This window comes from Malus domestica, chromosome 02, assembly GCF_042453785.1.
Source record: "Malus domestica chromosome 02, GDT2T_hap1".
NCBI classification, from domain to species: domain Eukaryota; kingdom Viridiplantae; phylum Streptophyta; class Magnoliopsida; order Rosales; family Rosaceae; genus Malus; species Malus domestica.
This window is the reverse complement of record NC_091662.1, coordinates 28,741,267-28,813,355: the sequence shown is the minus strand read 5'-3', so window position 1 is coordinate 28,813,355 and position 72,089 is coordinate 28,741,267. Positions and strand designations below refer to the sequence as shown.

The 72,089-nt window shown below is 38.9% G+C and overlaps 3 protein-coding genes and 3 long non-coding RNA genes across 8 annotated transcripts; 3 read left to right on the top strand and 3 right to left on the bottom strand.

Annotated features, from left to right (window-relative positions):
• The first annotated feature begins 4,173 nt into the window (after window positions 1–4,173).
• LOC103407276 (uncharacterized) lies at window positions 4,174–7,212 on the top strand. 2 transcript variants are annotated; one of them, XM_029093920.2, is made up of 5 exons: window positions 4,174–4,347; window positions 4,489–4,538; window positions 4,993–5,098; window positions 5,184–5,242; window positions 6,820–7,212. In XM_029093920.2, exons 1-5 carry the CDS (start codon window positions 4,234–4,236, stop codon window positions 6,869–6,871), a joined length of 381 nt encoding a protein of 126 aa, XP_028949753.1. In that variant the 5' UTR covers window positions 4,174–4,233; the 3' UTR covers window positions 6,872–7,212. The 2 variants fall into 2 exon arrangements, with proteins under 2 accessions (XP_028949753.1, XP_028949756.1); XM_029093923.1 differs by lacking the exon at window positions 5,184–5,242.
• A 47-nt stretch (window positions 7,213–7,259) lies between these two features.
• LOC103407278 (serine acetyltransferase 5-like) lies at window positions 7,260–10,886 on the bottom strand. Of its 2 annotated transcripts, none has more exons than XM_008346221.4 (3): window positions 10,629–10,886; window positions 8,082–8,507; window positions 7,260–7,902 (listed from the first exon to the last, which is right to left on the bottom strand). In XM_008346221.4, exons 2-3 carry the CDS (start codon window positions 8,445–8,447, stop codon window positions 7,411–7,413), a joined length of 858 nt encoding a protein of 285 aa, XP_008344443.2. In that variant the 5' UTR covers window positions 8,448–8,507; window positions 10,629–10,886; the 3' UTR covers window positions 7,260–7,410. The 2 variants fall into 2 exon arrangements, with proteins under 2 accessions (XP_008344443.2, XP_008344444.2); XM_008346222.4 differs by having other exon boundaries at window positions 8,082–8,504; window positions 10,629–10,755.
• A 15,473-nt stretch (window positions 10,887–26,359) lies between these two features.
• On the top strand, window positions 26,360–41,159 carry LOC103409944 (mechanosensitive ion channel protein 10-like). Its single transcript, XM_029099016.2, has 5 exons — window positions 26,360–26,603; window positions 38,387–38,510; window positions 38,709–39,002; window positions 39,645–39,847; window positions 40,649–41,159. Exons 1-5 carry the CDS (start codon window positions 26,395–26,397, stop codon window positions 40,917–40,919), a joined length of 1,101 nt encoding a protein of 366 aa, XP_028954849.2. The 5' UTR covers window positions 26,360–26,394; the 3' UTR covers window positions 40,920–41,159.
• LOC108175159 (uncharacterized) lies at window positions 28,709–30,283 on the bottom strand. The gene is made up of 3 exons (XR_001792031.3): window positions 29,549–30,283; window positions 29,286–29,439; window positions 28,709–29,188 (listed from the first exon to the last, which is right to left on the bottom strand). It is a non-coding gene; the product is annotated as an uncharacterized lncRNA (long non-coding RNA).
• Window positions 41,160–50,846: 9,687 nt separating the features above from the next.
• Window positions 50,847–51,895, bottom strand: LOC139190547 (uncharacterized). Its single transcript, XR_011574850.1, has 2 exons — window positions 51,444–51,895; window positions 50,847–51,360 (listed from the first exon to the last, which is right to left on the bottom strand). It is a non-coding gene; the product is annotated as an uncharacterized lncRNA (long non-coding RNA).
• Window positions 51,896–54,746: 2,851 nt separating this feature from the next.
• Window positions 54,747–55,367, top strand: LOC139193884 (uncharacterized). The gene is made up of 3 exons (XR_011578414.1): window positions 54,747–54,875; window positions 54,960–55,057; window positions 55,233–55,367. It is a non-coding gene; the product is annotated as an uncharacterized lncRNA (long non-coding RNA).
• The last annotated feature ends 16,722 nt before the right edge of the window (window positions 55,368–72,089 follow it).

Sequence of the window (72,089 nt, the reverse complement as noted above, 5' to 3'; positions counted from 1 at the left end):
AGCTTTATTTCATTCAATGTATTGTGCCAAATACAATAAAGCATATACTTCACTAAGATGTGGTACTTCTGGACCAAGTATTAATTTATCTTTACTCTCACGAAGATAAATGATTATTCTTAGTGTTTTCATCATATGAGTATTCAACTCATAATCTTCAATCCATATGGTTCTTTTAATATCATAAATATCATGGATAAGATTCGTGTTGGTAGATTGTTCGATCTGCAGCTCGAGACAATAATTCCTTCAACACTTTATAATTTTTCTAGACTCTTCAGGAGTCCCAATTTAATATCATCAACTCTTCAAGAGTTCTAATTTAATGTCATTGACTCTTGCAAGAGATTTTAGTATGTTGCAACAATATCATAATGATAGTACTCACTAAGGCAATTTATATCATCCATTGATATTGAGTACATAATTTATGCTTTACCCTTCGGGGCCTTACTTCAAGCAATTTGAATCATTCAAGGATTTTCTACACTTCATGACACATTTTCCTTTGGAATTTATACAGAGCAATTTGCTCCCATGTATATTTGAGGGATTTACTTATGGAGATATGATGTGGGTGACTCACAACCCTTCATATATAATTCTCCATTTATATGAACTCGTTTACAACCTTGTGTCATATCATGTAAGTGTATTACACTGTATTACAAATGCCCATATATAATCTCCTTGGTTCAACATCTTTTGGCTATTTGTATTGTATTCAAATATATATAGGTTCATTTGCCCACGTTCTTACAAAATTGTAATGGAATTGCCTTTCTCCATTTTGGCCAATAATTTTCCTTTTGTCGACGAACAAAAGAACGTGACTCAATATTAACACAGCTCATTGATGAATTTAGTAGGTACTTGTAAAAACCAAAATTACCATTGGTTATCATCAATCCGTGATCCCATATTCTCATGTGTATGCGCATGCATAAAAGCTTTTCATTTCTTTGGATATCAATTGCCTCTTCAAGGGCATTACACTATCTCTTCCAGGATAGTCATAGTTTAGAGAATGCGGATCATAACCTCTTCTTAAGCGTTATAGAGCTTGGATTTTAATCTCCACTTCCAAGAGTTGAGTCATTTAGAACCTATACGTCAATCATGCTTCATGCATGAGACATCAATATTCCCATGTCTGTGGATTGTCCTATCTGGGACGTGTATCCACGCGGCGACTGTCATGCTTCTGGCATGCAACAGTTATGCTTCGGGAATGCAATAGTTCAGTAGTGCCATATTATTCTTCTTTCGAATAACTGAACCTTTTGAGTCTAAAAATCTGCCACGCTTCAGGCGTGCAACAGATAAATCATTTACTGTCTCATTATTTTATCCAACAGAGACATCAATTCTTGTAGGCACATTTGCAGTAAGTATATATGATTTCATCACTTTCGTTGCATCATTCAATTATTCATATTTCATTTTCTTATTGATTGCTTCGTGAATCAAAATAAGACAAATTCTCTTCGTTCTTCTGGAACGGTCTTTTCTCATTATTCTTTTGGAATGATATTTTCTCATCGTTCTTCTGGAACGATATTATTTTCTCCCCCTAATGGCAGGAAAATTGTCTTATCAAAATGACAGTCCGCAAACCATGCGGTAAACATATCCCCAATCAAGAATTCCAAATATTGAATAATAGATGGTGTTCAACATCAATGCCTAAACTGCAATGATGCCTCATTTCAGTACGTTGTGGCAGTCTTACAGGCACATAGACAACACAACCAAAAACTCGTAAATGTATAATGTTTGGTTGGTTCCAAACCCGAGTTGTACTGAGAAGTATTGATGGTCGGTAACATGTCTCAACCGAATTAATAATGCATCATGTAAAATTTACATGTCCCCATGTAGAAAATTGGCAATTTCGTTTTCATGAGCAGAGTGCGGGAAATCAATTTCATTCGCTTAATAAAGGCTTCTGCTAAACCATTTTGAGTATGGACATAAGGAACTTCTGGTCCTTATTTAATAGTCTGTAAACTGAGACTCTTATGGCTTTTATTACAATTAAGTTAAAGCACTGCGGCACTTCAAACTTATGGTACTCATCTAGGAACTTCATGTCCTGATCTTCAGGATCAAGGGACTTCATGCTAGATCCTTTTGTATGATGGAACTTCGGGTCCAATCATTTTATATGATGAGGATCAAGAAACTGCAGGTTCTGATCTGATCAAGGAACTTCAGGTCCTGTATATACTCATAGTAACAAAAGATAAGTACAATAAATAAATTAAAGCAATAGACGGTAATTCCAGCCATAATGAATAAATTGCATTTAAGTAAATAAAATTTGTGACAAGGGCTTTAATTCAGCACCATCAAAACTTAAAGCAATAGGCGGTAAAACCGTCCATGGTAAATAAATTGCTTTAAAGTAAATAAAGCTTGTGACAAGGGCTTTGATTCAGCACCATTCACATAAATATCAAAGCTTTAAAGCAAAGGGTAATAATTCTACCCACTATAAATAAATTGCTTTAAATAAATAGAACTTGTGACATGGGCTTTAAACCAACACCATGCACATAAATATGCCAAAACAGAAAATGCAATGATTAAGTCCTCATGTTTTGCTTTTTCATTTTCTTGGTCTACCACTTCTTTTGTTTCATCCCTTTTATTTTTATTATTATTTCACAGTTCGAAGTCATTTTGGTTACTCAGTAAATAATAGTAACAATAAGTTCCAATTGGGGTTCCTCCTCCGGTGAGTTTCGAAAAAGTCGAAACGGTTCCCATAAGTTTTGGAGTCAAGAGTGTCTGCAACTTATGAGAAGATCAAACCGTTAGATTTAGTTCAAAATTTAGTATGATATGGATAAGAGGATACCAAACAACTTTCGTGAAGAAACAATATCGATTTGAGCTACCGAAATGGAGTTTTGGTACTCATAAGGTGGCTGCCCAGTTTTCTGCGGAAATTGGAAACTGGTTTGGTATTTCAGACATCTGCCACGATCGCACCGTTAACATTTTCTGAAATTTTGATATGTTGTAGATACTGAGCAGACGAACAACTTTCAAGAAGAAAGTATTTCAATCCGAGGTCCGCAAGTTGGAGTTCCGAGGCTATTTACATGGCTGTCAAATTCTCTTGCAAATTTTTAGTCTTTTACTCTTTTGCTTCTGCAAAGGATGATATACAGTCATATAACAATATATATAGTTGCTTCAAGAAAATCAATTGTACTGAGATTTGAAGATGAAATGAAAATTGTTTCTTATCTGTGAGATTCCAGCTGAAGGAGGTGAACAGGATTTGTGGCGTTGTGCTTTCCACTGACATGAGAGCTTCTCGTGCTGATAACGTGTTGTAAAATCGACTGTGGGTGCAGTGGAATAAATGAAACAAGACACAAATTTTACGAGGTTCCTCTACAGTCAGTGTGACTGGAGTACGTCATCGGGGCAGCAGTGGTGCTTTCATTATAATTTAGAATAATAGGAGTACAAAGATAACTCTCTCTATTATCTCCTCTTATCTTCTTCTATTTTCTCTCTTCCTCTTCCTTCTCTCTCTTCCTCTTCCTTCCTTCCTCTCTTTCTTTCCCGTGAACCCTTCACATTCATCTATCTTTGTTGTGTTTCATAAGGCTTGTTTTTATACAAGTAAATCACATGCTAAATAGTGGAAGGGCAACTTGCCCATTATTTGAGTGGACATCCATTTCTACAACAGTATTGAAAATTTTTGGTTTTATTTGACTTTTTTCTGCTCGATGGCAATTTCGTAAATAACATGAAGTTGGGTTAACATATTTGGGTTAATCTCTGTTAAGGGCAAGGCCGAAAGAAAGATTTGATGTTGCATGTTGGGCTTTATTTCAGCCCATATAATTTAATTTTTATACGTTACTTTTGTTCTTTTTGTTAAATATTAAGTCATTTTTATTAAATAAAAGTGGTGAATTATTTTTAGTTAGGAAAAAGTTGATTCAAACATTTTTTTCATTAAAGCTCTTTAAATAATAAGACAACCTATAATTTATTTAAAGAAAAAATTAATGAAAAATATTTGAAAACTTTAAGTTTTAACAATAAAAAAAAATAAAAGGTAAAATGAACAATATCATAAACTTTTCGTTAAAGTTCTTATATTTTTAAACATAAGTAATTATAACGTAATTGTTTTTACATCGTTGTCCCTAAATTCAACCGAACTCCCAACAGAAGCAGAAGAAGAAACAAGACAGAGTACAAATGACAAATCAGAATTCTTCATCTTCTTCCCCGCTCATAATTCTAATTCTTCTACTAGTATTCTTGCTCTTCTCTCCCACCAATACAAATGCCAAGTCTCATCGCCCAATCTCTGTATTCCAAATTCCTCTTCTTCTTCTTCTTTTTCTGTCAATTTTCTTTTAATTTCTTATCTGTTTCATTGTTTGTGGGCCTTTTTATTTTTGAATATTAATTCTGAATTTATGGTGGGTTTTTTTTGGGTATATTTGACAGGATATGGAGACAAGGCAGAAGAAGAGCCAGTGTTATGCTGACATTGAGAGGTACATCCACCTCCTTCTCTCCTTTTTTTAATTTCCCATTTTCTTAAATTTACTATTTCTTTCTTGCAAATTAGAAAAATCTGTGACAAGGAAAAGAGTTTAATTTCTGTTTTGAGCAATGGATCTGTGATTAGATTGCGATGTGATTTAACCCCACCAAAATATTCGAATTATTATTATTAAAGAAATCGTTTTTCCCCACTCTAATTGTTTTAACTTAATGGAACAAGAATTCTTTGATTGTTTTAACTTAATGGAACAAGAATTTCTGCTTTTGGTAGTTGTATGAGTGATATGGCCTACCTGCAAACTGTATTGAATTAAAACTGCTTGAGAAAAATTCTTCCAATGCATATGCAACATGCTTTAAAAGATGTGATGATGGACTGGCACGCGGGTTTTTGCAAATGTGTAGTCTCTGACTGCCCCGTTTTGTTTTTGATGATCGGAGTAGCGGACTGTGGGGTTGGCATTGCAAGTCTTCTTTGATAGCAAAAGAGAATTGTGCTTTGCGATGCCTTTCTCCGACTTGCTATGAGCTTATCTACGAGAGTGATCCGGTAAGATGGATAGTATTCAGATTCTCTGTTATTGGATTCAACATGTTACATTTCTTATTTTACATGGGGTGTGTTTTCATTGTAGCTCGAAGAAGGTGAAAAAGATATGATTAGGGGCCAAGAGTTCAAGTATTGTATGCATAAGTAAGTTCCATGTCTTTATGGATATGAAATGTTATTGCTAATTCAGTTTGTGCAAAGTGAAGATTATATTTTTTTAGGATTTCATAAGACCACGGTTACAAACTATTTACATAGCTGGATTTCTGTTAGGGTTCATTTGTGGATACATTAAATAGAAATTTTTTAACAGTGGAAACACGTGTTAATGCAAAAAATTACTGAGCACGTCAAATCACCGAGTTTCTTATTCCTTCAAAAAGGCTTTTATCTATTTTGTTTTTTTTTTTCCTTCTGCCAACTGGTTCACTGTGAAGGTGAAAAGCCTAGTCTTTGTTGGATTAATGTTGGTTGGGTTTCGCATTTGCTGGTATAAGCAGGCTTGTTGGCCAATGTTGATACCTCTAGTAAACCAACTGTGTCCAGGCTTTCTTAGCTTGGGAACCTTCTCCGTTAAGACTTTTCGTGGCTTGGTTCCAATGGGGTGATTGGTGTAGTGGAGGATTAATTCGGGATTGGCATGTTAAATGATTATTGGTTATATTGCTAAGAAAAGGGTTGGGGAGGTTCTCCATGCTGAGCTTTGGGCAATGTATTATGGTTTGAAGATGGCTAAAACAAGAAACTTTTCTCATCTGATTCTGGGATGGATTCTTCTTTGGTCGTCAATCTTCAGTCGTGGTTTTGCTAGCATTAATCATCTTCTTTACGGTGTTTGTCTCGGAGTGTAGAAATTTGATTCAAGGGAACTGGAATTACAAGCTGCAACATGTTCATAGAGAACGTAATTTTGCAGCCTACGGGTTAGCCAAGTTGGGTCTGGGAGAGGTCGCACTTGGTGTGATGGCAAGTGCCTTCGCCCATGAGCGGTAGGTCTCGGGTTCGAGACTTGGGAGCAGCCTCTCCATAAATGGGGGTAAGGCTAGCCGACATTCACCTCTCCCAGACCCTGCGTAAAGCGGGAGCCTTGTGCACTGGGTACGACGGGTTAGCCAAGTTGGGTCTAACAAGTGAGATAGATTTTCAAGAGCTTGCGGAGCCTTTCCTGATTTAGTACAAGCTACTGTTGATAATTGTTCTGGTGTTGCCAGAGCTAGACAGTTCTTTAGTTTGCTTTTCTCTTTTTCTCCCTTGTAACCGAAAAATTATGAGCACACTTTTTTTCCTCTTAGATAAACAATATACAGGAATAAATTTTTAGGCTACTTATATCAGTGTAATTTATTATATAGTATCCAAAAACTATATGCCTGTTTGTGTGCTTGGCTATAAAAAGGATGAGCTGCATGTCGTCGTAAGCAAACAGGCTTAGCATAGGAATGTTTTCTGCAGATGTTTCAAGCCTTATTGGCAGATTGCTTGCCTCTGCCCTATTCCTTAAGTTTCTGCCTGATTAGCCAGGTTAATCGCGGCATTTGATCATTTTGGTGCTTTCATAAAAGTTTCTAGCTTCTCCTCCAACCATTTCTTTCTTTCGTCATGTTAATCTTGCAATTTCCCACCGACTTAAGAGACAGTTTACGTACATACATAACCGCATCATGGTAATTGAGGAATTAGTTTGGGTTGTTTTGTAACTCTCGATTCATGTTGCCTTGCAGGTTATCTTTGGGGGAGAGCCTTGAGGGTATCAAGGGTACATTTAATTATTAAATATTCAGGTGGCAATGTTGCTTGTAGAATAAGTTCATAAGAAGCCATGGATTTCTTCTCCACTGGAAAAAGAAGAAAACAGGTAACACAGAAGTCGTACTTCATTTCCCAGTCATCTCTTGGTTGTCTCCCCTTGCATGTGGTGCAATGTTCTATGCACACCAGGTTCAGGCTGTCCAGAGTGCCTGACATTACGGCTTATGTTCTGTCTTCAGCCGACGTGGAAATTATCCGTGTGATTACGAGAATGTTTCTGACTTGTTCAATAGTTACTGTAATGTGCTTGAACGAAGCTGAGGTTAGCCTAATCATAATCGGGACACCAATATTTTTGAATTTCAGTATGAGAAAGCATACATCTGCATATCATCTTGTTACAGATGAAAACTTGTCAAATTACGACGGAGAGAGCTTTATAATATTAACACACACAAAGTAGCAGTTGACTGCATTGTAGCATTTCAGAGGTAAGAGTTATGGATTATAGGTCTCAGACTCACAGCTACACATGATATAAACATAACAAAAGCAAAAACTTGTCAAATTATGTAATCAGACCACTCAGATATAAAGGAGGTATGGTCCATAGACTCCCCTGGCACATCCTCATGTTTAGAGGGCCGCTCCTTCCCTCCGACCAACCTTGCCGGATTCCCCACCGCGGTTGTCCATGGTGGCACATCGATAAGCACCACTGACCCCGCCCCAATCTTTGCACCCTCACCGATCTTCACGTTTCCCAGAATTGTTGCACCTGCACCAATCAGTACACCATCACCAATCTTTGGGTGCCTGTCTCCACCCACCTTTCCCGTCCCACCTAGTGTCACGTGGTGCAATATTGACACATTGTTTCCTATAACTGCCGTCTCCCCAACCACAACGCCCGTCGCGTGGTCGAACAGAACACCTTTACCGATCCTTGCAGCTGGGTGAATGTCCACGGAAAACACATCCGCGATTCGTGACTGGAGTGCCAGTGCTAGTGGTTTACGTGACTGACTCCACAACTTATGCGCCACTCGCTGAGCCTAACAAATGAACACAAACTATTATCTTTTCTTAAAATATCCGAAAAACGAGCACAACCATAGCAATTTTCATGATTATTATATAAAATTAATCCAAAAGGCAATTATAAAATTAAACTAATTCATATTTTGAAAACTAGTAGTTGCTATGAATGCAACATTTGAATTTGACTATTTACCTGACAGGCCAGGAAGCCCTTGTAATTGAGTAAACAGTGAGAGAACGAGACGCAAGCAGGATCACGTTCACGTGCAGCGAATAGATCAGCGACCGTGGCAGCGCGTAGAGAGGAATCAGAGGAAAAGGCATCGAGGAATAGATCATAGAGGAGCGTCGAGAGGAGAGTGGACGAGCACAGCTTATTCCCCAAGTGAAACGACAGTGAGCGCTCCAATGATGAATGCGAGAGTATTGTCGAGTACAAATAGCTTGCGAGTGCTGGCTCAGACTCAGCGTCACGTTTTACCTCAGTTTTTATCTGGGCCCACACCTGCACCTCGCCCTCGGCTTCTGATGACTCGTGCAAAGGCTCGCCTGCTGGCATCTTGACCACAGATGGTGGGGTGGAACTGCGTAAAACTTATGCTAGAATATGACACCACTTCTGTCATTACATTACCACACAAAATTAAGTTAGTCTACTTTACCATCATAAATAAAACACAGATCACTACATTGTTACTTTTCCTATGATCACGACATTAAACAAAAAACTTAACTTCATGAAGTTAATCTTGTCATTCGAAACATATACAGACTACTATCAATTCATGTTTGCAACGGGCAGCGTAAAATAAAACCCAAAACTGCAACCGGAATATTATTTGTAGAGTTATAACTAGTCCACTTTCAGAGTTCAAAGACTTTAAGAATCACATTCTGCAGACAAATTAAACAAGTTACTTGATTAGAATTGTTTTTTATCAACTTAGTTTGAGAATTTCTGTTTCCTTGACAGAAGTTTGTTTAGGCAGGATTACGCATTTGAACAACATACATCCTCTGCCCGAAAGTTACTGTTGAAACACTCTATTTCTGTCCATCCCAATCCCGAATCCCTACTTACTTTGGCCTATATACAGGCACACATCCCGATAATACAGTCAAAACTTAAATCCATCTAACCATCTAACAACGAAAGAAGTCAGGCAACTGGGAAGATTATTAATGCCTTCCTAAATCACTATTTGCTTGAAAACTTAGTAATTAAGGTAAAAATCAGGCTAGCAGAAAACACCTAAAACAATTGCAAAGCTTCCCTCCACTTATTCTGGTTAAAGAATTGATTTCCCATTTCAAGATGAATGAAGAATATGGTGGACTCTGATATTCTTTTTGTTGATTACATGCAATCTGTGGAATCCGCAAGGAATTGGAAAATAGAAAGAAAAAAAGAGATCCAAAACAGAGATCCTCTGGCCCTAAACAAGATCAAACGAAAAGACATAAAAATAATGAGGAGGATCAATTCTTGCCCACACCGAGTTGTCCAAATTGGCTATGTCAGAAATTTCCTATTAGAGCATGGAAATAAACCCACTTCATCCACAAGAAATGACAAGATGTGAAGGTGAGATGGAAAACCCTTAAAGGGACAGAAACAAAGACCTGTCAAGACGGAGAATGCAGATAAATAGCAAGAAAAAATGCAGAGGATTTACAATGAGGTTCCCTGCTCCAACTAGGACAGCTTGTTTGACGATGTCTAAATAGGGAAACTCTAAAAGCAAAAATGGAAGTAGAATGATAGCATAATTGGGTCATTACGTGACTTAGGGCACTCAAAGTCTGCTAAGACAGAAAAAAGATTCATATGAAATGATGCCAAAAGATTTCATTGTTAACTGAATTTTATGATCCGAGGCAGCAATATAAGTATGTGGAACAAGAAGACATTCCTTGTTTAAAGTATTCAAACGGAACTTCAAACTAAAGTTGGCCAGCTTCAGAATGTTATCTTTATGTTGCAATTGCAGTAGCAGGATATGTTAGAGCAGAGAAAAACTTATGCTATCATAATCTCTCCGTCTCTCTCAGCTTCTCGAAATGTCAATTAAACAGACAAATAGGGTACCTCATAACTAACATTCCTTGTTTAAAGTATTCAAACGGAACTTCAAACTAAAGTTGGCCAGCTTCAGAATGTTATCTTTACGTCGCAACTGCAGCAGCAGGATATGTTATAGAGCAGAGAAAAACTTATGCTTTTGTAATCTCTCTGTCTCTCTCAGCTTCTCGAAATGTCAGTTAAACAGACAACTAGGGTATCTCATTACTAAGAGCACCTAAAGTTTCCAATTTAACAGCGCCAGATATAACAGAAAGTTAGAGAAAATCAATTTTTTTATCTTCAACCAGATTCTTTAATACCCTTGTAATCTCTTGAGTCAGTAGAATATGATCGAGAAACCAATTTGCTAAACAGAACTTGTAATACAAAATCGGCCTTTAAATCATCGTTAACCCCTATAAACACCAGCCAACAAAACATCTCTTTCAAAAACTACATAAAATTTACAAATAAATAAAACCCAGTTCTCAAAATTCAAAAGCTTTATGCAAGCTAGAAAAATCAAATTCGGGTTGTAGTTGGTCCAAAAGGAAAAACAAGTAGAAATAAAAGCTCAAAGAATGTCGAAAAAAAGTAAAGATAAATCAGCTAACTCAATTACAATTGAAAATCAAACTGAATTCTGTGTTCACCGTGTTCGTGAATTGAGATTACCTCACTGCCGCCGATAATCAGATTGCCGGGGACGACCGCCGGTTGCCGGTGGAGGTTGGAGGCTGATGGGATTGACGATTGATAAAATGTAATCACCGCATGTAAGGGCCGAAGTTTCTTCTTAGTTGACGGCAAACTAACGTTACCGTCTATGTTGATAAACAAAGAGAAGCAAAATATTAATTTTATAACCCTAAAAAAATAATATAATAATTATATATATTAATTTAACAATTTTATACCCTTAAAAACTATAATAATTATATAATATATATATATATATATATTAAATTAAATATTAAAAATTGGTGATCATTGGATCAGCTTAAATATACATACCATTCAATTTCTTAAGTGTTATACGTACAAAATAAATAAATTTAAACATACTTAATAAATATATATATATATATATATATATCATTGAACTTGATGGAATACGAATTCTACGAAACTAATTTCAACCATCTAACCGTCAAACTTGTTTGTATATGTTTCGAGATCGCATAAGCAAAAAATCGCAAAAAATAAACATTCAGAGATCAAGTAACGGGACAAAACTTTTTTACGATTCTAAACGAAAAATCACGATTTAAAGGTTATTTTAACTCCGATTTTGATGATTTTTTACAGCTACATTCCTTGACCCTACATGAATACAATGAATGAATTCGATCTTCAATTTAAAATATTTACACTAGTGGATACCACAAAATCTTATGTTATACTTAATGAAAATATGAATAAACTCTTCAGTGTTAGTGAATCTATCGTTTTGAGGGGATACGCAAACTAATTTCAATGATCCAATCGTCAAACTTCGTTGTATATGCTTCAAGATCGCATATGCTAAAAATCGCAAAAAACAAACATTCAAACATCAAGTAACGGGACAAAACTTTTCGACGATTATCAACGAAAAATCACGATTTAACGGTTATTTTAACTTCGATTTTGATGATTTTTTATTCCTACATTCCTTGACCTTATACGAATACAATGAATGAACTCGATCTTTACTTTAAAATATTTATATTAGTGGATACCACAAAATCTTATGTTATACTTAATAAAAGTATGAATAAACTTTTAAGTGTTAGTGGATCTATTGTTTTGATGAGATACGCATTCTACGAAACTAGTTTCAACGGTCTAACCTTCAAACATGTTTGTATATACTTCGAGATCTCATACGCCAAAAATTGCGAAAAACAAACATTCAGAGATCAAGTAACGAGACAAAACTTTTCGACTGTTATCAACAAAAAATCATGATTTAACGGTTATTTTAACTCTGATTTTGATGATTTTTTTACAGCTACACTCCTTGACCCTATATGAATACAATGAATGAACTCGATCTTCAATTTAAAATATTTACACAAGTGGATACCACAAAATCTTATGTTATACTTAATGAAAGTATGAATAAACTCGTAAGTATTAGTGAATCTATCATTTTGATGGGATACGCATTCTACGAAACTAATTTCAACGATCCAACCGTTAAACTTCGTTGTATATGTTTCGAGATCGCATATGCTAAAAATCGCAAAAAACAAACATTCAAAGATCAAGTAACGAGACAAAACTTTTCGACGATTATCAGCGAAAAATCACGATTTAACGGTTATTTTAACTTCGATTTTGATGATTTTTTATTCCTACATTCCTTGACCTTATACGAATACAACGAATGAACTCGATTTTCAATTTAAAATATTTACACTAGTGGATACCATAAAATCTTATGTTATACTTAATGAAAGTATGAATAAACTCTTAAGTGTTAGTGAATCTATTGTTTTGATGAGATACGCATTCTACGAAACTAGTTTCAACGGTCCAACTGTCAAACATGTTTGTATATACTTCGAGATTGCATACGCCAAAAATTGCAAAAAAACAAACATTCAGAGATCAAGTAACGGGACAAAACTTTTCGACTATTATCAACAAAAAATCATGATTTAACGGTTATTTTAACTTCGATTTTGATGATTTTTTTTACAGCTACACTCTTTGACCCTATATGAATACAATGAATGAACTCGATCTTCAATTTAAAATATTTACACAAGTGGATACCACAAAATCTTATGTTATACTTAATGAAAGTATGAATAAACTCGTAAGTGTTAGTGAATCTATCATTTTTATGGGATACGCATTCTATGAAACTAATTTCAACGATCCAACCGTCAAACTTCATTGTATATGCTTCGAGATCGAATATGCTAAAAATCGCAAAAAAAAAACATTCAAAGATCAAGTAACGAGACAAAACTTTTCAACGATTATTAACGAAAAATCACAATTTAACGGTTATTTTAACTTCGATTTTGATGATTTTTTATTCCTACATTCCTTGACCTTATACGAATACAATGAATGAACTCGATCTTCAATTTAAAATATTTACACTAGTGGATACCACAAAATCTTATGTTATACTTAATGAAAGTATGAATAAACTCTTAAGTATTAGTGAATCTATTATTTTGATGAGATACACATTCTACGAAACTAGTTTCAACGGTCCAACCGTCAAACATGTTTGTATATACTTCGAGATCGCATACGCCACAAATTGCGAAGAACAAATATTCAGAAATCCAGTAACGGGACAAAACTTTTCGACTATTATCAACAAAAAATCATGATTTAACGGTTATTTTAACTCTGATTTTGATGATTTTTTTACAGCTATACTCTTTGACCCTATATGAATACAATGAATGAACTCGATCTTCAATTTAAAATATTTACACAAGTGGATACCACAAAATCTTATGTTATACTTAATGAAAGTATGAATAAACTCGTAAGTGTTAGTGAATCTATCATTTTTATGGGATATGCATTCTACGAAACTAATTTCAACGATCCAACCATCAAACTTCGTTGTATATGCTTCGAGATCGCATATGCTAAAAATCGCTAAAAACAAACATTCAAAGATCAAGTAACGGGACAAAACTTTTCAACGATTATCAACGAAAAATCACGATTTAACGATTATTTTAACTTCGATTTTGATGATTTTTTATGGCTACACTCCTTGACCCTATATGAATACAATGAATGAACTCGATCTTCAATTTAAAATATTTACACTAGTGGATACCACAAAATCTTATGTTATACTTAATGAAAGTATGAATAAACTCTTATGCGTTAGTGAATCTATTGTTTTGATGAGATACGCATTCTACAAAACTAGTGTCAATGATCCAACCGTCAAACATGTTTGTATATACTTCGAGATCGCATACGCCAAAATTGCAAAAAACAAACATTCAGAGATCAAGTAACTGAACAAAACTTTTCGGCGGTTATCAACGAAAAATCACGATTTAACAATTATTTTAACTCTGATTTTGATGATTTTTTACAGCTATATTCCTTGACCCTATATGAATACAATGAATGAATTCGATCTTCAATTTAAAATATTTACACTAGTGGATACTACAAAATCTTATGTTGTACTTAATGAAAGTATAAATAAACTCAAAGTGTTAGTGAATTTATCATTTTGATGGGATACGCATTCTACGAAACTAATTTCAACGATCCAACTGTCAAAGTTGTTTGTATATGCTTCAAGATCGCATACTCCAAAAATTGCAAAGAACGAACATTTAGAGATCAAGTAATGGGACAAAACTTTTCAACAGTTATGAACGAAAAATCACGATTTAACGGTTATGTTAACTTTGATTTTGATGAGTTTTTACAGCTACACTCCTTGGCCCTATATGAATACAATGAATGAATTCGATCTTCAATTTAAAATATTTACACTAGTGGATACCACAAAATCTTATGTCATGATGATCAATGAAAATTGAGGATTTTGCAAAAGGAATAACATACAAGGTTTGAGTTCCATTAGCAAGGTTTAAACTTTTGAGAAAGGCTTCACAACCTTGAAAACAAAAACTCTTTCATTTTGCATATCTTTGCACATTTAATATTTTGTAATAGGCTAATAGTGTATGAATGTTTGTTTATTAGGCTCTTATTTTCGAGTGTAGATGTAGTACTTAAATGACAAATGTGTTTTAATGTTTTGAAGTAATATTTAGGTGGCAATGTGTGGTATGTGAAAATTTAAGAAAAAAAATATATTTTTCTTAACGGGTCATAACGGGTCGGGTCACTTTACCCTTTGGGTAAAGTGACTCGACCTGTTAAGGACCCGTTACGATAATGAGTGTGACACGACACGATCCGTTAAGATAACAAGTGTTACACGAAAACAACATGAACACGACATACACGACCCGTTTGCCAGACCTAAGTGTAAGGTTATAAGCTTAACAATAGATTTCTCATGCCTATTAATTTACCATAAATCCGAACCGATCGAACGCTAGCTAAAAGAAGATAAGTAGCTCTTCTATCGAGAAAAAGGGCCAGGGGAGAACATGTAGCGACTTGCTTAAATTTAAATGAAAACTAATAAAAATGGCTTGAAAACTTTGAATTTTAATCAAAATGACAAAAATGTGTTGTAAGTGAATAGTACCAGGAGTGACTTTTTAGAGAAAATGCCATTTAACGTTAGTGAATAGTACCAAGAGTGTTTCGCTAAAACTCCCTAAATTTAAAGACTACACCAACTTAAATATTAAATACTAAAACAACTAATTATAATAATGATCTTTATATGCCATTGTAGGAGTATAGCTGGATATTGTAAACAACTTCCGTTGGGCCATAATTTCCCTCTTTTTCCTATCAAAATATGCATTACTCATTAGATTATAATTCATAGTGTCCCTTTCCAATGTTCCTACACTCATCTATTCTTGCATTTGTTTTGCCAATTCTTCGTGTCTACGCTTCCTTTCTTCCACATCAATGACATTTTGCTCCGTCATTAAGCGCAATGAGGAGGCCATTTCCTCTCGAAAGGCTAGCTCCTCATTTTCCTTTTCCTTTTCCTTCAACTTTTTAGCCTTGTTTCTTCCCATAGCCCTAGGTCTGGAAGATTGAGACTCGGAGATGAATTTTATAGCCTTGTTTATTCAATGATAGGAGATACTTCTTCATCCTCAACTGTATACTTCTTCATCCTCAACTGTATTTGAGGAAACATTTCCAAACATCGGCGTAGGACCAAATCTTTCTTAAGGTGGATCTTGAATTAACACCCCACCTTTTACAAATTTCCCAACAACCTTTGATGAGTAAAGGGTTTTTTTTCATGTCATCCATATACAATTGCTCCGCTTGGCGTTCCTAGAAAATATAATTACAAAAATTAAAGGAAATTAAATGTAATATAATTAAATATTTAAAAGAACTTGTGAAAACACTTACTTCGTTGTATAGATTGGCTCCTCTTTCATATCTCATTTCGGCCCTTATCACGGCTTGATGCCATTTATTCAAAAACTTGGATGAAGATGTTTTTTTTTTTTGTTTGTTTCCATCGTGAAGAACAACTCTTGTGGTTTCTAGGGCTCGGTAGAGTTGTGCCTTTGTAGAACTCGTAGTACTTTTTGGACGTACAAGTCCAAATGCCTTCATTTGTTTGAGAAACACCCTTGACACTATCTTCCAAGACCCATTTATAAGCCTGCAAATAACTTCATTTTCTCCAAGACTTTCCTTTGGTTGAAGATGTAGCCATTGAAAAAAATTAAAGGAAAGATTATTGGAGGAGGTAAGAGAATAGAATGTGAAGAATTGAAAAAAAATGAGGTAAGATAGTATGGAATTGTGAGAAATGATGTAGAAATGACTTATGTATTTATAGGAAAAAAAAATTAGAAGTTTTAATTTTTTTTTTAAATTTCGTCTGAAAAAAAAAAAAATCAAATTTCAACGACTACGTATATGACGTCAGCTAACGTTAGCTAGTCATTGCTAGTTGGCGTCAGGATGACGTTATGTTACCGTTTAACTGGATTGGGCCTTCAAAAATGGGTTGACTGGCTTTCTTTGGCCATCCCGCAAGCCTTGTGGCTTATTTATGGCCCAGTGGGTCCCAAATTGTTTTGGCTCAGCCCTCCATTGGAAATGGATTTGTGTCAAAACGGGCTATATTTTGGTCTATGACTTTTTGACCGGCTTGGTTGAAGATGGCCTTAGATCTCATATTTCTTTCATAGTCCGTCAATCAAAACTTCTCAAAGTAATAGAATTTTTTTTTTTATCTTTTACCAGGAGTTTTGAGATTTGTAGAACATCTAGTCGATTTTTTGTACGTTTTTCCCAGAAAAAAATTTCAAAACTAGAACATATGTTTCGGTCATTAGTTTCTAGTTATGTTTCGGTCACTAGTTAAGTGGGGTTTGGAGGGGAGGGGAGGGGAGGGGAAAAAGGAGTGGGGAGTCTCAAATCAGAATGAAGAACGTCACAAAAGTGCTTGACTTGCACTATAACAATAGTCCTCCTTATTTCGAAACAAAAGAAATTTTATTTATTAATTAGAAAAACCACGTGTAGACAATGTTTAAAATTTGTCTGAAATTGTCAATATTTTTATAGAAATGTCCAAAATGCGATGGATTTTGCCAACATTTCTGACATATCGTTGAAATAATCTTATATTTCGTCTAAACTAATATTTGACATTCCCAAAGTTTTATTTTAATTTTATCATCGATATCGAAAGCAACTGATATTAAAATCGAAAGAAACTAATATTAAAATCGATATCGATATCCACAAATTTGTATATCGATATTTTTATCGATGTCGATATTGTAGTGTTTACATTATATACCAAATGTGTTTTGATTCCTTTTTCATTATCGGATTCTCCCAATCTTTCGCGGTCCATTCCCTAATTCTTATCATCTCTTGTCAACGAGTGAATTTCAATTATCTATATATCTTGCGTTGGTTTGAGTTTTAAAAGTCCCCTAACTTGAAGTATATTAATGTATGAACTCTGTGAGAATCCTTGGGGTTGACACTAGTGGTGAGCGGTAGTGGAATATGAGATTAGAATTATGGAACAATTAGATTTTGAACGGGATAATTTGATTGCGGTCCCTAATTCTTAACATTCTTTGATTAAAACCTTAATAGTATTCAAAGTTTGATCAAGGTCCCTTGACTTTGTACACCTCATTATATTACTATTAATATTTATATTTTTATAGTTTTGACATAATTGTTTGATATTTTAAGAGATTTATAATCCTATAAATTTAAAATCCCTCATTATAATACTATTAGAAATGGTTATAATAAAAAAATTCAAACATTTTAATTGAATAAATGGATAAAAACTATGTAAAAATAAGAAATAATAAATGGCAAAAGAATGTATCCATAGTGTTAAAAAAAATTGGTACATTTCACATATAATAAAGTGGTACATTAATAAAGAAGAATGGGTGCATTATAAATAAATTAGGGTACAAATAAAAGATTAAAAATTATGAGTACAAATGAATTTTAAAAAATATAATATAGGTGCTAAAAGAAATTAATAAATGGGTACAAAATAAAACTAAAAAGAAAGTACTACAAATTTAAAAAAAAATGTTGCAAATTAAAAGTGGGTACAAACTAAAAATATAAATATATGATACAAAGTTTAGGCATAAAACATAAATATACCATATGTAATTTTTCTATTATTGATTAAATATACAATGTCACGTAATGGTATACAAATGGGTACAAACACAAATAAAACTTTAAAAAATATGGGCACAAAAAGAAACTAATATATGGGTACAAATTAAAAATGAAAAGAAAATTGGTACAAATTAAAAAATATTTGCAAATTAAAATTGGTACAAACTAAAAATAAAAATATATGATAACAAATTTAGCCATAAATATAAATATACTAATTGTAACATTTTTAACACTAAAGGAATATATTTAAAAATAAAAATATTTTATTATTCAAATAATTAATGATGTTATTAATACCCAAAGACCTTGATAAAAAATTGAAAATGAATAGGATTTTAATCAATGGAGTAACAAAAAGAAGGATGTGAACCTAATTTTCCCGATTTTGAACCCTCTAATTCGCAACAAGAGTTGGCAGCCCTCTAATATAACAAGAAAAGCCTCAAAAATACAATGTTGATGATCTCAAATGCTAGTGCTATTTTGTGCAGGGCCAGTTTTGACTTTTTGAGAACGCGAGGCGAGCTATTAGAATGAGGTCTTTAATTCTTAACTTCTTAGGCCCATAAATCATGCATGTCATGCTCGTATAATCTATTATTAAAGGGTGTATTTTGCACACCACTTTTTAATAGCACTCTCACACCCCACAATCTCCATTTAAACTCCACATCAAACACTTATTTTGTTTCAAACAATGTTTCAAACAAAAATAAAAAGAACTCGTGTGTGTGTCCTACTTTCAACTTTCAATCAAAGACCAAGTATTTCTGCCGCATGACAGATGGGTTCTTCTCCTCATTTTTAGACACCATGGGTAGTGTTGCAAAATCTCTAACTAGTTTAACTTTGGAGTATGAAGTTTGGAATAGTTTTGGGTTTTTATATTCAAATTACAAAATTGGATAGTCGTTCTGTTCAGAATTGAACAATTTGTAGCCTAGCCTCTTCTAATATTGAAGAGGCTATGGTTACTGGATGTTAAGGATCATCAGTTATCAAGTAAGAACAAATGTGGAAATAAATAGGCCATGAAATTTTTTATTTGATGTAACCTTTCCATGATGCTAAGGTATATGAATACAATATGTGTTGGAACCAAATTGGCGCACCATTGTCTAAGGAGGAGTGCTTGAAAGGCAACTTGCAAGAAGAGAACAAATGAACCGTGAAATCCCTAAGGTGCCAGTGTGGTACTGGCCAAAGGTTCTCCAATGGTCTAGTTAGTAAAGGTTTATGGAATTCAAGCAGTGGGCAAGAGAGCGAAATCAATATGCATGATATATGAATACCTTTGATGAACCCTAGACCGAGGGTATTTATAGTGATCGTGAATGAATCATTTTAGGATAGTGAATCCTCATAAACCTGGGAAAATCATAAAGGATATCTAGCAATAGATATTCCTTCCTTGTAGGATTTTGATTGCTTAAGGCTTAAGCCAATCCCTAAATTGTAGGAATCTCCAAGATAATAGGAAATTAGGTCGTCGAACCATATCCAGTGTCTTGCGGAGCAAGCATGGTCATTCTTGACAAGATGTGTGAGCCTTGCCTACCATTATGGGATCCAAACGGTGTGGTAGCACTACCAGTCCATTTGTACGACTTAGCCCAGCTAGAGTCGGTTAGTCCATGACCAGACTACATAGGCGATAGTATTTCAATCCGCCTTACTCCAACCCTAAAAAATTCATGGTCCCATAAATGCCTCTAACTTTGAAGGGGTGTTTTCCTTGATGATGGATTGTTATCCAAGAACCATACCTTTCAGAATAGATTAGAATAATGAGCCATCCAAAATGTGTGAACATATGTAAATCCAGCTCTATAACCTAGACTTGGTACTCGAAAGTTTCGTGATTACTTAGTGACTTGAGTTTTACAAGTCCCCAACAGAGAAGTTTTCCTCACTTGGGAACTTAGGGGAGTACTGTTTATACCATACTTCACCAGTTCCGAAACTACCAAGCATTGGTCAAGTTCATACCTTCAGGGACCATTGAAGGATTCGTGTTGAGGCACCCATGCCGAAGTACATGGTTTCTCTCAATCGGGATGTCAAGCACAATGTGACACGTGTCAACATCAAAATAAAACTTCTAGAGTCCCACATCGACTGCGAACGAAAGCCGGTGACTCTCCTCAACTATGAAAGGAGATCATTCTCCTACAATTAATCGCTAATGTCCTTATTGTACTTTAACTCATCATTAGAACTCACTCATTGTGATTATGCTTGAACCTATGTATTGTGTAAATTCTTCAATATTAACGAGAACTCTTCTACTCTCGTGGAACATAGCCCAACTTAAGGTGAACCACGTACATGTTGCATTTGCTTCCCTATCTTTATCTCTCTACATACTCACCTACACTTAGTGATCAGATGAACCTTGAGAAGGTCACAAACTTGACACTTTACGTTGTTCCAAAGTCTCATTAATTTTGTGCATCAACATGTGACTCATAATTTAGTTTGCAAATTTGGTTTAAAAATTTGGTCGACCTTGCATTACTCTAATCTTAATGTATATCATCAATTATCACAATGAGACACTCAACAAGAAGACATGTAGTTGGTAAATTTAAATTCGTTTATTTATTTATTTATTGGGTAAATTACATTTTACCCTTTCAGATTTGGGATTAATTTCAATTCCTTACAACATCCATAAAACATTTCAATTTCATACATTTACTTATCATTTTATTTCAATTTCATACATCCATTAGAAAATCTATTAAGTTAACTGTTAAGTGATGATGTGGCAAATATGGAGTCTCAATTTGTACTGACGTGACTGCCATATTTGTGCCACATGGCTAAACACTTAATAAAAAATTAAAATAATTAAAATAATAATTAATAAATTAAATTAAAAAAACGGAAACCCATAAATCCCCTTCTTCCCCACCCCACATATCCTCTCTCTAATCACCCTCTTCCTCCTCCTCTCTCTCTCTCTCTCTCTCTCTCTCTCTCTCTCTCTCTCTCTCTCTCTACCTCATCTCATGTTTTGATGAGTTTAGAGACCAATGGTAATGAATTTTTAGTTGAGGGACCATTACTCCAATTAGGTTAAAGTTAAGAGACCATTGCTACAATTTACTCTAATGAGTTGGAAAGTTAGTTGTGAAACATTGATGAGGATTAAACTCACACCAAGGTGTATAGGCATGATAGATTTCTGTAACTACGATAGAGCGCTATCTGCAATAATCAATAAATTTGGTACATCACAACCAATCACACTTTAAGAAATTAGGCCTGATCGGATAATCGGAAGATAGCCCTCATGGTAAAATAATTAAGATTTAAATCCTCGTAGTTTAGTCCATTAGTAAATTTAGTCCAAAAGTTAGATTTCAATTAAATGCAGGATAAAAATGTATTTTAACACATTCTTTCTTTCTATTCACATTCTCCCTTCAAGTGTGGCGAGTCTGGACACATGGCGAGGGACTGCTCTCAGGAGGTGGAGGCTATGGCGGCGGAGGCACTATGGAGGTGGTGGTCGTAACGGTGGTGGAGGCGGAGGTGCTTCAGGAGGCTTCTACCAGTGCGCTGAGTCCAGCCATTTCGCGAGGGAGTGCACGAACAGGGGTTGAACCAGTCATTTCCACTTCACCGTCTCTCTGCATGTGCCGCTGGTCTGTTTGGTTTTTGCTTAAATAAGTCTTGGCTTCTATGAATGAAAAACTCGTTTCGAGTGTTTCAAGTCGTCGTGGTTGTCAGTTTTATGGTCACCTCTCTTGATTTCAATCTATGGAAATCATAAAGTAAATGATTCATTTTGGTATAGTAATTTTTCTTTGTTTTTTATGTTAAGTTTTTAAGTGAGGATTTAGTGTTTTTCTGGCAGAAAATGTGGATGTGCGGTTAGTGGTTGGATTTTGATTCATACACATTAATATTAACGAAAAAAAGAAAAAGAATTTATTTCTGCGGGTTCGATTTCAATTTCGAACTTTGTCATTCAAGAGCAACCTTTGAGTTCTTTGTGCACAGCAGAGTAATTGGAAAGCAAGTAATCAGGAGCATCAGGGCCATTAAACCCATCATAAGTCCCTACGAAAACCCAGTCATGTTCCTCCGAAACAACCACATGAACTCAATCCTTGTAGGGTTTTCCTTGAGCCGATTCAAGATTTTGGCTTCCCATCGAGTAATGTCCCTCCCACCAGTGGCGGATCTACAGAGGGACCTGGGAGGTCCTAGGACCCTTCGGCGACCCTAAATCCCTGTTAGAAAATTTCCGGGGGACCCCTCGAACACAAGGTTTGAGCTGCTGTGCAGGTTGCAGGTTGCAGTTGCAGGTAGCAGTGAAGAAGAAGACGCTGCGGGAAGAAGAAAGAAAATAGGGCTTTTTACCAATTGGTCCAAAACGGCTGTGTTTTGGCCCATTGTTTTAAGTATAAAAAAACAAAAAGGTAGACAAACGTTGTCGTTTGCCCTGCATGATGACTCAATATTGCTTTAATTTTAAAGCCCAGCCCCCCTGAGCCCTTCCCCAAAGTTCTCTCTTTCCCTGCTGCTTTTCCCCCAATTCCCTATTATTTGGTTCCCTCTTTCCCCCCATTTCAAAACCCTAAATTTCTAATCTCACCCATGACCCAATCCCATATTATAATTACGTAAGTCCAATATCATATATCCACTTGTTTTAATTCTCCACTCCATCACTATTTGGTTCAAAATTCAATTAAGTTTTTTAGAATTCTAATCTAATCTCAATTAAATTATATTAGATATTGATGGAGATTTTTAGTCTATTATTGATATGATTGTTGATATGTTTTATGTTTGTATACTCATTTTATCATTGGAATTTAGATGGAATTTTTGTTTATTGGTTAATCGGTATATGTTTTGTGTTTTTGCTTAAATATGTAGTTTACAAATAAGAAATATGGAAAGATTTTTCCTTCCAAAGCCAATAGCACCATTTATTTGTTCTGGTAGTTCGAGCTCAAGACAAAATGAGTGTGACGTTGATTTTAATAATCTTGAGAGAGACCCAAGAAAAAGAATTCGAATGAAGGACTATTCTTCTAATATTCAAGATGAGGTTCAAAGAACATATTTGCAAATGGGACCTTGTAGGCCTACAAAGCATGAGTTCCCATACACTTTGCATGCAAAGAAAAAACGACGATTTGTTGTTTTGTGATTTTATAGCTTGTAATGTTGTTTTGCGTATGATTTTGAATGAAATGTATTATATTTAACTTTTTAATGTTATTTTTGTCTATAATTTTTTTGAAATTTATTATTGGGACCCCCCGAGTTTAAAATCCTGGATCCGCCACTGCCTCCCACCATTCTCATTCTCATTCTCATTACTCAAACTCAAATGGCTGCTCAAATACAAATCACAGACAGAGGAGAGGTGAGGAAGAAGAAGATACATGTCAAAGTACATTTTTACCCCTGCATTTAATGGGAAAAATCACATTTGGATTAAATTTGCTAACAAACTACACTATGAGAGTTTAAATTCTTATTTTTTTTACCACGAGGGTTATCTTACGATTACCTTACCACCACGAGAACCGTTTATTTGATTAAGTCAAGAAATTAACACCATGCTCTGACACTTGGCCGAATAATAAAGGAGTAGGATTCTCTTCCCTCCTATTCACATCGCCTTCCCTCCCCTCCTCTCACACATTGTTTTTTATCTTATTATCTCTATAAAAAAAATCAATATAAGATGTTGACGTGATTTAACCGTGACCGTTCAAATAAAAGAGAAAAGAATGAGAGAGATTAAGAGATGAGAAAATCCTCTTCCAATAATAAATGATGGATGACACATTAAAGACTTTTTCTTGGAAGAAGTATAACTTATAGGTCATTAATGCAGTCACCATGACATGTCATTACATATAGTGGAACTAATTTTTTGCTAACCATTAACGCTAATGAGTTTAAATCTCAAGGCATTACTGTTAACCTCAAGTCGTTGTTGGAGATAATCACGCCACATAATGCAATAATATATAGATTTACTTTAAAGAAAGTATTTGAAGTGTTTGTTTTTCGTTCGATTTTCAAAAAGTTGGTGCGGACACTGGACACAAATGCTCATCGTTCTTTTACCATCTAGTACATAATGGAGAGGTTCTAAAGCGTCAAAAAGCACAACCAATTCGACAGGACGACATAGATGTTCCTTTCCTTAATTTTGGGGTGACAACAATTATTTAGTTGACTAAAATAGTACATATTAAGAATCATATAATCTAGGGAATTTTAACGAAAACTTACGGTACTGTTCACTTTAACAAAAAATCATATTTTTACACTAAAAAGTCAAACCTGGTACTCTTCATTTTACCATTTATTTCGTCTTTATTATTAAAACTCAAAGTTTTCAAACATTTTTCATTAATTTTCCTTATAATTTAATGGATTGCTCGTAGATGGAATGAACCATGAAGGGGAAAAGGGGGCTGCTTTAATTAGCGTGAATGTTTTCATACTCAATAAGTTTTGTTGGTAACTATATTTAATGAAGTGTAAGTGTGCCAAAACAAAACAAAATTAATGCTAAACCTACCACATTTTTACACTAAATTTGATCTGAACTTTATATATTTTTATGTCGACTTGCAGTGGTAGATGGGGGAGTAGAGTGGAGTGGGGAGGAATCGTCAAACTCTGCTTGGCTCCTATATATGTGCGTTTGATAACGTTAATCCTCAGTGTATAAAGAGTTTCAACAAAGTAGGGGTTAAAAGTCAATAAGAACATATGCACACTACTGACGTATATATGATCCAAGACCTTTTCCTTTATATATCAAAATTTGTTGACTGATTAATGTTGGTTTTAGACTGCGACATCCAATTTATAGAAGCAGTCCCTAATTTGTATTACCGGAAATGTTCACCAAAAAAGTTAAAAGTAATGATCCATAACTAAAACGTGAGAATTGCAATCTTCATCTACAATCTAGAATGAATATATATATATATATATAGAGAGAGAGAGAGAGAGAGAGAGAGAGAGAGAGAGAGAGAGAACGACAGCTATCTCCATTGATCAATGTTTTCTTCTTAACTCTTTTATCCTAGAGGAAACCCAACACATTTCCACAGACTTCCATCCAATAATATACTTTTGGGGGTTTTTTTGTGAGTTGAATGCAAGCCATGGAGGTCCAGAAGAGCAACACAGACCATGTAGTAGTCACCATAGACCAACCAAACCCTAAACTCAAACAGTCACCCCAGGCAGACCCTAATATTTCAATCCCACAACCCTTATCAAGTGCAAAAACCCTTAGACGCCTAAACTTTTCGAAGCCCCGGTCACGGTTTGAGGAGATTAAGTACCCTTTGCCACCAAAAACAATTCATGAATCTGAACAACTCCAGCCCTTAAACCCCTATCAGGACAACAACTCGTCCACAGATGAAGAAGACGATGAAGACTGGTATGAAAATGAAGAAGACGAAGAAGAAAATAACGATGACAAGCAAGGAAAGCACCTAAAGAGAAGGAAGAGAAAGATAAACAAGCGAGCTGTAATTGAGTGGACTTTGTTTCTCATAATAATGACTTGCTTGGTATGCTCTCTACGCCTAGATTCTCTTAAAAACAACGTGAAATGGGGTTTGGAGATATGGAAATGGTGTGTAATGGTCATGGTTATGTTTTGTGGGCGTTTAGTTTCTGGTTGGGTTGTGGGGTTTCTTGTCTTTATCATAGAGCGAAACTTCATGCTTAGAGAAAAGGTACTTTACTTTGTGTTTGGTTTGAGAAAGAGTTTCCAAAATTGTGCTTGGTTAGGCCTAGTTTTAGTTGCTTGGATGATCATGTTCCCTGACAAGCACAACAAGGTCCTCAAGAAAATCTTTTGTGCTCTTATCGCGGTGTTGATCGGAGCCACGATATGGCTGCTTAAGATCTTGTTTGTTAAAGTCTTGGCATCCTCATTTCATGTAGCCACATTCTTTGATCGCATGAAAGAGAGTGTTTTCCACCACTACATTTTGGAAGCCCTATCTGGGCCTCCACTAGACGAGGACGAAAGGGAGCTTCCACAGCGTCGTTTTCAGGCGTCGAAGTCGTTCCTGCAAGGCTGCGAGACAAGTCTCATGCGGTTTCAAGGTCCTACAGGCGAGAAGGGTCGAGGAGGATTGACATGGAGAAACTTAGAAGGTTGAGCATGGCGAGTAGAGCAACGGCGTGGAGCGTGAAGAGGCTTGTAAACTACGTTAGGTCTTCGGGATTGTCGACGATTTCGAGAACTATAGATGATTTTGGAAATGCAGAGTCGGAGATTACAAGTGAATGGGAGGCCAGAAATAGTGCTCAAAGGATTTTCAAGAATGTTGCTAAGCCTGGTGCTAAGTAAGTTTTTCACTTTTCACTTTCCCTACCTGCTATACTCTTACTTTCACTACATAATTTGCATATATAAAATAACAAATGGTGCATCCAAAGTGATCATTAGGTGAAGATATTATGATGCATGCCAACCCTCTTTATTATTTTGCTTTATCACTTCTTGTGACAATGATGCGTCATCATATATTTGAAGTGTAATTATAAATGGTCCTTTTTTTTAAAAAAAAAAAAGGTAGATAAATGGTCCCTTTCTTACTTTTGCTTTTCTTCTTCTTCTTTTATTTCTATTATTTTTTTTTACCTCCAGCAGTTATCTCCTTGATGGTCGACAGGTCGACAGGTGGTTGGGTAGGTGCATTATAGTGTCACTAAACACACCTATTCATAATGTTATGATGCTTTGCTATTAGGGCACACTAAGAAAAAACTCATTTCTAGATGAAATAACTTTGTCGGATTAAATACGTGAATGTCGCCTTTTATTTTGGGATGTGCTATTTACACATTTTTTTTTTACTTTTCACAAACCATTTGTTAATTTTTGTCCGTTGATCTTCTTTAATTCATCTGATTCGACGACCAAAAATTAGAAGGGTGTGTGAGAAGTAAAAATGAGTGTGTGAATATCACACCCCTTTATTTTTCCGACAATGTTCTGTCAGACAAAAGTTATCGTCCAAAACTCGTCGCTCAATTATAGACCTAGCATTCGTGTTGTTTCTCGTGTTTGTGTCGTTTTCGTGTCATACCAGATAGTTTAACGGATCGTGTCGTGTAATAACCGTTAACCCGACCCGTTACCCTTTAAGAAAAATATATTTTAAATCAATAAAAATGAAAAACATAATTTGAACCAAAAAAATGTAAAACATAATACTAAATTAGTATATACATACTAAATTTCGGAGTTGATCCCTTCATGAAAGTTTTAAAGTTTTTCATTACGAGTAATTACATTTTTTCACACTTCTGCAATAATTATTATTAATTTTATTAATTTTGCACTCAAATAAAAAACATTGTTCATGAGATTTGGATGGTTTTAAAATCTAAACGATTATGTAACCATCGTCTAAGTATTGAGGATGCAATTATGAATGTTTATTATGCTTTCACATCTTTCAGACTTATACATTAATAATTATGAATTTTGTTTATTTTGAACTCCCTTAAAAAAACTATTCATGAGAGTTTGTATGGTTTTAAAAATTCAAACGATCATATACCCATCCTCAAAGCATAGAGGATGCAACTACGAGCATTTGCATATTTTTTCATATTTTTCGCACATGTAAATTAATTATTATAATTTTTTTAATGTGTTTGGTATTTTTAAATTACTTGATATTTTTATTTTTAATGTGTTTTATGATTTTTAATCTCAATCTTTGCCTATAATATACTATTAAAATAAATAAATAAATAAAACTTAAATTTTAAAATTTATATAGAATAATAATTGATAAACAATATATACATATTCATTATATCTATAGTATTTTATAGTAAGTTTTTTTTAGTAGTTTAAAAAATTAAAATCATCAAAATAACTTTTTTCTTATCGTGTCGAAACAGGTTACCCGTGTGTCACTCTCGTGTAAACCTGTTAAGGACCCGTTATTAATGGGTTATTATTGTGTGACCCGATAATGACCCAATTAGTTATTGTGTTGACCCGAAAGCTGTTATTTTGGTGTCGTTTATGTGTCGTGTTAACGGGTCGCGTAAGAAATTACCAGGTCTACTCAATTATTTACCTAACGAATAATAAACATTTATCAGACAAGTAGAGTTGGCCCGACGAAATAAAGTCTTCGGGTAAAAGAGCATTGACCGACCTGACCTAACGAAAGAATCTTGCTCGATGACATTATTTCGTCGAGTTTTCTAAAAATATAATAATTCAAAAACCATTTTGCCCGACGAAATATTCATAGGGCAATTATTTGAAAAAAAAATTACAAGAAATACCCGCTCAACGAAATTGTTTGTTGGGCAAAGTATTTAAACATTTTTCCAAAAAATCGAAATTTAAAAATTTAAATTAGAATTAATTAATTAATTAATTCTAATTATATTAATCTAAAAAGCTAAAATAAATCACAATATTAAAGAATTTTATTTAATTATATTAAAATAAAATATTTATAACAATTGTATGTAAAAAATACTAAACTTAGTACAACTACTAGGTGACTGCTGAGGTGGTTGGTTGGATGGCGGCTAAAGGTTCAGAAGATCAGGCTGACATTGATTGGGTTATCCCAACAATGTACAGCAGAATGCCCTCATCTCGCTGGTGCGCATCTTCTCTAACTTCTTCGTCTTGCTGGCGCATGACCGCTAGCTCCATCTCCAACTGCTATAGTCTGGAAGACGTCCCGCTTGTAGTCTAACAGCTAGATGAAGAAGATCACCGAGGTCTTGAATTCGACGCACTCTTAGGCTGGGAAGTTCTTTGCTTTCAGTCGGCCAACCCCGTCCATCCACAACTGTAGAGATACCTCTAGATCAGATGTCAAATCCTCCATTGACGTGTCCGATTATTGTTGGGCGATATACTCGTCCTTCTTCTGCAACATAGAAGTCTACAAAAAATAGAGTAACCAATTAAGATTATCAATCATAATTTTAAAAATTTTAAGTTAATGAAGTTTGAAATTAAAATTTGAATGGAATACTTACATAAATGTTGTTTCCATAATTAGCATGCGTATCTCCCAAGCCTCGACTTCCAAAAAAAGCAAACTCTTATCACGATGTTCCTCAACCCAAAAAATGAAGGGCCGAGAACCAGATTGATGAAGGTGCAGCTTTGCTTCTCGATTAGCCTTATTTGCTGCCAATTTTTTATGTGAATTAAAAAAAATTAATTAAACTTAAAAAAATAAACATAAATATAAAAAACAGAAATTGAAAATTAAAATTAAAAAAAAAAAAAAACTTACCAGAAATGCCGGGCTCTAAAAATGACTGCACAACCACTCACACTGGCCAGTCCTTTCCTTAGATTCTGGGGGTCAATTTGTAAGAGCCCATCTGGAGATGCACAAGTCTTGTAGTACTCATTCGTATCCAGGTGCTCCATGTTGATGGAGAAGTTGGTTCGAAATAGACAAAAGAAACAAGTATATTAGATTAAAAAGTACATTAAATAAGTAAAAGTAAAAGAACTAATTAATTAACGAAACTCCACACACTGAAATCTGTCTCATCATCTTGCCATGCACCTAGGGAAGGGTAAGCATCTTCCTTGAAGGGCAACCATGAGGCATTTCGTACAGATGATGGCACCCATATCGTAAGTCAACAAACTGTTGACTTTTGTGCTCGCTTGCTAATGGTGTGAGCTATAATTGACCACGATCCTATTTTGTGAAAAGCGAGTGATTTGGTTGGAGGCCAAGCTTCTATAGATTCCCCGCACTTTGATCTTCCTTCGGGGTTAGGAGTTCTCCATCTCCCTTCGGATCCACGACTGCTTAATCGAGCTCTGCAACGTCAATAGGGTGAACTAGGGTTGGCACATGATCATGTCATCTCTAACTGTGAACATGTTTGACAGATTGTGGCACCCGCCCTGATGCATCAGAAGTACTGAGGCCGGGTGCCTACTCGACAGTGGCCGACTAGATGCCGTTGGGTATCTCTACCACTAGGTCACTCTGACCCGAAGCAAAGGCAAAGCGGTGGCCACTAGTGATCAACCGCGATGACATCTATAAAAAAAAAATATTGTACAATTTTCAAAAATTTCCTATAAATTTAATTTCGTTCCTACAAATTTAATTTCTTTTCTTCAAATTTAATTTTGTTCCTATAAATTTAATTTTCTTCCGACAAGTTTAATTATATTTATACAAATTTTACACAACCTACCCACCATCCTCTAAACCACCCCACCCCGCACCACCCTCGTCCACCACCCCGTTGCCCTCACCGTCCCGACGCCCCAACCCGCACCCACCTAAACCCACCACCCACTAAATCACCCTACACCACCCCACACCCACCCACCCACGCTCGCACCACCCCTATCCACCCCAGACCCCAACCCCAGTGGCGGAGCCACTAAAGGATAAGGGTAGTCATGGGCCTATCCTGCAATTTTTTTTCCCTTTTCTATGTATAAGATATAGCATAACCTCATTTTATTTCTGATAAGTTTAGTTGCAATCTTGAAATTCATGGATTTGGGATTCTCTTATTCTAGTTATAATGATGTAGCTTCTTCAACTTGTTAATTACTTCACATTCATCTTTGGGTGGAGGAGATTAATTTAGGTCGAAGTTTTTGACCGTGGTTATTGAATCTAATTGTCAGGATTTATCACTTACTCTATGAATGTTGGCTGATATTTTTCTTTCTTGGCTTGAACTTCTAGTCCATCTGCTCTTAAATATTAGTTGGATTATGTGACTATATGGTTGATGCGGTATGATATTTTTCTGAGTTGAGATAAATAAATCGAAATACAACCAATCTATCTTGTATTTTAGGCATTAAAAAATAAAATTTCATATTTGTAAAATGCCCCCCGTGATGTAAGATCTTGGCTCCGCCACTGCCCAACCCACACCCATCTAAATCCACCAGCCCCTAAACTACCCACCTCGTCCACCCCCGCTCCCCACCCTCCCCACACCCTAACCCTCACCCAACCAAACCCACACCCACAAATCCTACAATTTCACAATCATAAATGTCACAATCACGTAACCTTACAAAAAAATTTCAAAAAAAGAGTTAGAGAAACCTTTGTAAGACATGAGAGAGTAGAGAGAGACATTAGAGAGAGGGAGTGAGAGAGATAAAGTTCAGGACGTGCCACAAGGAGGAAGAAGATGAAACTTCTCGGTGTTGTAACATATAAGATATTTTCTCGATAGAAGGGTATGTCGGGCAAAGGTTTAAAAGTATGACACGTGTTCCTAAACCCTAAAACATAAAATATACATTCGCACGACGAATTTTTCACTTGGCACGAAACCTTAACCTGACAAATGACACTTTGCCTATTGAACTTATTTTGCCACGCAAAAGCCTCTGAAGAGACCAAAACATTGATTGTATTTGCCCGACAACAATTTGTATTCCTTCAAGTAAAGACTATTTGCCCGACGAATTACGTTTCGTTGGGCAAATGGTAATTTCTGGTAGTGGTGTGTTTACTTACGTTTTTTTGTGTAAAATGAAATTAGTATGAGAAGGAATGAGATATAAGATAAACAATTTCCTACATTAATGGGATACCTTCATTTTTAATATCTATCACACCCAAAACTTATGGGGCCACCTATTTCTTCATTCATCTGGTTGTTAACTAATGAATACATGACTAAGAATGATACTCATTCTTTCGAATTTCATTTCTTGTTAATAAATATGCCATTAAGTTACATGGTTTAGTATTCTTGGCCAAGAGTAACAATAATTTTTTTTTTATAGAAACAGTGCTCTTATTAGACGGTTTAATATAGGATAGTGCTATTCGCACACCTATTTTTACCTCCCAAACTGTTGGTATTGAGAAGTTTACTAACTCAATACCAAAAATATGTGGGTGATAAGTTTACAAACTCTATCACACCTCTCACTTTCACTCTCAATAAAATTGGACAAAAATAGAGAAATGAGGGAAGCTACAAGCTTTGGGAAACAAGGCACTTTGATATTAAAAACAGATTGCAAATACACTTCTAGAACTGAATGACAAATCAGATGGGATTTTTCTCACACACTAAAGCCTTACGAGAGGCTTCTTTAAATACAAGACAACCTACACCTTTACACCATCAATAGACAGCACACAGACAGCAGCATATCTGCTGTCTTTAACACATGGGAACGTGAAAAAGAAAAGACCAAATGTATTCCAGGTTGTCTACATTCGGCTAGCACACAGCAGCTGTCTTTCCAGCTGCAAATAACACAGATTCGACTAGCACATGGCAGCACACTGCTGTCTTCCTGCTAGCACATCACATGGCAGCACACTTGCTGTCTTTCATCACCATTCGGCTGAATAATGAAGGAGCAATGATGATTATAATTTGCTGGAAACAATCTGTAAAGAAAGGTTAGCATCACATGGACAGATCACATGACTTTTAATTTGAATTTCCAACATGCCCCCTCAAATTAAAACGCCTTCATGCCTAGCATTTCACGTAACAGCCGGAATGATTCAACTGGTAATGGCTTAGTGAAGATGTCTGCCACTTGTTCCTTCGTGTGACAATAGACAAGCTCAATTGTCTTTTGCTTCACATGGTCCCTTAGAAAATGGAACCTGGTATCAATGTGCTTGCTCCTTCCATGTTGAATAGGATTCTTTGCAAGCTTGATTGCAGACATGTTATCCACATGAATCACAGTCGATTCCACTTGTGGATGACACACTGACTTCAATAGATTTCTTAACCAAATTGCTTCACATACTGTTGAGGCTACAACAACATACTCGGCTTCACATGATGACAAAGCAACAATTGATTGCTTCTTTGAAGTCCATGAGAAAGCTGTTAATCCTAGAAAAAACACATAGCCAGTTGTGCTTTTCCTTTCATCTTGGTCACCTCCCCAATCACTATCTGAATAACCAAATAATTTTGCATCTTCACCAAAATTATAAAACAGACCATAGTTTAGAGTACCTCTTATGTACCTCAAGATTCTCTTGGCAGCCAGCCAATGAGACTCCCTTGGTGTTTCCATGTACCGACTCACGAGTCCAACACCATAAACTATATCAGGTCTTGTGATTGTAAGGTACCTTAGACTTCCAACCAAGCTTTTGTACACGGTTGAGTTTACAAACTCACCTTCTCCTTCCTTGGACAGCTTCAATCCAGTTGCAACTGGAGTGTTGACAATATTGCACTTATCCATATTGAATTTCTCCAATATATCTCTCATGTATTTTTGTTGAGAGATGTAGATACCGTCACTTTCTTGCTTCACCTCTATGCCAAGAAAGTATGACATTAATCCATTGTCAGTCATCTCGAATTCACTGAACATGGATTGCTTGAACTCATAGAACATTGCTTCATTATTTCCTGTAAACAGCAAGTCATCTACATAGAGACAAATAATTAAGAACTCCCCTTTTGTACCATTCTTCATGTAAACTGAATGCTCGTATAGACATTTCTGAAATCCATTTTGGTGAAGGTAGTTATCAATCCTTGAGTTCCAAGCTCGTGGTGCTTGCTTGAGGCCATACAAAGCCTTCTTCAAACGATACACCTTATCTTCTTTTCCTTGTACTTGAAAGCCTTCTGGTTGTTCCACATACACTTCTTCCTCAAGAACTCCATTAAGGAAGGCTGACTTGACATCTAGTTGATAAATTTTCCATTTATGATGAGCGGCAAGAGAGATTAGCAATCTTACCGTGTCAAGTCTTGCAACTGGAGCATAGACTTCATCATAGTCCACTCCATACTTCTGTTTGTAGCCCTTTGCTACAAGCCTTGATTTGTACCGATCCACACTCCCATCTGCAGTGCGTTTGATCTTGTACACCCACTTGATACCAATTGCCTTCTGATTTGGTGGGAGCTTTGTCAACTCCCAAGTGTCATTCTTCTCGATGGCATGGATTTCTTCCTCCATGGCTATTCTCCAACGATCTTCTTCCACAGCTTCATTGAATGAGAGAGGCTCGTGGTCTGCATACAAGCAGAAAAGGTTGGTTTCTTCTTCTTCTTCTTGTCCATATATCTCGGTGAGACTTCTTAGTCTCACTGGAGTTGAAGAGCTGCTTTCTTCACTAGATGTAGGACCACTCCTTGCAATTCTGTGCACTGGAGTTGTTGTGATTATTTGAGCAGGTTGTTGCTCAACAGGTGGTACAACTTCTGGTTCTTCAAAATCAGTGGAAACGATCTTCTCTTTACTGACTTCTTTGTTGTTCCACTTCCATGCCTCTTCCTCACTGAAGATGACATCTCTACTAACCACTAGTTTGCCAGTTAGTGGGTTGTAGAGCTTGTATGCCTTGGACTCTTCACTATAGCCCACAAACACACACTTTTCACCTCGATCATCGAGCTTTCTCCTCTTGGTTTCTGGAACCTGAGCATATGCAACACACCCAAAAACTCTTAGGTGTGCAACACTTGGCTTGTATCCACTCCAAGCTTCTTGTGGTGTCATCCTCTTGACACTCTTTGTTGGACATCGATTCAACAAATAAATCGAACAAGCTACAGCTTCTGCCCACAATTCTTTTGGCAAATTCTTCTCCTTAAGCATGGACCTTGTCATGTCAAGGATGGTTCGATTCTTTCTTTCGGCTATCCCATTTTGCTGTGGGGTATAGGCAGCAGTCAGTTGATGCCTAATTCCTTGCTCCTTGCAGTATGCTTGGAAAGCATTGGAGGTGTACTCTCCACCTCTATCTGATCTCACAGCCACAAGCTTGTGGTTGCTTTCAGCCTTTGTGAGTGCCTTGAACTCCTTGAAGATTCTTAGGGCAGCCGACTTCTCCTTGAGAAAATAAACCCAAGTCTTCCTACTTAAATCATCAATGAAAGTAATAAAATACCTATTACCTCCATAAGACATGGGATCCAATGGACCACATATATCTGTGTGCACCAACTGCAGTGGTGCCTTTGCTCTCCATGTATCACCAACAGGGAACGATAGTCGTGCTTGCTTGCCAAGGACACAACCTTCACATACTTGGCGTGTGGCTTCAATTTGGGGTAGACCACGAACCATTCCTCCACTTGACAGCAACTTTAGGCCATTGAAATGAAGATAGCCAAATCGAAGATGCCATTTCCATGACTCATCTTCCATTACACCGATGTTGCAGCTTCCAATCTTTGTGTTCAAATTCAACGGGAACATCCGGTTCTTTGACATTCGAACACGTGCAATAAGCTTTCTCCTTGCATTCCTGAGAGTGAGAAGCATGTTCTCCATATGTATAATGTACCCTTTCTGGAGCAGTTGACCAATGCTCAGAATGTTGCTCTTCATACCTGGTATGTAGTAGGTATCGGAGATGTATTCTTCTCTACCATCCTTCTGGATGATTTTGATCTTCCCTTTGCCTTCAACTGGCAACTGTGAGGAGTCACCAAGACTTACAGATCCATAGGCCCCATCTTTGAGTTCGGCAAAAAACTCATTCTTTCCACACATGTGATTGCTTGCACCAGAGTCCAAATACCAAACATCTTGTTGGCTACTGGAATCATGGTGTGCTAGCAAGACTGTAAGTTCCTCACCAGCATTTCCATTTGATTCTGCCATGTCGACATGCTCACCATTTTTATATGAACATTCATTTGCATAATGTCCATATTGCTTGCAAGTGTGACATTGGATATGCGCATTTCCTCGGGTAGATCTCCACTCTTGAGATTGACCTCAGTTTTGTTCATAGCCTCGACCTCTTCCTCGAGCTCGTCCTCGGCTACGGTTGGATGAACTCCCACGACATGAGTTCCCCTGCCCACGACCTTTATTTGGTTTGTCAATTTTCAATTTTGACTCCAAAGCTTGCTCTAGTGTTGTGGGGCTTGCATTCTTCTGAATGCGTTGCTCGTGAACTAGGAGGGATCCTAGTAGCTCCTCTGCGCTCATCGCCTCCAAATTCTTGGATTCCTCAATGGCAGTCACCACATGCTCAAACTTAGATGTGAGTGACCGAAGTATCTTCTCCACAACTTGTACTTCATCGAGTCTCTCGCCATTTCTCCTCATCTGATTTACTATCACAATGAGCCTTGAGTGATAGTCGGAGATGCTCTCCCCTTCATTCATGTGAGCAGTTTCAAAATCTGCTCGAAGTGACTGTAACCTCACTTTCTTGACTCGATCTACTCCTTTGTAGATTGTACTGAGTGTGTCCCACACTTGCTTGCTCGTTGTTGCTTCTGCAACCTTCTCGAACGTTGAATCTTCTAATCCTTGATAGAGAAGATACAACGCCTTCTGGTCCTTCTTTCGTAAATCCTTGAGAGTGTTCCTTTGATCTGCAGTATATGTGGCTTCTTGCTCGGTAGTGGGTACAACATACCCATTACTGACAACTTCCCATAGCTCTTGTGATCCAAACAATGCTTTGAATTGGATGCACCATCTTTCATAATTTTCTTTCTTCAATGTGGGAACTTGGAGCTGCACTAAGGCCCCGTTTGGGATTGAGGTGATTTTAAAAAAAGCCACTGTGAAAAAAAGCTGAGGGTCATTTTTGTGTTTGGTAAACTGAAAAAAAAGGGCTTATTTTGGAAGCTGCTGTGAGAATAAGCTGAAAATCAAAGGAAAAGCTGAAGCTGCTATTTGCTGCTTTGAAAAAAAAAGCCAGTTTTTTCAAAGCACACGAAGCTACAGTGTTCCTTTAATGAAAAGACACACTATCATCCTGATTTTTTTTCCAAAAGCACTTTCACAAAAAAGTTTACCAAACACTCTACTGGCTTTATTTCACAGCCGCTTATTCTCACAGCACAGCCGCTTATTCTCACAGCAGCTTTTTTTCAAAGCACAGCAATACCAAACCAGCCCTAAGTTGGATGCCATAACTGCTACACCTGCCAGAATGGTATTCTGGCTCTGATACCAACTGTTGGTATTTACTAACTCAATACCAAAAATATGTGGGTGATAAGTTTACAAACTCTATCACACCTCTCACTTTCACTCTCAATAAAACTGGACAAAAATAGAGAAATGAGGGAAGCTACAAGCTTTGGGAAACAAGGCACTTTGATATTAAAAACAGATTGCAAATACACTTCTAGAACTGAATGACAAATCAGATGGGATTTTTCTCACACACTAAAGCCTTACGAGAGGCTTCCTTAAATACAAGACAACCTACACCTTTACACCATCAATAGACAGCACACAGACAGCAGCATATCTGCTGTCTTTAACACATGGGAACGTGAAAAAGAAAAGACCAAATGTATTCCAGGTTGTCTACATTCGGCTAGCACACAGCAGCTGTCTTTCCAGCTGCAAATAACACAGATTCGACTAGCACATGGCAGCACACTGCTGTCTTCCTGCTAGCACATCACATGGTAGCACACTTGCTGTCTTTCATCACCATTCGGCTGAATAATGAAGGAGCAATGATGATTATATTTTGCTGGAAACAATCTGTAAAGAAAGGTTAGCATCACATGGACAGATCACATGACTTTTAATTTGAATTTCCAACACAAACACCCTTGTTAATTTTGTCATTGATCTTTTTCAATTCATTCGATTCGATACCGAAAATTGAGAAGGTGTATGAGGAGTAAAAATAGGTGTGTGGATAACATTACCCTTAATATATTGTTTGTCATCTAAGATGATCACAAATTCTTTTTAATTTTGGATGTTTATTAGACATAATATGTTTTATTGTGTGATAATCCTGGAACATAGCATGTACAAAATATATAGCAAGACAGTATTATTGGTATTACAAAATTAAATTGTTAATGATACTCAAAAAGTGTCTCGTCTTTTAAATTTTTTAAGCCTACAAAAGTATGCATTCACTAGACTTGGTTTATGATTACACTTGTTTTATACATAATAACGATTCAAATGATTATACTTATTTTATATATAATAACGATTCAAAGGAAACTTAATGCCTCCTAATTGAGAGCTTCTTACTTATTCAATCATTCAGTCATTTTATGCTATGTTTTTTGTTCATGAACCGTAGCCTAGATAATTGAGACCGACCAGGCTTCGATGATACAATTCTCAAAGGCTCAAAGTTCTTTTTTTTTTCCTTCGTCTGGCCGTCCTTATACAGATACATAGAAGAGGATGATTTACTACGGTTCTTGAAGAGTGATGAAATTCACACCATATTTCCTCTCTTTGAAGGAGCGATTGAAACGGGAAAAGTTACAAAGTCGTCCTTTAGAAATTGGGTGGTGAGTTTCAACATAATTCACATTTAGCAATTTCCTCACTCAATATAGCTGTTGTTGCCAAAACTTACAGAAAGAGACATGAAACTGAATCGAATCAAAACGGCACACATTGACCTATTTAGATATACAAAGCTAATTTTATATATAGCACTACTCGTTTCCTAATAATTTTATAAAATTGGTTGACGGGTTTTATAGGTGCATGCCTATATTGAGCGTAAAGCATTGGCTCACTCCTTGAATGATACCAAGACTGCTGTCCATCAACTTCACAAGTTGGCGAGTGCAATCGTAATTGTGATCATAACTGTGGTGACTCTTTTGGTGATGGGTCTGGCCACAACTAAGGTGATCTTTGTTGTTACTTCTCAACTGCTGCTTGTGGGATTCATGTTCCAGAACATGTGCAAAACTGTGTTCGAGTCTATCATCTTCGTTTTTGTGATGCATCCATTTGATGTTGGTGATCGTTGTGTGGTGGATGGAGTTCAGGTCAGAGATATTATATACTCTACTTTTCAGATTACCTCCTGCAGGAAATTATACTAATAACCCAAACCTTTTTTCTTCAGTCATCTCCTAAGAAATTTTCTTTTATCATGCGTTCCCTAATTTGGAATTTAAGGGCTCATTTGTTGACGAATAGCCCAATTGAATACATATATAGGTACGTAAAGAAGATTTTGGGGGAGTAATTTGTAATTGGACCGACTGAAAATTTGGCCAAAAAAGCTAGAAAACTTGTGGCGATCGAGAACTTTATAGGGTGTAAATACAATTTACTATGTATGATAATGACCTAAAAAAAAAGGTTTTATGAGTAGGGGATGGAAAAGAAGTTAATATGAGTATTTCAAAGTTGTAAGATTTTTAAATGACATATTTCAAGTAATTATTTGAAAATTCTTCGCATATGCCTATTGATTAGTTCATGTAGTGTATTCCTAATTCCTCATATCTAACTTTTTATTATCTATTTGTTCATTGCTATGCCAAATCCGTTGGAATTTACCCCTTAGTGAACAAATTAAGTAGCCCTAGCAATACTAACATTGCATAAGGAGTATTGCTATTGGTCTTGTTATTTATTCCTCTTGGATGAAATAATAACGTTCAATGCTTATTTTTATGCAGATGGTTGTAGAAGAGATGAACATTTTGTCAACCGTTTTCTTAAGATACGACAATGAAAAAATATTCTACCCCAATTCTGTGCTTCTTACAAAGCCTATTAGCAATTTCAGAAGGAGTCCAGATATGGCTGACAGTATTGATTTCACAATTGATGTCTCTACTCCAGTTGATGATGTTTCTGCACTCAAGAAGGCCATACAATTGTAAGCAACCCACCTCATCCACCTTTCATATTTCCATTTTTGACTTGTTAAATAGCTTGCATAACCATGAAATGATCAAGCTAAAAAAATACACACTGATTATAAAAGCTATTCTAGTGATACCATTTTTTTTTTTTTTTTGAAAAGAAGTTAGTGTTTCATTACTAAGAACATCTAATTCAAACACAATAAGTGCCATATGGGATCATTTTTATAATAAGTGCCTATGTAATGTGTAAACCCTTCACTATTAATGAGAACTCCTCTACCCCATGGACTTAGCCAAACTTAGGGTGAACTACGTACATCTTGTGTTTGCTTTCCTGTCTCTATCTCTTTACGTATTATCCTCAATGGGTGACCGGAGCAACCAAACTTGACACTTTACGTTATTCTAAAGTTTCATTGATTTTGTGCACCAACAATGATAGATTACTAATTTTCTCTACATAAAAATATTAGAAAAAAAATTAAGGAAAGTGTTATTGACACTTTAAAAATCTCATTCTACACTCCTCACAAGTGTATTTTTCTTTCTAAATATAGAAAATTTTGGAGTGTAGAATGAGAACTTTGGAGTGCCAATAACAATTCCCAAAATTAAACTCTTTCACATTTCTTGCTAAATTCTCTCTTCCATATTTTTTTTTCACGTGTGGAATTGCTACTATTTACTGCGAAAAGTTACAGTATAACACTTGGCACACACTGATAGGTGGCAATAATACTACAATGTCACTACATTTTAATATATGTTGAGGAATTATTTTTTGGTTAAAAATGCTCATGGAATTTGTGCAGATATATTGACAGCAAGCCAAAGTATTGGTCCTCAAAACACTCGGTCATAGTGAAGGAGATTGAGAATGTGGACAAGATGAAAATGATGCTGTGTGTTCAACACACCATGAACCATCAAAATTATGGGGAAAAGAGTGCTCGAAGATCAGAGCTAGTGTTTGAACTGAAGAAGATTTTCCAAAATCTTGGCATAAAGTACCATCTTCTTCCTCAAGAAGTAAACCTCCCGCAATTCAACGCAAGCAATGAGAGGTTAACCATACCTTCTTAATCACTACCATTTTCCATGAGGAGCCTGCAAATTTACCCGCACTTCACTATGTTAGACTTGCATGTCGTTTGTATGCCAAACTTAATCAAGCAAACATGAGAGATACAACTAATGGGGTTTTCAAGCAGTTGAAGTTTTAGTTTAAAAATTATTTGAATGTGTTTACTGTAAAAGGAAGTTGTTGTGTTTTCATTGCACTACAGTAATGCTTATTAATACCATCATGAGGTTGGGAGTTCAGTTTCTTGTGAAGCACACTATGAAGTTGCTGGTGGAAATTTATGGTAGTAGGAGATGGTAATTTAGCTACCACGAGGAGGGATTGGGCTTGATGAAGTTGGCAAATTGGCAGACAAGAATTGGTAATCAAGTATCAACATAGTAGCAAATGAAAGACAAAAAGCAATCCTGTCACCGCAGTCTTGGAGTCAAGAAGAAGAGAAATTGCTTACTACGAAGATGGATACTGCCGGTATTGGAAACGAAGGCTAATGCGCATAGTGCACCAAATGGTGTGCTGTTGCCCTAGATGCCGACGAAGAAGAAGACCGCTGTAGAAAGCCTACACGTTGGATAAGAAGGCTGCACTAACGTGCACACTGCACAAAAAACGGTGCAAGTGCTGTTCGAGTCGTTAACAAGACTTCAAAAGACCCCTCTCGTATGCAACTCCATGGACACTCGCTGGGTCTTCATGTCGTTGAACTCACTTAATAAAATGACTACAAAATTAGTTCAAGCCCCGTACACGGGTCACGCTAGGGGCCAAAGAAATTGCGTACAAGAAACTAGGAGAGCAACAGCAGAAGATGTAAAACAACAGAGAATGTTGTAGAGTATAGATCGTAAGATTAAGAGATTCGGAGAGAGAAAGAGAGCCTGAGGAAGAAGAAAGAAGTTTCTATTTCTGTAATGATTTCTTACATATACAATTGATTTATATATCTTTAGACTTGCTTAATGACTAAGCAAACACTTAACAACCTTATCTACAACTTAACAACATTATCATTACAAACTCCCTAATCTATTGCCACATGACACTTAATAAAACCATTGATTCCATATTGTTATCATCCCCTCTCAAGCTTAGGAGAGGAAGGTCCAAGCTTGAGATCGCAACAGTGAGTATGAAACAATGGGGATGAAAAACTTTTAGTCAGTATATCAGCAAACTATTGATTAGGTGAAACAAACTACATACGCAGAAGTTGTTTAGCCACCATTTCTCTAACAAAGTGCACATCAATCTCAATGTGTTTGGTCCTTTGATGCATGACTAGATAACAAGTAAGAGTAATAGCAAATAAATTATCACAAAACAATGTAGAGGGAGTAGGTACAAAGATATGCAGAAAGGCAAAGCAATTGCCTAATCCAATCAATTTCAGCAACAGTAAAAGTGATGACTCTATATTTTGCTTTAGTAGAAGACCTAGAGACTGTGTTTTGTTCCTTGGAGGACTATGAAGTAGGATTAGACCCCAAAAAAACTACCAATTCAGTTGTTGACCTTCTGTCATTAGGGTCCCAAGGACTCTAGCCTAGCCAACATCACTAAATGCATGTCCATCGAAAGCACCTTTAACAAATTGAATACCATAAGTCTGTGTACCTTTCAAATGCATAAGGATTCTTTTGATAGCAAGAACATAAGATTCCATAGGACAATGCATAAACTAACAGACTTGGTGAACTGAGAATGCAATACATGGCCTGGTGAAGATAAGATATTGAAGAACCCCTACAATACTTATGTACAACTCTTAATTGTTAAAAGGTTTCCCATCATCATTTAACAACCTATTGTATGGCAACCAAGGAGTAGCACATGGATTTGCAGTTCCATTCAATCTTTACAAGCAAATTAGAAACATATTTGGCTTGAGAAAGAAACAAATCATCAGAATTCTAAGTAATTTGAATCCCAAGAAAGTAATACAATGGTTCCAAGTCTTTAATATCAGCTTCCTTGGTTAGAGCACTAATAACCTCAGTGACTACAACAATGGCACTACCTATGATGATAATATCATCTACATAGAGAAGAATGATCACAACAAACTGTCAAACACATTTCTCAAATAAGGAAAGAAAGCCCAGAAAAGAAAGAAAACTAGTAAACCTTTCATTCCAAGCCCTTGAGGCTTGTTTTAAACCATAAAAAGACTTATGTAACTTGTAAACATAAGTAGACTTCTGAGAATCCACAAAGCCTAGTGGTTGTCCTATATAGACCTCTTCTTGTAATATTCCATTAAGGAATGCATTTTGGTGATAGTGACTGGCTGAATTTGTACTCTTGAAATTGTGCCAAGGATGCTCGTCGGAGTGTGTACCCAACAGTGAATGCACACTTGCCAATGGACCAGGTGGGAGTGAAAGTTTGTCTGCACACTGAAATGAGAGAAAACATTATCTCAGGGCCTAGGCGGGAGTGAACACTACCAGAACGTTCAGTTTGTGGCTAGTTGAGTGGTCATTTATTGGCAAGCTGCTAGAAAGAAACGTAGTCGCCTACCCTCATCCTACTTTGGGATACCTCTTCAGAGTGCGCTGAGTCTTGATGTGCTACATGAGCTGATTCACCAAAGTTATTTGCTGTGCGAGGGCGCTTGTCAAATCTGGACATGTCGAGACAGGTTTTGTTCACCATTCGGGTGGAAGAGCTTGGATGGCAAGCGTTTCCATGAGTAAGGGAAGTGTAATGGACTATAGGTGCAAAATTCTAGCCGGGACGGGTCAAATATGTGAAAAAATAGGTGGGGTCTATCCAACCTTAGCCAGTCTGGGAATGTGAAATCAGGTCGATTGAACCAATCTGGGAACTTGGAACCAGGTCATTGAACCATTCTGGGAACGGTCTGGAGTGACAACTGGGCCACTAAAGCGGGTCAAGGTGAGGGTACGAGTCAACCCACCTGGTTGACTATTAGGGTGGGTGCCACAAGCTGAGCCGTGTATCAGTTGGGCCCGTCTGGCCTGTGGAATAGTCCACCCCTTTCCTGGGCTTGCGTTGTCTACGGTGTATTATAGGCCTTGCATAAAGCTCCAGTTTGGGTTGCCTCTCGCGCCTGGGCATGCAGCTCATGGGCTACAACTATTATTGTTTCTCCATCGTGGCCTCCTGGCCCTAGTTTACTACTTGGGCAGTCCTTGTGGCCACTGGATCCGCACCTTGAGCCACTGTAGTGGAGGTGTTCCGTGGTGGTAAGGTTGTTGTGTTGAGCCTCAAGGAAGGACAACGTGGGGCCACATTGTGATCTCCATCGTCTAGTCTATATCCTTGAACATAGGATGTTCCGTTCGTCGTGGTCTTAAAATTCCCGCCATCATATTACTTTCCCATGGCTATTCAAAGAACTTATAAAAATTTCTAGGAATAGGAACATAAGATGTTCCATTTGACGTGGTCTTAATCCTATCTTTGATGACTCACGAGCAATGAGTTTTGAGCAGTCGTAATCTGCTGCTTGAACTTCCAGGGATGCTAAGCTGTGCGTGGGAATATTTGTGTGCCCTGCCCATTTAATGAAGGCAATCTTGTCTTCTTCGGGGTAAAGTCCACATGTCATCTCTAAGATTTTTGAGATTATTTTTGGCTCCACATCAATGAATACTTGACAAGTTATCCATTTTTATTTGTTATATTTATCTTTTATTATTTTTATATATCTTTATAAGACGAGTGTACTAGGATTGATGGTCTAAATTGGAAGGAGAGAAAGTATGTTTTGAGTTGGATTTTTTATTTTTTAAATAGATGTAAAGATAAATTTACATGGTGAATTTGGTATATGAATGTAGTTTAGATAGTAAATTTAAGTGTAAAGAAATGTAGATTTTAATTAAAAATAGTACGAGTGAAATGGATAACTAGATATAAAGCGATGCTACATGGATTCAAATAAAAAAATTTCTTTTCAAAACGTAAAAAAAAAAAAAAAACAAATTCTACATAAAATCACTCTCCTAGTAGAAAATTAAATAAATGAACAAATGAATCTTGAGATTTTGTTTAAATATAATTAGTGAAGAAAACATACAACAATTCTTCTGTAGCAATAGTAAACTTGGATTATTGATATACCGGGTTCGACTCAAGGAAGCGAAAAATCTTCTTTTTTATTTTTTATTTTTTTTATTTTTGAATTTATTGTTTGAAATATCTCAACAAAACTCCAACCAGCTCATTTCTGGAAAATCCAAAACCATCCTGACTTAAATTCTCTTTTTTTTTTGGGCAACTTGGTCCTCTCACTCTGTGGCGGCGTGGCCATGGCCGCGCTTTCTCACCGTAACCCGTACTATACTCACCACAACTGCACCAAAACACTCCAAACAGTCCAAGCAAACCGAACAGTTGCAAAAGGAAGCCTACCGACAATGACGAAGCTTACGCCACAGTTCCTCCCCAGGTTCAAAATCTCCTAAAGCGCTGAGCAAGCCCTACTGCATCCCCATCTTTGGCTCCACAAGACCTCAAGCCGAGAACAGCCCCTGGCTTACCAAACGTGCGCAAGCTCGTCAAGCAACGCAACTGGGTTGAAGCCAACGAAGTCCTGAACGTGTGTTGGACGACAGCCGAAAAGGCAGGTTGATGGTGAACAACTGATGTAGCAAACCAAGACTTGGAATTAGATTATGGTTTAAATATTATTTTGGATTAAGTACCTAAAACTCCCCAACTTTTTAGTGTCATTCCAAATTGGTCTCAACAGTTTTAAATATTTCAAACTAGTACCCAACCTATTAAAAATGCCACAGCCATTAAGCCCCAGTTAATTTTTCAAACATAGTTTATATTCAAAACTCACCAACAAGGTATATCATGGTCAACATTAATATTAGTTGACTCAAAATCTAAATTTCAAACATAGATTATATAATAAGGAACCCAATGATCAAACGGTATTGAATATGGTGCTGACCGCGACATGGCAATCTATACCATTTCCACAACATTCATGACATTCTTCTTAATGTTGGCGGCTTGAGTTGTAGGGTGGGGTTGGTGGTCTTGCATTGGGTTTGGAGGTGATGGCCTGATGGTGGTGGTGGTGACATTAATTGGTGAAGGCTATGCTTCCATGACCTTCTATTGTTTTTGGAGACATAGTAATCTTTAGTTAATTTAACAAAGTTTTAACTGGGACTTAACGAATGTGACATTTTCAATAGGTTGGGTACTTGTTTGAAATGTTTAAAAAAATTGAGATTAATTTGAAATGACACTAAAAAGTTGGGAAGTTTTAGGTACTCAATCCTATAATTCTTAGGGTGAAGTGCCGATTTAGTCCTTGAACTATTATCTCAGTGAAAATTAGTCCCTGAATTATTTTGTGGTAAAATAAGTACCTAAATTCATTAAAATTTCTAATTTCATCCCTACTATTATATTCAAAGCTATTTTATCCAATTTTTCGTCAACTTAAGTCACTTGACACACTTTAGAGTGTAATAACATTATTTTCCGCCTATAAGCCTTAACATTTCATATAGGTTGTGAATCTAACGTATAATTTACCCTCTAAATTGACTCCATACACTATTTCTGTATGGAAAATTACCAATTTACCCTCCAATGTGTATCACATGCAAGTAACGTGACTTAAATTGACAGAAAATTGAATATAGTAGCTACAAATATAATATTAGGGACTTAATTGACAGATTTTTATAATTCAAGAATTGATTTTTCTAAAAAAAAGTAATTTAATGACCTAATTTTTACTCAAATTATAATTCAAGAATTAATTTAGCAATTCATTCTAATTTTTTATTACAATCAACATCGCTCCTCCTCAGTGTAGCAAACCAAAACTTGGAATTAAGGTATGCTTTGACTGGGTTCGAGATAAATAAAATTGAAATCACAATACAACATATAAAATTTAAACTGCACTACTCTTTTGGCATGCTTGCGTCGAATTGATTTTTTTTTTGTTGGTGTTTGGGCCCAAAATACTGATTTGGGGCGAGTTTAGAATTATCCTCGGCCCAGAGGCCGTGCTTAGAAGTCGCTGGGGGTCATCCGGCTCATGGGCCGCATAGCCACGGTTGGCCGTGTCCCATTGGGAATCCATGGGATGTGGGTGAGTCCTATTACGAGAAAGAGTTTCGACAGGATAAGAATGTTGAAGTTTGGGATTTAATACGGCCTGATAACAGGTTGAGTTCAAAGTCCTAGTAGGAGTTGGGTTGGTCGAGATAAGGGTGGATCGGGGAAATGAGTCCTAATTCGAGAATGGTTGTGATTCGATCGGAAGCAGGTTGACTACTATAAATAGGGGGAGGAGGACATCATTCAAAACCCATCCAATTCAACACACAAACTACCCTGCGCAAACTCTCGCTCTACGCAAAACCTCTCAACAAACTTGAGATTTTTATTTTCTTTTCGCCGACACATCTTCAGTTTGGATAAACAGCACTATGAAGGCAACCAGCGACATCTTCAGTTTGGATAAACAACACTAAAGTCGTAGAATCAGTCAACCGTGGAGCACCTTCAGTTTGGATAAACAGCACTGCGTCGAGGCCGAATGGTTATCTATCCAAGTCTTGGTCGAGAAGGATTTTCAAATCCTTATTGGCAGAAGTCATCTTATTAGCCTTATCAGCGAAGTAAGGTTTTACGAATTACTGGGCTCGGTATATTGAACGTCGAGTTGTTTATGATTGGTTATTCACAAGTAGGTTTTAAAGTTCGGCATTCTGACGGCCGAACCACTTTCACAATTAAGACGTACATTTATTTTAAGTATATGTGTCCCTATACTCTGGTGTCGATTCGACGTGCTTCTACTCTTACGAATATAATCACTGTGACCGAATCTGGCATCGACGATTTGTGAACTTTGCAGAACTAGTAGCCTTGTCTTCAGGCTTTAAAACCCGAAGGTCGAGACGTGTTCCTTCCTCGGCCGCAGTCGCAGGATTCAGAAGTCAACAACGCAGCTAACGCAACATCAACAAGTTTTACTCACCAGCAGAGCTCGGTCAACGAGTTGGCACGCCTCGTATACAACCGAATGACGTAGTTAGCTCATTAGTTACTTGGCCTGCGCGCCACGTAAGCTTGGTAGTTTTTAGGGTCAACATTTTGGCATGCCCGGTGGGACCCAGTGCTAAAACTATGAAGTTCATGACCATCGAGACACGATCAGTAAAAAAGAAAACAACCATGGGAAAATCAACGACCGATCTGCCAATTCAAAGTCTTGGACAAGAAGTGTCACATGCGCGGAATCTTCTTGTTGCTATGACCCTAAAGCTGTAAGTGTGACACACCGAGTAAAGGAAGTTTGCCTCGGTACCCAGCCTCGAAACATAAAAGTACCCAACTGAACCGCAGGCGTTTTCATTAAAGGAATAGTGGAAGACTGGGATGAAGACGGTGGTAAAGGCTCTGACCCTTCAACTAGGTCGTTTCTTCGAATGTGACTTGATGAGCAATCTCGCCAAGTTGAACAAACAGTTGTTCAAAAAATGAACAATTTCCTCGAGGTAATACGAAGTAATGGTAAGACCCACACCAAATTACTCGAATTATTAGTTAGCAAAGTCTTCAAATGAGGACCTACTGATCAGGCTCGGCAGCTTCCACTAAAAAGGAATCTGCTACAGGCCGAAGTAGTGTCTACTTGGCCCAAAACGATTGACTTAGAAAAAAAAAGGGAGGATCAAGTAGTCCGACAGATGGATCCGACCAGAGAATGGAAGCAACATCTGTCGATATGACCGAGGTCCAATGGATGATCGATTCGACCATGAAAAAGTTCGAATATCCTAAAGGTTTCAAGATTCCAGATTTCAGCCTTTTTGCTGAAGAATCGTCCTTATCCTCGTTAGAACATGTTGCTGAAGGAAAAAATTAGTCCTAGCTAAGAACAAGTATGAACATTTGAATACACATGCAAGTTATCAACATTTTAAAGTAGGCATGCATCCAAAAACAATTCATAAAACCCATGACTTTTGAAAGCCTAGTATATGGTGAACCAAAAAGAACTCTTTAACAACATTAAAGAGAAGTAAAGATTTAGTGATTCTTTACCCTTGAAGCTCATCCTTGATTACACAAGGGATTCACCCAAGTGGAGGGCCTTCAAGTCACCTCCAATCTCTTTGAATCTTCCTTGTGTTTTCCTCCCTTTTAGTGCTCATTTGATGATTTGAGGAAAAAAAGGATTTGTTCTCCAAAAACATCAAAAGCTTGATGTCTCTAAGTCTCTTCACCAAAGATGTATATTGTGAAGATGATATGGATGACTTAGAGAGATTTTAGATGCTAGTAAAAATCCTCTAAGTGGCCGGCCTCTATGTAGAAAATGAGAGAAAATGTTTCACCCAATTTCTATTAGAAAAACCCTAATGAGAAACAAAGCTATAAAGATGACTTTATACTTCATCTCTTAGGTTAGTGGCAAACTTGCAATTAAGCAAAATTTCCCACTACCCTTGCTATGGCCGGCCTCCTTTTGTTATTGGGCTAAATGCCCATATTTGTTTTAGTTGTCATACAACTTAAACATAATGGGCCTAGTGGACCAAAACAATTTTGGACCCCGAAGCCCAAACTAACTTAAAAGCCCAATACGAACCTTTTGTATAATTAATTAACTAATTAATTAACTTTGACCATTCTTCAATTAAACCATTTAATTGCTTATCCATTTCATATAATTTCTTCACTAACATCCTTATGTGGTGTGCGATCCATTAGGTTCCAATTAGCGAGGCAGTGGGCGATGTTACTCTTAACGATCGATTGTGAATTGAAACCACATTTCAATTCTCCCTTAAGATTAGTGTTTGCTAATCTTCAGGGCTTCCACAAACCATGAGTGACACCTAGCAGCATATCATGGTTACCCAAGCTAAGTAGAATTGGTTGGAGAACCTATCCAGTTACAACTACAATGCAATACGGTCTTTCTCTAATACAATACTCTTAATCACATTGTTTAAGTGATAGTTTGTTTCATGTCTTCTATCCAATGTGATACTTTCCTATATGATTCATTTGAATATGATTTGGAACAAACTTCCTAAGTCATATTCATTTGCTTTGGCCAAAGACTTTAGAATCATATCTTAGAGTATTCTCCCTCCACCATGGAAGGTTAGAGATCCCTTGTTGTGCATTCATATGCCTACATGACTAGATAGCTTGACCCCAACAATGCCGTGGACAATCCAAAGGAATGCCGTTGACATGATCAAAGATCAAGGACCTTACCATTAGACATCTATGATGCCTCAGGTCAAATGACTACTTTGCATATTGTAACTTTAGAGTTCATACATGACATGTATGTTCGAACTCTCTTTTAAGCGTCGTTCAGTGTACTCGATTACCTTTTTCGAGCACCTATGTGTTTGTCTTAGTGTCCAACACCAAATGACTTGAGACTAGTTCATACTCACGTTTGAGTCAACATAACACATACTAACCTTAGCGGATTGTCAATACCCAATTGGCAATCCTATGGCTAGGAACGTTTTAGGAATGAACATAAGAGAATGGTCTCGATAATCTAACTCACTTAGATCACTTGTCTCTTAGATCAAATACATCCCTTGGATTCCCTTATTACTTAAACACATGATACAATAAATAGTGATTAACAATAAGCTTTGCCCTTCATTAAACATATAAAAGTTTAATACAATAAGTATTCCAAAAGCTATTACATCAAATGAGTGGCTTTGTGGGCATACTTCCAACAGTTGCCCATTTCACTGCGCAATGCAAAGATGTATGTTGATGCACAAAATCAGCGAAGATTTTGGTACAACAGAAAGTGTCAGGTTTTGTGACCTTCGCTTGGTTGCTTCGGTCACTAGTGAGGATAAGTACGTAAATGAATAGAGACAGAGAAGCAAACACAGGATGTACGTGGTTCACCCAGATTGGCTACGTCCACGGAGTAGAGGAGTTCTTATTAGTAGTGAAGGGCTTACACAAGTACAAAGGATCAAGCTCTCAATTTAGTGAGTTCTTGTGAATGATTTAACACAAATGGCATTAGGCCATATTGTGGGGGAATGACCCCTATTTATAGAAAAACTTGTAGCTTTGTCACATTGACATGTGTCATGTTATGATTGGTTCTTGATGTCGACACGTGCTGCGCTCTGATTGGCTTCTAATCTTGACACGTGTCGAGTAGTGATTGGCCTCCTGGTCGGAGGGGAACTCTTCTGGGTCCTTGACAGTATAGCGTTGGCCGGTGCTCGGTAGTTTCGGGATTGGTCAAGTATGGTACAAACAGTGCTCCCCTAAGTTCCCGAGTGAGGGAAACTCCTCGGTTGGGGACTTGCAAGATCCAATCCCTTGAGTAATCACGAAACTTCTAAGTACCGAAGTGTGGTCTGATCTTCATCTGCCCTTCTCTGGAAGTACCTTTCCTCCATCCAGGAATGGTGTATTTAGCTGATGAAGATGCACAAGGTAATGTATCAATTTCACTTTGAAGCTTACTTGTAGTTTCGGGCTTGGTCAAGTGCGATACAAACCCTATAGTAGGAGTCCCCCAAGTCGCCGAGCTAGGAGATCTGCCGAAAGAGGTGACAGACAAGGTAAGCAGTCAAACTTCCAAGTAAGCAACCCAGGATCAGAGGTTTGACTTCGGCTTCCGGTTGATTGTTCTCCTTCTCCTTGTCTCTCATTCAACTGCCAGGATAAGGAGAAGCAAATGGATAAGAGATGATATGAGATACTTTTGCTTTTGAAGAAGTAACTTTCCACAGGCTTATTCTTGAACTGTGCTGGAGGGTTTTCTGGTGCCCTTCAGAGTATAAGGCCGACTCAAAAATTTGAGGGTCAAAACAAGTCCATCAAATCTAGAGTACGTTCGACCTTGATGATATGGGATACTTTTGCTGTTGACGGAATAATGAATGTGGTATGGAAAGGTGTCGTGCTGTAGTGATCTGTTTCAGCTCACCATTGAACCTTCTGCTTCAATCTTTTGCATGGCAGAAGTGGTGTGCAACCTTTGCATTTAAATGGTCCTTCAAAACATTCCTTCATAGTGACTCATCCACGCTTGGCAGCTTCAGTGTAAAGAACCAATATCTGATCAACTGTCATGAGGTATTTGCCGGTGGAATTCGTGACCTTGACAGCAGTTGAGGATGAGTACTCGAGAGCAATGCTAAGTAAGCAACCAGGCAAAGGCTCCAGGCAGTCAGTTCCAAATTAGAGGTTTGATTTCAGGTTCCGACTGACTGCTCTCTTTCTCCTTGTCCTGCAGGTGTGGACAAGGACAAAGACAAAGACAGGGAGAAAGCATGATATGGGATACTCTTGCTTTCGACCCTGATGATATGAGATACTCTTGTTCTTGGTGTGGCTTATTTGCTGAGGTATTATCGGGGGGAAATAAAGCTGAGTATTTCGAGAGGTTATGTTGAGGGTGCCTTTTCGAATGCGAGAAAGGGTTGAGCATTTTTGCAGGTTTGCCTGTCCGTTGAGGAGGGAGGTCAATGTATATAGGGATTTCCCAATAACAAGTAGTAATGCTATTCCTTTACCCTTCTTGGTCACAGCAATGTAGTGGGAGCTGCCAGCTTCACGTGTTTTAATTTTGTCATAGCACTTTGAAAAAGTGGTATGTGGTATCTGGAAAGCTGATGTTATGTGTGAAGATTACAGACAAGCTTTATCTAAGGAAATCTGGCTCTCGAAGTTCTGAGAGTTGTGCCTCTTCGGTTTTCGAACAAGCAATCCTGTCGAGGATCTGACTCTCGAGATTCGGAAAGCGGTGTTACTCCGGTTTTTGAGAAAGTAATTATGTTGGGAGTCTTTTCTCGAATGTGAGTAAAGGTTGGACGTTCTTGCCAACCTGTCTTGCCACAAAACACGGAGGTCGACACATATAGGGACTTTCCAGTTGTCAAGCAGTGGTGCTGTTCCTTTACCCTTATGGGTAATAGTAGGGTAGCTGGAACTTCGAAATTCTCGTGCCTAAACTTTGTCAGAGATCTTTGACAAAGTTATATGTGGTACCCGAGGAGTTGATGGTGCATATGGAGAGCGGTGATTGAACAGTAAGATTCACGTGCTTTCTGCTTCACTAGAAATCTTCGACAGATTGCCCGTAATTTCCGAAAAGCTGAGTGTGCATATGACAGGTGCTGACGAGGCTGAAAAAGCAGGTGCTTCTTCGATTTCTGAGATCGGCCCTCGTGGTCTCTGAGCAGCCCAGCTTTTGAGAAAGCAAACGCCTATTCGATTTCTGAAGCTCTGTCGAGTGCAGATTTTTATAGAGGCTGGCATTAAGTTCCACAGCACACTTGAATCTCTACCAGTAGAAGCTCATTTCTTGCACTTCTAAGATCTTGATTTGTCTGACCTCTTCCCTCTTCAACACATTTGAAAATGTCTGGACCCTCCGACCGTCGTTTTGACTTGAACCTTGGAGAAGAGACAGCCACGCCTTCTCCAGACAACATATGGCGCCCATCCTTCATATCCCCTACTGGTCCTCTTACCGTTAGGGATTCTGTGATGAAGAATGATATGACCGCTGCAGTGGTGGCCAGGAACCTTCTCACTCCCAAAGATAACAGACTACTTTCCAAACGGTCTGATGAGTTGGCTGTTAAGGACTCTCTGGCTCTTAGTGTTCAGTGTGCAGGTTCTGTGTCTAATATGGCCCAACGCCTATTTGCTAGAATCCGCCAAGTTGAATCATTGGCTGCTGAAGTGATGAGTCTCAAACAGGAGATTAGAGGGCTCAAGCATGAGAATAGGCAGTTGCACCGGCTCGCCCATGACTATGCTACAAACATGAAGAGGAAGCTTGACCAGATGAAGGAATCTGATGGTAAGGTTTTACTTGATCATCAGCGGTTTGTGGGTTTGTTCCAAAGGCATTTATTGCCTTCGTCCTCTGGGGCTGTACCTGGTAATGAAGCTTCAAATGATGAACCTCCAATGCCTCCTCCTTCTGGGGTTTTGTCAAGTACTGAGGCTCCGGATAACCACCCTCCGGTGCTTTCTCTTTCTGGGGCTCTACCGACTGCTGAGACTTCCCCTAAGCAACCTTTGTGAAGGCTCCCTTTTGTTTGTTTATTTTGACTCATGTATATGTACATATTTGTGCCTTATCGAAAATATTAATAAATAAGCTTTGCTTCATTTCAACATATTGTGTTAAATACACCAAAGCCTTCTTCATAAAGTTCTTTGAATTTTTGCTTTTGTTGAAACCTGTATTGTTGAAGCTTTGTGAGTGAAGCATGTAGTTTGAGGTAGTGTTCCCTTAATTTCCCGAGTGAGGAAAACTTCTTGGTTGGAGACTTGAAAAATCCAAGTCACTGAGTGGTTGTGAGACTGCCGAGTATCAAGGTGCAGTAGCATATGGTGGGAGTCCCCCAAGTCTTCAGGCGAAGAGAGTTGCCGAATGAGGTGTCTAGCTAGTAGTCAATGTCATGAGTAGGAAAACTTCACTTGTTTCTTTTCGAAGTGGTAACCCAGGGCTCTTTCTTCATATATTGTTTTTTTGTTATGAAGATGTGTTAGGCCCAAAGAAGTGGAGGCCTAGGCCCTTTTTTTTTTATTTTTTTTTTATTTTTTTTATTTTTTTTATTTTTTTTTTATTTTTTATTTTTTACTCCCTCCCTTTTTCTTTGGAATGTTTGTACAGATATCTATAATGTGGCCTTTGTCATGATTTTGGAGGATGGGTGTATTCGAATCCAATGAGGGGTAGGGTATGACTCATTATCATGTGCCATGATTTTGTCTTCCTTTAGCTTTTCTTTTGCTTTGCTTTACCATTTTTGCTTTCCTTTAGTCTGCCTTTAGCTTTTCTTCAATATAACACCATTTTCTGTGGCTCAGATCGCAAAACCATCTTCATGAAAGTTGTTCTTTAGCTCGTGAACTACAACATATCCGAATTGGAGATCCATCGGAGCAGTACAACTCCAGAAATTCAGGTATGATGAGTGATTGTTCGTCATTTGTATATCAACGCGTCAGACTTGTTGTGAGCTTCAAAAACTCCATTTTCTCTTGCTCAGATCAACATACTTTCTTCATCGAAGTTGTTCCTTAACTTGTGAACTACAACATATCCAAAATTGAGATCCCTCGGAGCTGTATAACTCAAGAAATTCAGGTATGATGAATGACTGGTTATTATTTTTCTGTCAACCCGTCAGATTTGTTGTGAGCTTCGAAACTCCATTTTCTATTGTTCAGATCAGCATTCTTTCTTCATTGAAGTTGTTCCTCATCGTCTCTTTCATAACATATCAAAAATTCAGAATGAACTAATGGTTAAATATTTCCAGATCTTCGAAACATCACAGCAGCTTCGAAATCTGCAAGAATCCGACTGTCATGTTTGGAGCTTCAACACTTTAATTTCCGTCGCTCAAACAGAAATGGTTCCTTCTTGAAAGTTGTTCATATGCTCAACAACTATAGGGTGTCCAAAATTCAGCTCCATTGGAGAAGAGAAGAGGTTGCAGAAATTTGATAGATGAAAGGAGGCGGAAGAGGGAGAGAGAGAAAAAGTCTCTTGGGTTGGATTTCTATTTTGGGGCAGATTCCAATTTTTGTAGCACCTTCATTATTGATGAATTGCTTGTACTTTTGTCCATTATGAAACCTGGGACTTTGGCTTGTTGTTGGATCTATTATAATATGTTTGGGAACATATATAAGTGAATAAATAAGAAGGAAGATTTTGGGCCCTTGTGGGTGTAAAACAAAAAATGTTTATGTTTACCCAAGTGTTTTTGTACAAGTTCAAGGGCATCTTGGGTTTTGTGAACAAAATTTGTTTATTTGGAGCAAGGTTTTGTGTTGAAGCTTTGTAGGTGAAGCTTTGGTGTTGAAGCTTTCTAGGTGAAGCTTTGATGGTGAAGCTTTGTAGATGAAGCTTTGTAGATGAAGCTTTCTAGGTGAAGCTTTGATGGTGAAGCTTTGTAGATGAAGCTTTCTGGGTGAAGCTATGTAGGTGAAGCTTTGTAGGTGAAGTTTTTTGGCTGTGTATGAATAGATCTATTGTTTGGATATAAGCCATTGTTTGGTTGTTCCTTTCTTTGTATAGTCTTGTCGACACATACTTAGATTTTGTTTCGTGTTGGATATATCTGCTTTGAGGTTTCAACACTTGAGTGTTCCATTGCTAGGAATGTAAAAGAGTGAGGGCCGAGTTGGCTAAATTACCTCTTTATTGAATTCATTGCCAAATGGTCTTCATTACATAGGATGCCGAACGGCTGTAGCTTAACACTTGTACAATGTGAGTCTTATTTGTAATAGTACTTCAAGTGGTCAGCATTCCATGGATGGCCAAGGGTCTTGCCGTCGGAGTTTCTGAGCTTGTAGGAGCCAGGGCGACTGATGCCGACGACCTCGAACGGTCCGTCCCAGTTAGGACTGAGTGTTCCTTCACTCGGGACTCTATCACAGAGTAATCTTTTCTTCAGTACCCAGTCTCCCACTTTGAAAGAGCGAGGTTTGACCCTTGAGTCGTAGTAGTTGGAGATGCGCTGCTTGTAGGCGACATTCCTCAGGTGAGCCTGATTTCTGTGTTCCTCGACTAGATCCAGGTTGAGGGTGAGTTGCTTGTCGTTCTCACTCTGTATGTAGTTCTGGATTCGGTATGTTGCTTGCTCAAGCTCAACTGGGACAACTGCTTCTGTACCAAAAGCAAGTGAGAATGGAGTTTCTCCTGTAGAAGTCCGATATGAAGTGCGGTATGACCAAAGGACTTGGGGTACGAATTCTGGCCAACAACCTTTAGCTTTGTCTAAGCTAGTTTTCAGAGTGCGCTTGATTATTTTGTTAACGGCCTCGACTTGTCCGTTAGACTGGGGATGGGCTGGAGAGGCAAAACATAAGTTGATGTTGAACTTAGAGCAGAACATCTTGAACTTCTTGTTGTCGAACTGCCGCCCATTGTCCGTGACTATCGCATTGGGAATGCCGAATCTGCAGAGGATGTTCTTCCATACGAAGTCTTCTATTTTTCCCTCAGTAATGGTTGCCAAGGGTTCTACTTCAGCCCACTTTGTGAAGTAGTCAACTGCAACGATTGCATAGCGGACCTTGCCTTTCCCTATAGGCATTGGGTCGATCAAATCAAGTCCCCATTGGGCCAAGGGCCAAGGGCTGATCATAGGAGTGAGCGGCTCGGGAGGGGAGTGAGGGATAGTTGCGTAGCGTTGACACTTATCACATGAGCGAGATATTCTGATGGCATCTTGGTGGAGTGTTGGCCAATAGTATCCTTGGCGAAAAGTCTTGTGAGCTAGGGATCGAGACCCAGCATGATCTCCGCAGACTCCTTCATGTATTTCCCGAAGGACTTTCCGCCTCCGCAGGTGTAAGGCATCTTAGGTATGGCAGGGTGAAACCGCGCTTGTAGAGTTGGTCATTAATGATCAGGTAGCGGGCAGACTTGTATTGAATCTGCTTAGCTTGGACTTTGTCAATTGGGAGGGTGCCATGAGCAAGGAATTTATAAATTGGGGTGATCCAACTATCTTCTTGTTGTAAATTGTACACCTCCGCGACCATGGTGCTTGGTTCTGCCAACAATTCGACATGAATTTTTCTCCCAATCTTGTCTTCCACTGCCGAGGCGAGGCGAGCCAAAGCGTCTGCATGACTGTTTGCCGCTCGAGGAACTTGGGTGATCTGGTAGTGGAAGTGCTTGAGCAAAAGTCGCGTTTGCGCAAGATATGCTGCCATGGAGCTATCCTTAGCATCAAAGTTGTTTGTGACTTGGTTGACCACTAATTGGGAGTCACTGAAGATATCAATTCGTTTAACCCCAAGGTGTTTGGCCAAACGCAAGCCTGCTAGAAGGGCTTCGTATTCGGCCTCGTTGTTCGATGCCTTGAATTTGAAACGAAGAGCGTATTCCATCGCCACTTTGTCGGGGGTAGTGAGGACTAATCTTGCTCCGCAGCCCTGTTGGTTGGATGAGCCATCAACATACAGACTCCATGCTGAGGTCATTGATTCTACTTTCTGAGCTTCCGATGGTAATGAAGCTACTGCTTCAGGTGTAGAAGCAATGTCAACAGGATATGTGAAGTCGGCGATGAAATTTGCTACTGCTTGACCTTTTTCGGCTGGTTTTGGTTGGTAGGAGATGTCAAACTCACCCAATGTTATCGCCCATTTGATCATTCGTCCAGACGTGTCAGGACTCTGGAGTATCTGTCGAAGAGGGTGATTGGTAAGCACGATGATGGCGTGTGCTTGGAAATAAGGGCGAAGTTTCCGAGCAGACATGACCAATGCTAGAGCTAATTTCTCAATGTTGGAGTATCGTGTCTCCGCATCTTGTAGGGCCTTGCTAGCGTAGTAGACGGGCCGTTCGACACCACTGTCCATTCGAATAAGAACAGAACTGACTGCTGAAGCTGAAACCCATAGATAGATGATGAGAGTGTCACCAACTTCTGGTTTGGAGAGCAGAGGGGCTTTACTCATGTACTCTTTGAGGTTCCTGAATGCCTTGGCACATTCCTCCGTCCATGTAATGTACTTCTTATTTCCCTTGAGTGCTTTGAAGAAAGGAGCACATCTGTCTGTGGCCTTAGAGATGAATCTGGTTAAGGCTGCCACCTTGCCAGTAAGGCTTTGGATGTCTTTTGAAGTTATTGGCTCTTTCATGTCGAGGATTGCTTTGATCTTTTCAGGGTTAGCTTCAATGCCTCGTTGGCTAATCATGAAGCCTAAGAATTTGCCAGAGCCCACGCCGAAGGCACATTTGTTGGGGTTCAACCTCATTCGATACCTCTTTAGAATGGTGAAAGTTTCAGATAGGTTGGTGATGTGTTGGTCAGCATGTTTGCTTTTGACTAGCATATCATCAACGTAAACTTCCATGTTCTTCCCAATTTGTTCGGCGAACATTGAATTGACCAGTCTCTGATAAGTTGCTCCTGCATTCTTTAGGCCGAAAGGCATGACTTTATAGCAATATAGTCCCCTGTCAGTAGTGAAGGCCGTGTGTTCTTGGTCTGAGGGGTTCATGAGGATTTGGTTGTATCCTGAATAAGCGTCCATAAAGCTCAAGAGCTCACACCCTGCCGTAGAGTCTATAAGCCTGTCAATAAGAGAAAGAGGGAAACTATCTTTCGGACACCCTTTGTTTAGGTCGGTGTAGTCAACACACATCCTCCACAAGACCTTTTGAAGCAAAAGACTTTCTTTGGTCGGATTTTTCCTAACAAGGACCACATTTGCTACCCATGTCGGGTAATTGACTTCGCGGACAAAGCCTACGCCTTTGAGTTTTTCAACTTCTGCTTTCATTGCCTCGTATCGTTCAGTGTCATAAGATCTTCGCTTCTGTCTCACCGGCTTGATCTTGGGGTCAATACTCAAACGATGACAGATGACATCGGGAGAGATGCCTGGCATGTCCTCGTATGACCAGGCGAAGACTTCAGTGTTCTCTTTCAAAAAAGATATCAATGCTAACCGAAGGGGTGGTGACAATGTGGTGCCAATATTCACCATGCGGTCTGGATGATCTCTTGAGATAGGTACCTTCTCCAACTCTTCAGCAGGTTGGGCTTGCTGGGTGAAAGAGTCATCTCGAGGATCATCGGGTTGATTGTTGCTATCAGGAAGATCCAAGTTCGCTTCATCTAGGCTGGTCTTTGTGACTTGGTCATGTACAGACAGGGTTTCCTTGGGTCCGGGCAAGTGTTGTTTCTTAACTGAAGTGTTGTAACATGATCGTGCACTAAGCTGATCTCCTCTGATGTAGCCGTTGCCATGGGGGGTTGGAAATTTCATCAACAGCATATGCGTGGATACCATAGCCTTGAGATCATTGATGCCTGTGCGCCCAAAGATGACATTGTATGCCGTTGGGCAGTCAACCACTAGGAAGTTAGTGGTAATGGTAGCCGTGTAAGGGCCTGTACCAATAGTAAAGGGTAAATGTATGCTCCCTAAGGGTTGCACGATATCACCGGAGAAGCTTATCAGAGGAGAAATCGAGCGATCGAGCAAGTGTTCAGCTACACTGAGTGCCCTGAAAGCTTCGGCAAACATGATATTGACCGAAGCCCCTGTGTCTACGAGGATTCGTCGAACATCAAAGTTGGCTATGTGAGCCTCCACGATCAATGGGTCGTTATGAGGGTAGATGATGCCTCTTTCTTCCTCAGGGTAGAAACATATCGGATCCCAGTTAGGCTTTTGATACTTCCCTCCCCTGATGTCTTCCACGTGAAACACTTGGTGACCAGGCCTCAGAATTCGTTCACTGTTTTTCATGGCCCTATTGGAAGATTCAGATATGGGTGTGCCGCCGCTTATGGAATATATGACATTCACCTGGCGTTGGTTACGGTTATCCCTTTGAGGGTGAAGAAGGAATTGATCAATTTTTCCTTCTCGTGCCAAAGCTTCAATACGATCACGGAGGATGATACATTTCTCGCTATCATGGCCGTTATGCTCATGGTAGCAACAAAACATGCCCGCGTTATTCGGGGGCGTGTAATCTGGGTGCCTCGGCTTTGGCTTTGGTATCAGGTGAGCTATGCTGGGGTAAATGGCCGCGCATGTGGCATTCAAGGGCGTGTATGTCTCATACCTTGGGGTAGGGGGTATCTTGACGCGGGTTTGACCCACTGCATTGACTGCCTGGGGGCGAGCGTTATTGTGGCGATACCCTTGGTTATCGGGATAGTGTCCCTTACTCTTTTTACTAAAAGGAGAGTGGTGAGGATGGAAATCCTTCCTCTTGCCTTGAAATTGATATGTCTGTTGATTTGGTGAAGCATTATGCAAGGCATGGGGAGGTGCCACTGCTGTTTGGAAAGTCGAGGTCTTCTCATTTAGGTGAGTCTGGCTTCCACCTCCCACTTGTTGATACATGATGGTTGTAGGGGGTTTCTCCTGATATGTCTTTGCCTCGGCGGAGGCATGGTTATAAGCCTGCGCCATCACCTCAGAGTAAGTCTTCCAAGTATTGGCATTGATCATGTATTTAAAGAAACAATCACGTAGGCCTGCCGTGAAGGCTTTGAGGGCAGTCTTGTCGTCTGCCTCGGCACACCGGGAGTATTCATGGCTGAAGCGGCCAGCATACATACGTAATGACTCATCTGGCTTCTGGCGGATAGTGTACAAGTCATCTGCAGAGTGCAAGCGATCGGTTTGGAAAATGTGTTGGGAAACAAATAGTTTCCTCAATTCCTCAAATGAGTCTACCGTCTCAGGTGTAAGACGACAATACCAATTTAGAGCTCCACCAGAGAGGGTGGAGGGGAAGAGAAGACATCGCTCTTCGTCGGTGTGCATCCGGTATGCCATGGTGGACTCAAAGAGGTTAAGGTGCTCAATCGGGTCCTCTTTTCCAGTATAAAGTTGCAAGCCAAGCTTTTGCTTTGTCTTTGCTTGAAGGGGGGTGTTGAGGATCCTCCTTGTAAGAGGGCCAGGCCTGGGTTGGTTCCAGTCAGGTATTTCAGCCTGACGTTCAGCCTTCAACTTGTTTACTTCCTCAAGAAGTTGTAGGACAAGGGGGTCCTGAGCGGAGTTATGTGTCACTGGAGCTTTCTTTCGTAAATCTCCATCTCCTATTGGAATTAGGAAGGTTTGATCAAGGGCATGTGATTTTTCCCTGGACTCGCTGTACTGGCTTCCAGGGTATGTCTGTCGGAACACCTCTGAGTCCCATGTACCCTCATGTCTCTCTAGGACTTGTTGCCCCTTCCCCAAATTGGTGGCCGGCTTGGGCCGTGGCAGGGGATCGAGTCTCTCAGAAATCCTTGGGTCATTAATCTTTGAGCTTATATGGATGGAATTCTCTCGACGTTGCTTCAGGAAATCCCGACAATCGCGAAAGACGGCTTTCGATCCTTCTGCCCCTTCAGCAAAGAGGTGTCTCCCTCCACTTCTCATGGTTCGGGTCGAAGCAACTGGGTTAAGAGAAGCCTCATGTTGATTATCAAGTCGAGGGGTAATCTGTTCCCTATCAGGGATATCTATGTCGAATGCATGTGACCCTCCATGTTGAAGGGCACCCAGTTGATGGTTGACTTCCACGGGGGCAACAAGCTCGCGTGTCTGAGCTTGCCTAGCTTCGTGGAGTGTCTCGAAGAGCTTCTCATATTGCTCCTGGAGGACCTCATTCCTCATTGCTATCTTGTTGTTCTGAGCTTCCAACTCATCGACTTTAGCTTGAAGAAGAACTCGTTTTCCTTCCTTCTTTCGTTGTTTCGCACTATGTGCAAGGGGGGTGTCATTCTGTGTGCTGTGGCTTCCTTCGCTTCCCATGTTGGAGAGGGATGCCTGATCAAAAGAAAGTGTACGAATGATAGAAACCAGCTTGACACAGCTGAAGAGAGTAGGAATAAGTGTCGTTTCCCACAGACGGCGCCAAATGTTGATGCACAAAATCAGCGAAGATTTTGGTACAACAGAAAGTGTCAGGTTTTGTGACCTTCGCTTGGTTGCTTCGGTCACTAGTGAGGATAAGTACGTAAATGAATAGAGACAGAGAAGCAAACACAGGATGTACGTGGTTCACCCAGATTGGCTACGTCCACGGAGTAGAGGAGTTCTTATTAGTAGTGAAGGGCTTACACAAGTACAAAGGATCAAGCTCTCAATTTAGTGAGTTCTTGTGAATGATTTAACACAAATGGCATTAGGCCATATTGTGGGGGAATGACCCCTATTTATAGAAAAACTTGTAGCTTTGTCACATTGACATGTGTCATGTTATGATTGGTTCTTGATGTCGACACGTGCTGCGCTCTGATTGGCTTCTAATCTTGACACGTGTCGAGTAGTGATTGGCCTCCTGGTCGGAGGGGAACTCTTCTGGGTCCTTGACAGTATAGCGTTGGCCGGTGCTCGGTAGTTTCGGGATTGGTCAAGTATGGTACAAACAATGTCAATAGTGATTTCCATAAACTACGGTTGTTCAACTTTTCGTCTCGCATGGTATATCAACCTCCTACCTAATTCTATCCAAAGTTGGGAGGAGTTAGTCGAGAAGTTTCACGAACAGTTCTATCGACTAAGGATGGAAATGTCAGTTTCTTCATTGGCTAAGATGGCTCAAGCATCTGATTAGTCACCAATGGACTATCTTACAAGGTTTAAATTGGCCAAGAATTGGTGATGAGTACCTCTTCCCGAAGTCGAATTTGTTAGGCTTGCTCTGAATGGGCTCGACGTGAAGTACAAAAAGAAATTCCTGAAGGTAAACTTCCGGGATATGTATGAATTCGCCCAACATGTCGAGCAATATGATTCTTTGCTCTGAGAAGAAAAAGATCTCGAAATCCCCATCCTAATTAACGATTTACAAAAATCCCACGATCAGCTACACATCGGCCGAAAGCGAAGATTCCCAATACGTCAGTGTGGACGTGGCCGAGATAGTAATAGATAAACCATATGTTTACAAGTCATTGACTCAAATTAATTCCAAGGATCCCAAAACCCGCTTCGACCACTGAAGAGACAGCGAAAACATCGAAAGTTTACACTTTTGATATCACAAAGGCCGAGGCAATTTTCAACCAATTATTGTTGGCAAAAATTATCAAACTTCGGCCAGGACATAACATTTCTAAGGCTGAAGAGCTTAAAGGGAAGACATATTGCAAGTACCATAACTCGACTAAGCATACCACGAACAACTGTGTCGTATTCTGTGATGATATTCAAAGCTGGATTGACAAGGGCAATCTAAAGTTTCCTGAAAAATGAATGACGGTTGATGCTGATCCATTCCCTTCGGCAACAGTTGGCATGGTAGACGCCCGTTTGCCCAAGAGCAAGGGGAAAGGGAAGGCCGAGTTTGTCCCAGTACAACACGTCCCAAAGAAAAAATCTCAGCCATGACTCAAGATTGACTTATTTTCCAATGAACCACCCACCGACTTTTCGAGACCGGCTGTAGTCGAATCCATGTCAGATTCCAATGCAGAAGAGATTGACGAGCCGATGGTTTTGTGTAGCAATTATAAGGCACGCGTCGTACCGAACCCAATGAGAGATCAACACTACGACAACCATCCAAGTCTGCGACGACACCCCCGAAGGAACTTGGCGGAGGCCAACGCCAGAAAGTGTTTGATAGGCTCGGCCCTCAGGAACAGACAAATAGTCTACCTCGACCAGACGGCGCCTGACTTCGACGGTCCATTTTATAACGAGCATTATTACTCGCGTAATTTCAGCAGCTCAAGTTCGTCGACGAATAAAAAAACCTTCAAAACGCATGAGCCACACGACCAACGTTGGTACAGTTACAATTGCCCCACTGGTATGTATACTGCACTATCCAAATCTCAAAAACATCGACGTCAGCGAATAGATTACATGGCTCGACGACAGGCAGTACAGGCTATTATGACTACTAAATGGCAACCAAAAAAGGCAACAGGAAGCGATGATGATGCCCGACGTATGCCGACCATCATGGTCGAATTACTTCAAGCAAAAAAGGCAGTTGATCATGACTTTGAAACCACCATTGAAGAGTCCAAGAAACGCATTAAACTTCTTCTTCGGTCCGAAGAGATGAACAATCAGGCTGAATACGAAGCCCTTATTATCAACGGGACTTTTCGTTGCATAAGTTGTACTCTGGCACCCTACCACATGGTTGCCAGCTATTTGGCCGAATCTTTTGATGACGTTACTTTCAAACACATTTCAAAAGTTCATATCACTGACGCCGATGAATTAGCTCAAATAGCCTCCGAAACACAACTCCTGGGGTGCAAATTAGGCCGAGAAATACCTGTGTCACGACAAGTACATTCGGCCTTGATTAATTAGCAAGTTCTCCAACGTTATGGCGTGATATGTACATAGGTAATATCCTTGCCTTTGTTGTTAGAACAAAAGGACACTATTAAGGTTTATGCTGTCGAGGCATTACCAGACGATTGGAGAAGGACGATTATGTGATATATTGATAACCCCAACGAAAAACATGACCAACGGACAAGGGTCCATGCCACAAACTACGTATTATACCAGAATGAGTTGTATCGAAAAGGTAAGGATGGGCTACTGTTGTTGTGCCTCGGCCCGCAGGAAGCTGTTCAAGCAATGGCAGAAGTACACGAAGGAATTTACGGAGCTCACCAATCTGGACGAAAAATACGTTGGCTGCTTCGGCGGCACTGCTATTTCTGGCCGAGTATCTTGAAGGATTGTATTAAGTATGCAAAGGCATGTGTATAGTGTCAAATCCATGGGCCTATATAGAGAGTTTTGACCGAATCACTACATTCGGTCACCAAACCATAGCCGTTCCGAGGATGGGCCATGGATGTAATCGGTAAAATCACACCATCTTCTGGTGTAGTCAAACATGCGTGGATACTCGTTGCAATGGACTACTTCACCAAATGGGTCGAAGCCAAGTCATATGTCGAGTTAACGTCTAAAGAAGTTTGTAATTTCGTAGAAGAAAACATTGTGACAAGATTCGGTGTGCCAGAAACAATCATAACAGATAACGGTATGATCTTTACATCCAACAGATTTAAGGAATATACAACAAATCTAAAGATTCAACTCGAGCAATCTACGCCATATTATCTGCAGGTGAATGGACAGGCCAAAGCGAGTAATAAGGTTCTAATCGGTATTCTTGAAAAGATGATAAAAGAAAGGCTGGGTATGTGGCATTTAAAGATAAACGAAGCGTTATGGGCTTATTAAACTTCTCTACGAACAGCCACTGGAACGACTCCTTACGCGTTGACTTATGGACACGATGCAATGTTGCCAGTCGAGCTAAGTATAAACTTTTTGCGAGTAATTGAACAAAGTAGTTTGTTCAGCGCCGAGTACGATTGGGCCATGAGACAAGAGTTAGAAGATTTAGAAGAAGCTCGGCTCGATGCTTATAACTTATTAATGGCAGAAAAGAAGATCGTCGAACGAGCTTATAATCAGCAAGTCAGATAAAAAACGTTCAGCGAAGGAGAGTTGGTTTGGCAAACCATACTACCCATAGGAATTAAAGACCCCAGGTTCGACAAGGGGTCGCCGAATTGGGAAGGGCTATTCGTTTTTCATAAAGTTCTCACCAAATGAGCATACCGTCTTAGGGATCGAACTGGTGTAGTTCACAAATTACCAATCAACGGGAGGTTTTTAAAGAAATACTATCCAGTCACATGGGAAATACAGGAATAAAAGTTCATTTCATTAAATTCACAAAAAGGTGTACAAATGGAATGGGTCGATCAGTTACAATAAAAAACTTCTAGGGTTATGAGGGTATGAGAGATTCAAGAACGGCCTTCAATTCCAACCACCGTACCTCGCCCATCGTGACCTCAGCTTGCCGATTCCTCTAGTCCATCTTCAGCTGCTCGACCCGCCTCACGCTAATCGAGTATTCGGTTAAGCAAGATTTACCGCTCGACTCAAAATCCTTTGCAAGCTCGAAAGCAATTGCCGACCTTTGATTTTGGAGTTCGGCAAATTGATAGTCAAGGTCGGCCAGGGTCTCTTTTTTTTCTTTAAAACTTCGACCTTTGGATGAAGAGCGTCTCGAACCACTGTTGCAGCTTTCAATTCGTCTTCAGCCAAAAGAGTTTTCTCAAAAATACTGAAATATTCTCGGGTCTGTTCCAAGGTAGAAGACGCTTGAGTTATGGCCTCGGTGCTCAATTGACCATCAGCTGCGAGATCGTTCAGACATGCACCCACCAAATCAAGGCCCTGGCATCGAGAACTTGTGAATCTGAGAGAGACAAGAGCTCCTGCAACCTAGCAAGAACAGTCGATTCGGCCAGCTCGGTTGTAGCTGCCGAAAGGCCAGCCATTCCTGAAGTACTCGATAGGAGAGCATCGAACTCAACTTCCCATGAAGACTGCACATGAAAAGAATTTAGGCAAAAGGAAAATCATAATAGAATATAGCAAAGAGAATTTATTTTAGACCTGCTTAGAGGAGACTTCGGCCATATCCCCTGGTTCATTGCTCAAACCAAGAGAGCTTAATGGCCAAGCCCAGTGTTTTAGACTGCTTCTTAATTCACACGGCCAATGAAGGCTATCTATGTTCGACGGCCACTAGGGTAGCCAGGAAATATAGATAACACCCTTTGGCGCATAGAATTTTTGGTGAAATGAATGAGTGGGCATCTGACATTTAATATTTTTCTCGGTTCAGACTCGTTATAGAAAATTTAATAAGAAAAAGTAGTCGAGCCTTACAAAAGCTGAAGTCGCTTCTTGAAATGGGATGCCAATGTCTTAATCCTGTGGGTAAACTGGGGTTTCTAGCGTCGCTTCAGGCTCGACGATAGGTTTTTTTTCCACGATCGGCTGCTAGAGAATTAACCTGATCAGTCACCTCAACCGCAGGGGGAATGTCGATGGAAGGAGGTTCGATTGGTCGAGGGTGAGTCGCTGGCGGAATCTCGTCATCCTAGAACAAAAGAGCTATTAATACTTTTGAATTTAATAAGAAAATGAAGTTATCAACAGCATAATCATACCTCTTCTAAGATGATCGCTAATTGTTTTGGATTCTTGGGGAGATTTTTCCCGACTGAAGGGGTTACCTCCCCTAGGACGGGTGTTACGGTCGGCCCCGAAGCTGCAGGCATCTTGACCAACGGTACAACAACTGGTTCGACCATGATCTCGGGGACCTCAGGGGCCGGGTGAACTTAGGGCGTCGGGCTAGTTGGAGTTGGTAATTTCTCCGTTGAGGCCTGAACAACAGAAGCAGGAGGAGAGGCACTAGGAGGGGTCGTTCCGGTGGTGTGGCTGGAGATAACGTGAATCTCCCGTGCTTCTTTCTTCGCCAATTTCTTAACATATTTTGTGGGACGAGGGGCTTCACATGCCGTCTTGATGTCCGGGCAAGGCCGTTTACTCGGTACGTTTTGCGTGCCGGTTTTAGATTTCTTAGAAGAATGGGCTAATTTTTTCCTGGCCGCAGCCGAAGCGATCACATTTGCCTGTTTCAATTCTCAACCACCTAAGAAAGCAAAATCTAATTAGTTAAATCAATTAAGTGTTTGAAGAATAAAGGTATAGATAGTTGTATACCCTGGGGCGTCTCTTTGGATTGAGGGGCAGAAGTTTTGTTGGGTTAGTCGCCAAAAAATTTGTTGACCACGTTGTCGTCCGGGGTGCCAAAAAAGTCGTGGGTATATTCTTCCTACCAGTCACCGAAGGTGTCGGTGCCAAGAGATTCAGGAACAGTTGGTCGAAGGCGGAATTTTTTGTACCGTTCCTGAAACTCTTTCTCGGTGTCCTTGCACTCTCTTTCTGAGGAACCACAGAGGCGTCATCGACTTAGAAGGGAGCAGGAAGTAAGTAGAGGCACCGGGTAACCTTGGAGGTAGCCAAGCTGTCGGGCAGCAAAGTGGGGGTGGTAGACTTCCCAACTTGCTCGGCAAGCATCGCAACCGAGGGGAAGGTCGCGAATCAACACGAACAACCCCCAGTTTTGACGAAAACCAGCATTTTCACCATCACTCTAGGTTGATATGGGAAGCCTGATGGAGTAGGGGTATTCCTTACGACGACATATTAAAAATTCATCGTCAAAAAGGACGTCTAAGCCGAAAAAGTGTTTGAAGACTTCTTCAGCTCGGTGGAGATGCTGGTCGAGGAGCCAACTGAAGGCCGAGTGCTGCAGTAGATTGGAGGTTGGGGATTTCTGGCCGAAGTATGGAGAAATAAACCTACAGCCAGAGTTGGAATACCCAGAGAGGTCCATTCTGGTGCTGGTCGATCTTGTTGATGGTCGTTTCTGCCATGCAGCGCAGAAGGTTGGCAAGGATAGCTGGACTGAGCGCTAGAGAGTGACCACTAACCAGGGCTTCCTCCACCGGCATATTTTCGACCAAGCATTTATTCGACTTAGTACAACAGATAAACTTGTTGTACCAGTAAAATAGGAAAGCCTCGTGTTCTCCCTTCTGTAGACTCGTCTCCCTTCGGTTAGTAAAATGGAGGATGAAGGTTTTGTAGTTAAGAAAATTCTTATACAACTTCTGAACTTCCTCTTTTGAAGGCTCTTGACCTTCTTGGCTCAACGTCTCGACGTTTCTTGAGGTCGAGGTTTGACGAGCATCCAATAAAGGCGACGTCTATTGGAATGCTAGAAGGAGAAGTCCCGAGGATAGTCGAGATGTCGAGGATGGTAGGGGTGATAGGGCCGAACGAAAGGACCATGGTGTTGGTGGCCGAGCACCAAAGGCTTAGAGCTGCCATAAAGAGTTCTTTATCCATGGTAATCTCCATGGTCGAAAGCTTAATGGCGTCATGGATGCCGAGAGCCTCCCACTCTTTACCAAAGAATTTTTCCATCCGTACGACCCAGGCCGCCCAATTCGCGTTGGTTGAAAGCCAGGCTCCTTGAAGCTTTGTCAAACACCACTTCGACCAATCAAATCCTTGCAGTAAATGTGACAGGCAGTGTTCTTTGAATAGGTTGGTGATGGACAATGGCACTGTGTCTTTAAAGAGTGGTCCCAAGATTTGATGAGTAGTGTTTAGGTTACCTTCGAAGCGCAGAGTCTTGGTGGAGTTCCGATCGATGAAGTCCTTGCACTTGTTGCATTCGTTGGAGAGATAGGAGATGAAGAAGGCCATTGATGAAGGCTCAAAGATTTCTAAGTTGAAAGCTTAGGATTTTCTATGTTTTGAAAGTTTTGAAAGTAAGGTGGCAAGAAAGTTTCAAGGGTTTTAGTAAGGTATGAATGGAAAGGATTCTGGTATTTATAGGCACTTCGGAAGGAAGGTTAAACGTTTAATTTTCAAAATTGAGGATAGAATCAAGCGGGAAAGTTGCTAAACATTGTAGATATTCAGAGAATCTAGGCGAAAAGACCGAGGTTTTCGAGGTTTGAGGAAGCACGATTGCGTGTTGCGGCGGTCGCATGTTTTTGAGGGTCATGATTAAAGGTTACTAGGTTAACCAAGGGACCGACATGTGGCAGGACGGTTGGGAGAATCGAGATCGTGGGATCGTGTCTCATAAATGCGCATGATGGTGTTTCTCAAGAGGATTCAATGTTTATCTTTAAGACGGTTTCACTTCTTCAAGGTCGAGGCTCGAACCAAGAGGTATAGGTCGATGACCTCAAAAGCGATAGGGCAATGTTTGGGCCCAAAATACTGGTTTGGGCCGAGTTTAGATTTATCCTTAACCCAGAGGCCGTGGTTAAGAGTCGTTGGGGGTCATCCGGCTCATGGGCCGCATAGTCAAGGTTGGCCGTGTCCCATTGGGAATCCATGGGTTGTGGGTGAGTCCTGTTATAAGAAGGAATTTCGACAGGATAAGGATGTTGAAGTTTGGGATTGAATGTGACCTGATAACGGGTTGAGTTCAAAGTCCTAGTAGGAGTAGGACTGGCCAAGATAAGGGTGGATTGGGGAAATGAGTCTTAATCCGAGAATGGTTGTGATTCGATCGGAAGCAGGTTGGCTACTATAAATAGGGGGAGGAGGACATCATTCAAAGCCCCTCCAATTCAACACACAAACTACCCTGCGCAAACTCTCGCTCTACGCGAAACCTCTCAATAACCTTGAGATTTTTATTTTCTTTTTCGCCGACACATCTTCAGTTTGGATAAACAACATTAGAGCCATAGAATCAGTTGACTGTGGAGCACCTTCAGTTTGGATAAACAGCATTGCGTCGAGGCCGAGTGGTTATCTAACCAAGTCTCGGTTGAAAAGGATTTTCAAATCCTTATTGGCAGAGGTCATCTCATTAGCCTTCTCGGCGAAGTAAGGTGTTATGAATTACTGGGCTCGGCGCATTGAACGCCAAGTTGTTTATGATTGGTTATTCACAAGTAGGTTTTAGAGTTCAGCATTCTGACGGCCGAACCACTTTCACAATCAAGACGTACATTTGTTTTAAGTATCTGTGTCCCTATACTCTGGTGTCGATTCGGCATGCTTATATTCTTACGAATATAGTCACTGTGACCGAATCCGACGTCGACGATTTGTGAACTTCGCAGAACTAGTAGCCTTGTCTTCAGGCTCTAGAACCCGAAGGCCGAGATGTGTTCCTTCCTCGGCCGCAGTTGCAGGATTCAGAAGTCAGCAGCGCATCCAACGCAACATCAACAAGTTTTACTCATCGGCCGAGCTCGGTCGACGAGTTGGCACACCCCGCATACAACCGAAAGACGTAGTTAGCTCATTAGTTACTCGGCCTGCACGCTACGTAAGCTTGGTAGTTTTTAGGGTCAATAGTTGGTAAAACTGTATTTGTCTCTAAATAAAATTTAAAAACTATTTATATTGATATATAAAAGAAGATAATGAGAAGATAAAATTTTTTTCCTTTAATGGTACGTAGTGTTTATTGATACGAAAAATTAATAGATCATCGTCTCTTCGCTCTTACTTTTCGTTTTTTTTTATGTTGAATTATTGATGTGAAACACTGTAGTCACTGTGATAATCATTATCTTTTCGCCCATGCACACAGTTAACGAAAGGTTTTGTATCCAGTTATCGCATTTGATATATGGTTGAAACTGGAAACCATGGAAGATGTCAAATTGCGTCGGGATCGAGTTTAGTCAGTATGACACTTTGGGTTTAGCCGGTGCAGTGACATGGCTTTCCGATGTCCAGAGGATGTGGAGCGTGACATAATTTATCCTTTTATTTTGTTTCTGTTTAATAATTTCCAAGAATTGTCATGGAGTTTGGTTTGATTTCTCTCTCTATAGGAGAGTGCATACTTTAAATTTTCGTTTTGGTGTGCTAGCTCTTTGGGATCATGGCAGTGATCAAGGTTCTAAAAAAAAGTAGACGCTAGTCGGGCGGCAGGCTGGCGCCTAGCGCCTAGGCGGCTAGGCAGGATTTAGGCAGGCGCCTAGGCGGCCTAGGAGGATTTAGGTAAATATTTTGTATATCTTGTAAATAAGTGCATATTGATACTTACAAAAAAATTATACTTGTATGAAATCCATGGATAAGATAATATAAAAAAATGATAAAATGCAAAATGAGTATTCAACAAGTCCAAAATTTAAAAACACATTAAGCATATATGCCATATAACCATAGTGAGGAGTATTGTAGGATGACAAATGTACAACAAGTTCACAATTTCAAACCACTTATACTTAGATAGGATTTTTTATTTTATTTTTTAATTTCATGAAAGAAAAAAAACCGCCTAG

Coding starts and splice junctions, on each gene's coding strand:
- LOC103407278 (XM_008346221.4), bottom strand. CDS start 8,447: ATGCCAGCAGGCGAGCCTTTGCACGAGTCATCAGAAGCCGAGGGCGAG. Junction 7,903..8,081: donor AGGGCTTCCTGGCCTGTCAG/GTAAATAGTCAA, acceptor TTCATTTGTTAG/GCTCAGCGAGTGGCGCATAA.
- LOC103409944 (XM_029099016.2), top strand. CDS start 26,395: ATGGAGAAACTTAGAAGGTTGAGCATGGCGAGTAGAGCAACGGCGTGG. Junction 26,604..38,386: donor GTTGCTAAGCCTGGTGCTAA/GTAAGTTTTTCA, acceptor GTCCTTATACAG/ATACATAGAAGAGGATGATT. Junction 39,003..39,644: donor GTGTGGTGGATGGAGTTCAG/GTCAGAGATATT, acceptor ATTTTTATGCAG/ATGGTTGTAGAAGAGATGAA.
- LOC103407276 (XM_029093920.2), top strand. CDS start 4,234: ATGACAAATCAGAATTCTTCATCTTCTTCCCCGCTCATAATTCTAATT. Junction 4,348..4,488: donor AGTCTCATCGCCCAATCTCT/GTATTCCAAATT, acceptor TATATTTGACAG/GATATGGAGACAAGGCAGAA. Junction 5,099..5,183: donor TTATCTACGAGAGTGATCCG/GTAAGATGGATA, acceptor TTTTCATTGTAG/CTCGAAGAAGGTGAAAAAGA.